The sequence below is a fragment of the Homalodisca vitripennis genome, chromosome 6 (genome assembly GCF_021130785.1).
Source record: "Homalodisca vitripennis isolate AUS2020 chromosome 6, UT_GWSS_2.1, whole genome shotgun sequence".
NCBI lineage: Eukaryota > Metazoa > Arthropoda > Insecta > Hemiptera > Cicadellidae > Homalodisca > Homalodisca vitripennis.
This window is the reverse complement of record NC_060212.1, coordinates 132,235,920-132,308,008: the sequence shown is the minus strand read 5'-3', so window position 1 is coordinate 132,308,008 and position 72,089 is coordinate 132,235,920. Positions and strand designations below refer to the sequence as shown.

Below are 72,089 nucleotides of genomic sequence, written 5' to 3'. Positions count from 1 at the left end.
TATCTTACATTGCAATAAAATAATTAACAAGATTTTATGTTTTTATTTATTTTCAAAATCTGTAAATAAGTAACTTTTGATGTAAATGTAATATCCATCACAAGGTTTGTTGGGCTTTGCAATGCATATTAGATAGCTATGCATTATAAAGCTAAAAATATTTGTCAGTCTTTAAGTATTATCACGAACATTGCAGTTAATCTCCATTTATGGATAAGAAATTAATTCGACCCTAAAATAATTAACAGTTATCGTCCAGAGGTTTGTATATTTTATATTGAAAGGTGATCAATTATTTCTTTTTGTTAAAACTTTTATACCGAATGCAGGTTTATCTGTTTCTTTATTGAAAATCTATAAATCTATTAAATGTAATTTTGTGTGTGTGAAGGTGTAAATTTTAATTTGGAACTACACCCCTCCCTTTATTCTGAACTTTCTGTTTCTCTTAAATTAATTTTTGTTGTATGCTATATATTATACCACTTTTCATTAAATGTTATGCACGCATTTGTAAGATTAGGACATAATCTTTTTTCCTGGCTTTAAGGGATCTTTAATCTTGCAGTCCAAAAGGAATTCAATAAATCTGCTTGGTTATCATGTGTTCTACAATGATTATGTCACTTTTTTAAATTAAATTACACCACACAGCATCTACGTTACTAAACGCCTGAACCTCCATTTCTTTGGTCCAAATCGTTCATACAACGATTTTAACTTTGTCACTTTTTTGTGTAAAGCCCACTCAGTTTTCTTAAAATCTGTTACGAATTATAGACACCCATATAGATAGATGTAGATTTACTTACACAGGTGTAGTTAAATGATAAATTAGAAATATACAGTACGAGAACAAACATATGTGCCTTTAAATGTTTAGTAAAAGAGTCTCATTCAGAGACAAAGTGGTTGGGTGAAGGGCGTGTCCCTTGTTATATTTCAAGATCAGGCGTTTCAACTGTTTATGTCCTGAGGCAACGGATAATGAGTGGGCGGGTGCGGCGCTAGAGACCAGCGTCCACCAGTCACGTCAAGTACTCAATGGGGGAATAATGAATGAATTGCTTTATGAATCGCTCATGTATTCATCAGTTATTCACTAAGATGAAACATTCAAAGTTCTGGTTTTAAGGTAGACTTTATATATATTCTTCGATATTTCCGGATACAGAGATTTCATAAAAGGGTCACAAACTTCTGTGACTCATAGAGTCCAAACAAAATATACCTTGTAAATATAGGTCGAGAAACGAGTCGTTTACCTGCTAGGTGCCATTTTGTATTAAAAAAATATATTTCTAACACTGGTAAAGCTACCAATACTAAACTTTGTACATAGTTAGTAACATATATGAGCAAAATTTTAAAATAAAAATGTTGTGATTAGCTTTAATGTTCACAAAATGACGCATCACAAAAACTGTCACAGTTGCGAGGCGCCCGTTTTACAAAAGACACAAAACTATCTCAAGAAATTTCCAATAGGTTTCTCACAAGTACAGTAGAGACCCTGATGATACTTGGAACAATAATTTCTTCAACACTGAAAAAATCACTGACAGAAGATTGATGAGAGATATTAATTCCTGGAGGAAGGCAAAGGACACCTTGGAGCAACCCGTTGAGGCAGATTCTTCCAAAAAAGGAAACTGAGCGCAAGTTCTATTACGTGTCATTTTGTGGCGAGCAACAGCGCGTAACTGGAGACGAACGAGCACAAAAACTGGGGCTAGCGTACGAGGACCAGTAGCAATGCAGCAGTGGAATATCCTATTACAGAATTCTGCTACAGAACGTACACTGCCATACGCTTTGCCCTGGAATATGATCATGATCTTTAACTGGCTATTGTTGTGTGGAGTTGAGTCATGTTGGAATTTCAACTAGACATAAAAACGAAGTTTCTTTGAGCAGTGCAAATTATTGAATATTACGTCGGATGCGTGTTTAAGTTTTAGGAAAACGAAATGTTTTAGCCCACATAATGATACTTGAAGGGGAATATGAGATGTTTAATCCTGGACCACTTCGGATTGATTTTGAAAACCATATGATTTTGAGAACCGGCATCTATCATTTGTCGGGCAAACATGTTACCATAACATCAAAGAGCACTAAATTATTTCGTATTTGGCCGTTTCTGTCATATATGTATTGTCTGTTTTATTAACAAAAGTAAATTGTAATCAGAAACCAAATACTTTTTTATCGATTCTGTATATTTTAAAAAATTTGTATAAACGTCAATAGGTTGTTTTAATTTCCATAAAAGTTTATTAAAAAAAAGTGGTCTACTTCCTTCGCCTGACTCTATCCCGGTCACTAAATACGTATACTCGCATATTCCATCCAACATATTTCAAATAGAACAAAAAAAAGCATTACACACATTGCTGAATTTCTAGGTTTTATTGTTTGTTAAATAAAGAGGGTAAATTTTTATTTATTTCACCAATGATCACGTATATAAGCCTAAACATATATTATATAACACGGCAACACTAGTTAGCTAAAAAAGAACCAAGGCATATATGACTTACACTGTATATACTCGTACACTAAATAATACTAGGCTTTACGAAACGCCCCCAATAAAAGCTCCATGTCATACGATGTGTGGGAATAGGTCTACGGTTAAAACGAAATACAGGATTGTAGAGAAAGATTAATTTGCACTATCTTGGAGCTGCTGTTTCCGCTCTATCGTCTAATAAAAGGTATGTGATTCAGTTATGACTTAGTGATCTGTTTGACACTGGCAACTGACTCTAATCTGGACACACTCTTAAACTGTCAAACTTGTCAAAAGATTCATGGTGAACTTTTCAGACTAGGAGACCAACCTTTTGACTTCTTTTGTGTTCATCCCCTCCCCCACGTTCCTTCTTCTCGCAATTTCCTAGTTTTCCGTTCAGTATTATTTTTTAATATCATAGGTTTCTTTATTTTTTGAAAATTCCTATATTTCTGTTAGTTACTTCCTTCCTAGCTGTACTCCTCGTCGTTATTCTACTGCAAGAGTCGTTGGCCTAACAATTAATTAAGACGTCAGATTTTGGATCTAAGTTTTAGATAGAGCAGGTTTAAGTCTTTTCTGCAAGAGAAACATTTTTATATGTACTGTTGACCTTATTGAACCAATTTTCCTCTATAATGGAATACTCGTTAAATTCATGAATATACCACAGTGTGCAACTAGAACTATGTATAAAAGATCATGCAGTTTGTTCAGGTATTCATTTATTCAAAGACTCATATAAAGAATAACGTGTGAGTCATTATCACAGCAGCTCGTATCACGCCCATATGATAATATGACCAGGGTTTATATCATAAATTAATAAATAAACCACGGCATTGATCAATGGAAAGCCCACACCAACTGAAATCTTTCAAATGTCTGCTATTAGGATTTACTCGTAGGCTACGGAAATATGTAACCACCGGTCGTTTGCACACTTATTTGACGTGAAACTGGATTTATAATCCAACAGGTTTATAAATTAATATTACGACTGCAAGGTAGCCATATGATCTTTAACATTTGAAATAAGATCAGCACCAAAGTTACAGGGGATGAGCGAGGATACACGATATAATTTGAGTTATTAAAGAAAGTTATATTTGCTGGCACAAATTTATATTTTCTCCTGATTAATGTGTTGCACAGCTCTTCCAACTTTATTCTTCCATGAAATTATAAGACATTGCATTATTGCAACTAGAAAGTTTAGCGGTGAGCTATAAATTATTGTTGCTAAATTCAGTATCCTAGGAGTGTTCACATCTAGTTCGTATTTACCATCCAGTAGAATCGATGCTGCGTAAATTTAAAATTTGATTTGTTAAGACGGGTAATCCCAATAGATGTCCAGGACAGCACATTACTGACCTCAAATTTGATGTTGCACTCAAAAATCAAAACGCAATTTTACTTAATTTTTATCTACAGTTTAAACTTACAGTTTTAAACTAAAGAAAAATTGACTAGGCATTGTCAAAATAATGCAGCGATAGTGGGAAGGGTTGATGTAATGTAAATTCCAGTTCACTTTCCTCTTAGTGCAGCGTCTGAAATCAAAGTTTGTTTCGGTAGCAGTTTCCAGACGCTGGACTAAAAGTAAGGTGAACTGGAACTAAATCAACACATAAATTGTAGTTTTTTAACTACCAATTTTACACTACACAGTAAAACTATTTATTATGCTAAATGTAAGACCCGAGTGGTTTTTGACAGCTTGTAACTGAGAACAGTTTTTATAACTGATTTGTGGACCGATAAATTGACAGGTCTCGCTATAATTCTGTCTTCTGCGGTCAGCCTCAGCCTTGGTAACAGGAGACAATCAAGCGTAACACCATATAAGCTGCGGTTTGACCACAAACTACGCGCGTCGTACACAGACTTCTCACGAGTGAACATCACATTAGTGAAAGGTTTTTAAGGTGGTTCTTGTGAAATTCAGCAAAAATTCCGAAGTTGAATTGTATAACAGATTTACAAACCAAGAAAATTAGTCACATGATGTATTTTCGGGTCAAATAAAATTAAAACTTTTCTAGTAATTACTATTTTTACTTATTTTCCAAAGTAGAGCCCTGAAAATTACAAAAAACGTGTATGTTTTTTGTAATATACATGTTTTACTTAATACTACTTAGTTAGGTGTTCTCCATCCCCTCACTACTTTGGGAGCTGCAACGCCTTGACATTTCTCTTATAACAGTTCCATGCTGAAGAGCATGCTGGAAGCTCTATGAGCAGTTACATCCAGAATCTACAGACACAAACGCCTGTCTACAGCCCTCCGTTACACCTAAAATTTCAGCCTAACATTACCTTAAAACTTGAAATTATCAAAAATTATACATAATTGATACATAAGAGGTCCATCCAGTTTTACAATCAGAACTGGGCCAGTTTAAAAATTGACCAGTAATTTATTCTGTATACTTCAATTCAGAAAAGCTCTCGAATAATCTTTTAATCTTTACTTTATGAATCGTTCGTATGACCAAAATTTATTTAATACGTTATAACTAGGAATAATATTAATATAATAGTATGTTTTATTGCGTATAAAAAACATGCTATTATATTAATATTATTCCTACATGCTATTGAAACCGTCAAAGTGAATCGCATACTAAACTTTTAAATTCATTCACTAAATTTGAATATAATTCAAAAATAAATTTTGAAATTCACCCCAATTGTATTTTATTCCGAATTTTCCCCATTCTGACCCCAATGTCAGTCAGCCATTCGTGTGGTCGCCCAAACGTGTCATAAACCCGTCTATTTTGTAGAATACCTTTGAAATCAATGTGGTTTTTAAACAAGTTTTGAATACATTGCAGCAATTTTTTATTGAATTGGATAGTCGGTTAGCAAATGGAATAATGCTGCCAGAGAAGTGCTTATTTTTGCACCTTATGTGATAGTAACGCAAGCTCTAGTTGGAGAATATGATTTATTTGCTTTTAATTTGTAAAAGCTCTTGAATTTGTAGAAATTTTCTTTCAGACGAAAATAATAACTTTTGCATTAATATCACAACAATAATGCTTCTTAATTCCGAATTTGAGTATCACGAACAATGTGTATCAAACGGAATCATGTAACAATTGTGAATCATAAAAACATATACGAAAAAGTTTAGTCCCAACTTCTTTAAGCACCAGTGCAGTTTAAAGTTACAAGATGAGCAGTTTTAAGAAGTTACAAATACGTAGTCACATTTGAGCAGAACTTATACTAATAGTGATAATGATTAAAACTATCTTCACATTCCTTGATTGTCAAAAACGACATTCTTGAAAATATTGCATTTTTCGGTTTGCATTGGCATTAGATTCTCAGCATTTGTTTCGTGAATCCCACCAAGGAATCCGTGCTCCTCAAAAGAGCTCAAATGTTACATTTTGTACGACTATTGTCTGACCGAGAAAGCGCATCTCTTGAATGGCAGGAATTCTTGCTTTGGTCAGTTGCGATGTCGCCTTATTCTCCTTTAATGGCGCAAAGAACCATACCCACGGTGATCCTTGCGTTTCATATTTACAATTTGAGGAATATTACATATTTACTACTATATTATAAAAATTATAAATTTAATTTGTTACTAACGAGTCAATATATTTAATTACGCTTAGAGCAACAATGTAAAACCCGTTAGTGTGTAGTAACAACTAGCTAAATACTGGCTACTAAATGGCTAAATACTGAGTTCCTTCAGAATCCTATTGTTAAATAAGCCTAACAATAATATTTTGCAACATTATTTTTAAAATATAGACGTTGAGATTTTCGGTTATTGTTATTATATTACGAAATAAAATCTTATATTTTTAGAATAAGCAAAAATTAAACAATCCAAAGAAATTTGCATATATAAGTGTTCCTTAAAACTTAAAACATGAAAGGCCTATGTTGCCATAATGAGGTAAGGGATATGCCTCATCACGTGTCATATATAAAAGGTCTGGCTGAAGTCGTTTGAAAACTTTAAAATTTATAGCTCATTTCATTCTCAAGATGTCTTGTGGACAGACATAAAATCATACAAAAAAGAAATTTAACAAATTAATCTTGGTGAAATTCCATGATTGGAAATACATCGTTATAGAAAAACCTTTTGTCTGTGTAGGCGTGAAGGTTCATTCAAAATTTAAAGTTTCGCTTAAAATTATTCTCAGGATATTTTACTACATAGTAAATTCACATTTTTGTTAATACATTTGTTTTTTTTTTTTTAATTTAAGTTATGTTTCATGGGAGTGTCCAAATAATAACAGTTTCGGTGAAATAGGAATGAACTACTGAAATCACATCTTGGAACTGACTTTTTACTCTATTATTATTTTCCTTTTGTTCTATGAATAAAAATTTCACGTGTTAATATTTCATATGATTGTATTTAGTTTGCTTAAGGGGACACTTATACAGAACACTTATTTACACTGTATTTTCTCGTTGCCATAAGACCAATTTAAAATGTTTGCTCAGCTAAACCACAATGATTTACATGCCCCATAATCAAGATCAGTTTAGTCTATTGTAGAAATGAAACCTTTAGTTGTTCTTGATATATCGGGAACAGATAGACAGGAATGTCATTTTTCCAGTCCCCAGAGTGACAACTTTGCTAACGCTCAGAAAACAACCGGCGCCCAAAACAAATATTAAAAAAGTAATAAAATCAAATATGTACAAAAATAGCGAATAAAATAAAAATAACATAAAGCTAATCTTCAAAAAAGAAATTACATTACGTAAAACATCAAATAAATGATACGTACATATTTTTTAAGCTCTCTCCTTTTTAATTCCCGTAAAGTAAAAAAAAATTCTTAGTATAGTTCTTATGATAACACGTGAAGAACTTTTTGGTCAGGAAAATCTAATAACAATAATAATAATAATAATATATATATATATATATATGTATTATATACATATATATATATATATATATATACATTCATCAAGTTATTTTTAATCATATATAAGTCATTTGGACGTAAAAGTTTAACAAATTATTGACACAATTCAAATAATGTAGTTATGAGTTCCTGTTGATATTAATTTTATATTAAAATCCAGTGAGAGTTTCACTTTAGTGGATTGACAGTGCTAGGATGCCTAAAACTTTAAAGAATATCAGTTAAAGCAAACTATTCTATTTATTTCTATAATTAATAGCTGTATAAATAAAATGTTTTAAATGGAAAATGTTAAACACGTAATAATTTTATATAATAATATTTACAGTTTCTTCTCTAATAAATATTAATAAAATAATTTAAACATTTTAGGATTAAATGATTTAAAACCTTTTTGATAGAAATGTCCATCTACGATATAATATATAATAAATAGCTGTTAAAATGATGAGCTAAAACAATATAAAAATCCAAATTTGCTAAAGCAAGTAGACCAATAATTGAAATAACGTACCAATTATATTAAATTCGTTCTAGTTTACATCAACAGCGTCCCAGCTAAAGACTTAGGACTTATTACTATTTGAGATGAAGATATTTCCCATCGATCATTAGGGTGCCATTTAATCAGCAATGTATGGGTGCAATTTAAAACGAGACTGACATAACATCTCTTACTTTTATTGCAGCATCTGGTATCTGACACTGTCTCAGATTTGACCCCTGGAATCTGGAGTCATGTTCGTCTGAAGAGATCCAAATAAAGTCGACGATTCTTCAACAACAACGCGAATCTCTACATCGTTTTGACATCACAAACACCTATAAATAGGCGAAGTTGCAGTTTCATTGTAAAAATGAAGGGAGGTGAACTGGAACTAAATTCAGCATTGAAATTGAATCAACCCTTCCTACCATAGCAACGTTATGTATAGAAAACTCGGTTACTTCTCCGTGCTTAGAGATCGTGTCAGAATCATCGTAGTGCACTCAATTTACCTATTTATAGATGTATCTCATGTCGAAACGCTGTAAACAATTCATTTTGAGCATCTCCAACTTTTTTAGTTCTCATCAGACGAACATGACTCCAGATTCCAGGAATAAAGTCTGAAACAGCGTCATATACCGGTCGCTACAATAAAAGGAAAGTGAAATGTAGCTAAATTCAACAAATTAAACTATCCCTCTCTACCATGGTATTTTTCGAACATTTGGTTGGGCTTTAATTTCTCATATTAAATATCTTCAAATATAAATGAAAATACTTTCTACATACAAACAATTAAAACCGTAGCTTTAAATTTTTAAGTAGGGACTTAAAGTGCCGTTGCAGAGTTGTAATTCCTAACTTCACATTTAAGAGGATTACGGCACCAGTGTGGCCTCTCCTTCCACACTTGCTGTGGCAACAAGTCCGCTACTCACTATGCCGTTAAGTGGATTGTTTGGTGATACAACTTTACAATATTTAACGGAAAATTCAATTGTTTAAGTTGCATTACTTAATTGTATTATTTAATTGTAAATAAGTCGAACTATGTTCGATTAAGTATAATATGGTAACATAGGACTTTTTCCTTTAAATAGCGTACTCATTCACACGTACACTAAATGGTTTATATCATGCAAAGTCATAGTAGCAAGATTACATGGCTAAAATAGAAAGAAAAAAATTAAGTCCTAAAACATTATATGTTTTGTAATAGAGTGCACGCTTAAATTTTCAGATTTTGTCAACTATTGGCCTTCTGTTACATCATTTAATTTTCTTTAAAAGACTCTCATCCGATTTGCTAAGTGGCTATTAGCCACATTTCTCGCTTCAATCAAGTCGCACAATTCAAATTTTAAATTATTTTACCTTCAATGTGTAGAATCATCTCTTTTGCTCCAATATTTGATGATGGGAGATGGCTCTCCATAGCAAGGCAAAAACATTTAAAGATTTCAGTTTTTAGTAGCAATTTTTCGATGCTTTTTAATCCAAAAACCCCTTGATAACACTGGTCGCTTACGCGCCAGAATTGACATCCGCATAAGTATTACGATGATTTTTCTACTACCGAATACATTTTAAAATGTCCACACAATATAAATTATGGAATAAAGCTGGTGGAAATAGATCACTCGGAAACCCACAGGTTATGTGTTCCATCACTTTACGTAAACATTTTTTAAATTTATTCAAAATATTATATCACATTTTCCTGCTGGAATATATATTTTTATAAATAACATGTATTTTTGTATGTAGTTGTTATGATTTTTATATATGTATCCAATCATTTGTACTGTACTAGCAGTTACACTCTGCTTCGCACACAATTTTTATTGAACAACAGGGATACCATGGGAATATTATATTCTTTTTAAATGACAACCTAAACAATCGAGATATTTTAAAATCACTCGAAAATATTCCAATATTCTGAACGATTTCAGATTTAAGTTTAAATAGCCCTTAAAGTACCCTAAAGTCACAGAGTTAAATAATTTTTATAAGTGCCCGTGAAATAACTTGAATTGCTCTCCAACTCTCCATGAAATATAGAACTATAGACCGATTGCTTTGCTTTCTGTGCTATCGAAGGTGTTTGAGAGAGCAATGAAAGTAAGGCTCCTAGAATTTTTAAATAAACAAAATTTTTTCAGTACAAAACAATTTGGCTTCACTAAAGGGAAAAATACCGAATTGGCAATAGTGGATTTTACTGAAGGTGTATACAAGGGTTTTAAAAATAGCGAAAAACATCGGGGATATTATAGACTTCTCTAAAAGCCTTCGACCTTGTCGATCACGAAATTTTACTTGGAAAATTAGAAATATCTGGGATAAGAGGCATTCCCTTGATGTGGTTCAGAAGCTACCTATTTGGCCGCTCACAGCAAGTACGTATTCAGCAAAATTTAAGTCCACAAAAAATAATAACAAAAGGCGTACCTCAGGGGTCCGTGCTCTCTGCCTCTTTATTCTTAGTGTTTATAAACAGCCTATTAAATATCCCAATGTACGGAAAAAACAGTACTTTTGCTGACGACGTCTCACTTCGTTACACAAATAAACATTGGGCTCCCATTTGGACACAAATAACTGAGGATCTCAAATCACTTCGAAATTGGTGCAACAATAATAAAATGGTAATTAACGTTTCCAAGACCAAAGTTGTGAATTTTGACCTTAGAGGGTTTTCTTTCGACACGGATTTACATTTTCACGTCGTTAATGAGTGCATCCAACCTTGCGATTGTGTTCAAATTGAGCAAGTTAATCAAATAAAATATCTTGGTGTTTACATAGACGATAAACTTTCATGGAAAACTCATACTTCACAATTACAGATAAAACTCAGGAAAAACATAAGGAAATTTTATTTTTTAAGAAATATTGTAAATTTAAATCTTATGCGGACCCTTTATTTTTCACTTATAGAGTCAAGACTAAACTATGGAATTGAAAACTGGGGAGGGACAGACAAAGTGTCCATTAATCCATTAATAGTAAAAAATTATTTTGTGCGTATAATTACCTTCCAACCAAAACGTGCCTCTGCTCCTCCATTATTCAACCACTTAAAGATTCTTCCCTTAAGTCATTTATTTGTCTACAAAGTCTTAAAAATATTTTTTAATAGAATTGGAAATTATGGCATCGACAGAGCCTATAACAATACTAGAAGTGTGGCTCGCGGGCTCTACACTCATCCTAAAGTAAAAAATCGATTTTCAAAAAGAGTTTCATTTTTTTTGGGCCCCAAAATTTACAATCAATTGCCAAATTTCGTTAAAATAAATAATAAAAACTGCAAACAGTTTTTGGCTAAAGTTAGAAAATGGTTACTGACTAAAGATGACGTAAGTTATTTATTTACGATTTTATCGTAAGCTGCAATTAAAAACCGGTAGAATAGATATAGATATAGAATAGATAGAAACAGGTATCATTAGATTGAGTAATTTTCCACACTTTAATTTGTATGTAAAATAGAGTATCTTTTTTAACTTAGAAGTGGTAGATGAAACAATTCTTTGGTGTAATACTTTAATTTAATTTTACGTTTATTATTTTTTTAAGTATATATTATCTTTGAATAAAGAGTTATTTTTTTCAAGCATAGATTGCGAGTGCTGTGGTGTCGACCAGGAACACAAGAAGATAGTTATGTAGACTGACTGTCAGTGTAAAACACATAGTTAATTTTTCTTTGCACTAGCCATCGCTACTTGTTCAGATGGCTAGTATTTCCACCATTTCATTTATTGTAAAATTGTACAAAGTTTGGAATAAAATATTTCTTATTTTTATTCTTATTCTTAATATTATTAAATAATTCCACTGAGTCCAGTAGTAAACTGTTATAGGCCAATGACGATTCTTTAAGTTGAAGTTTTAAGCTTTTCAGTTAACGCACTAACGACGCAATTAAGTGATGGACCTCTATGTTATTAGGAAACGTTAGTAAACATATATTAGGTAAATATTATGTCAGAGTTCATGGCTAAAAGCTTTAGATGTTAAACGTAATTGGTAATGGGTTACCCCTTATATGAGTACTTTTGGTTCGAGTGAATTATATTTCCGACGCCAGCATTGAGTTTGCCATGTTGCCTCGTTCAAAAAAATGTGTAAAAATCGTTTATTTATGACCATTGTAGTTTACCATCTTATTATTTTTGTGCATAGTGGAATTTGCCTATTTATCCACCATGAAAATATATATCCACCATGTGTTTTATATATATATATATAAACACAATGTCTGAGAAGCCTAGTTCTGTAAATAGAAAACCATGATGGTTTTATAATAGGCTTTAAATATACAGTAAAGTTATATTTTTTTTCTTATATATCTTCATTAAAATACTGGTCAATCACTGTGTACTTAACATTTTTCTAAAATGTACATTTTGAAATATATTTTACCTGAAATTTTAATTTTCTTATCTGAATATTTTTTACTCTGTACTCAACAGCGATTTCATTAAAGGTTATAATAAAAAGTTTTGTCAATATTGCGACTATAAATGTAAACAAATTTAAGATAGTGGTTTAATTAATTAAATACTCGTATATGGTTATGATGTCATAAACAAAATTTACACTGAACATTTAATTATATTAAATGGGCTCTTTAAATTAATATTTCCCAAATGCAGTTACCAAGATGGGACTTTCCATAACTATAGAGACCAGTAGGGCGTAGCCCTCAGTGATTTAGGAAATAGGAATGCCCATATATTAACCAGGGACCCTAAACAATGCCCTGATTTAACGGTAATATTTTAGTACAATTATTGGTCCAGTAGTTTTTTCAGAAAAACATACAAGAGCGCACTATTAGTCTGTTTTATATAGATTTGTATGTAAAATTCTTATATGGCCTGTACATTAAAATGACGCATTCCTCCCACCATGCCAATCCTAATTGACAGGCAGTTGATTGGAACGTGGACGAATTGAATATAATTCACATTCTATGAGTCGACACTTGACATTCAAATGGTCGCACAGTGCGCGGACCACTTATGCAGTAAGAGCAGTGCCGGTTTTTCCTGAATTAAAAACACCTTTAAAATCTTCAATGTGAATAAAAACGTTGTGTTATGCTGACTGTTATAAATATTAAAATAGCTTCTATAGCTTATTCCTTATTTCTAAATATCCGATCCTGTTTGTAGATTATAGTGTCAGTTTATCTGGCATATAGTATAAGTCTAAACGAGTAGGTAGGGATATTACGCTAGCGCCTGAAAATGGACTGGACACTGTTAAGGATGATAGTGATCTTTGATATATGGCCAAGCGAGACCTCCTTAATAGTCGCGATGCATTTATGGGTTGCAGACCAAACGCTATTTCATTCCAAATCGGTAATATGGAAACTAATACAAGGTAGCAGTGTGCCATACCACGTCCTGCGTAACAGGCTACAAATTTAAAGTCTATAGCTAAATTTGTTTATGTCATATAAGCAATTACCCACGGCTTCGCATGAAATTTCATAGATTTTGCGCCTAAATGAGCACTTCTGGAGTGAATTAAATTTCCGACGCCAATGTTGAGTTTGCCTTATTGCCTCGATCAAGAAAACATGATAAAAGTGTGTATTTATAATTATTTTGATTTACTCCTGTTTTAGAATTTTTTGTTCCAAAGCTGATTTTGCTTCTCATCCGATCAAGAAAATATATGTTCATAGTTAGCTCTAAGAAGCCTACTTTTATCAAAAGAAAACTTAGATAGGTTTCATAACAGTGTTTAAATTTATAGTAAACATTTTTTAATATTTTATAACATTTAGACCTGGAGATGGTACATAACTTCTAAACAATAGCCCATCGAAATTTAATCTAGCATAGTTCTTGTGGACTGCTTCAAAGGGAGTCTTCGGAGAGAAATTTTGATCTTCATATGTTTTAATATATTTTCTAAAGCAGATTAGTAGTTATCGAATCGCTGAATTGAAAATCGGCGTGAAAAATTATGGTTTCTCTTTAAACAGTTTGCACACTCTAGACATAAACAAATTGAAAATAATAAACAATGTTTACTCAGAATAGTTGATTACATTTGACAGGCTGAATGAGAATTTAAAAACCAAGATGGGAAGTTTCTCTACTTTAAAGACCAGTCGGGCGTAGCCTAGAGGGATTATCTAAATAAACATAGGCCTATATTCACCTCAGGAACCGTAAGAATACCCATGTAAAATTTGAGAACAATCAGTTGAGTATTTTACATTTGAAAACAAAAAAATCAAACAAAATCAGTTTCGCATCTACAATATTATTAGGATTACAACAACTGTACTCAGTTTGCTTATAAAAAGCGTATACTCTTATTTTTTTCTTTTCCTACATGGGGTACCTATAAGAAAGATATAAAAATTTTTGTTAGTGCACACCCAAATCCCAAGAACATTGAACTAAGATGCATTATAGAGATGAAGCTTCATACTAAATGTGTAGTTTATTTGTCATTTTTTTATTTTTTTTTAGATTTCGTGCAGACATGAAAAATGGAAGTAAATATTATCCAGCCCCTCGAGTGACAGTATTCGCTAACGCTAATCTAATAAAACCGGGATGCTTTTGATTTTATCTTTGAGAATATTTAAAAGTATGGGATTAAAGCGTAAGAGCAGAGAATAATTATTAAGTTGCATTATTAAAAATTGTAATCAATGTTACGAAAAATATTCCACAGGAAGTTGCTTAAATTCATAAAGGAAATAATAACTTAAAATGTAATAAATTCAAATGTTAAAATGTAACTTCTACAGAATTTGGCATAAATACGTTTTTTTTAATTATATCTTGAAGTAAACACAACAATAATTTCTCTACTTCTATTACAATCATACCAAATTATTCAACAAAGATTCTGTCATATTTATGTGACATGTAAATATTTTATATCCTACAAAATTACGAATCCTTTAAATCAGGTACTTGTGTTATACAGAAAAAGCTTACAAGCATTAACGGTTTATTTGTATCTGTGTTTAACTTTTACTCTATAATATTTGTATTACTGTAAGAGTTAAATCATATTTATAATAACAGTTATTATTGAATCAACAACGTAGAATTATCCATGATCAATTACGTTTTATCTGATGTGGAGTAGGAACAGAATTACTCACTGCTATTTATCTTGCATACTGTAAGATACATTTTAGTTATAGAGGAATTTTAAACATATGTATCCATCCATCCATATAATTTGATGATTCCCTTATTTTTGAATAATTTATTAATGTATTCATACCAAAATATAATGTTTCTTGCATTCTACAACCATCTCCTTTAATATTGCGTAATCATTTCTGCTTTCTCAATAAATACGTGACGCATTACGCTTATGTTTTCCATACATTAAAAGTAATAAATCATGACGGATTTAATACATAGTGGTGTGATCTTGTAGAGTATAAAACTGAACGTCCCAAACTATTCCATTTTTTTCTATATGACCTGAATATTTTGAATGTCTAATCTGTTCGTATTCTCAGACTGACATGACTGAGAAGTGCATGACTGCACGACTGCATGACTGCATGACTGCATAACTCTTACATAAGAGTCATTTTTTATCCATTAGGTAAAAGTATTTTGAGATTTAAAAAAATGTATATAAAAAGTGTTCTGCTGGCCTCTTTTTAAGAAAAAAAATACAAGTAAATAAATTTTGTTTTTAAATACTTTATAAAACCATATATTATCTTGCTTATCCCACCTCGGCCCAGTATAGAATTCAAGAAAGAATATTAAGTTTTTATATTATTTTATTACATTCATTTTTCTCTTGACAAAAAGTTAACAATATTAAAAATGTAAGAGGGATAAAACCCTTAAAGAGGCTTCAAGCACAAGGCATTAATCTTTGTTTTTCCCGGTTTGTGAACTGCCGCTACTGGTATCCGGATGATGCATTCAGGCCGTCCTAGTAATTTCAGATTTCTCTAGTTTTGGTCAAATTACCCGAAGACGGGTAATATTCTAGCAGGCGAGAGAATGTCATGGCCAACCTCATCATCCCAAACCCTCAGATATTCTATCACCGTATAGTATAATTACCATACTTTGAGAATAACGGCTAAGTGATTGAACAGGCTTGCTGATCATTATCAATTAAATAATTAACCCTAAATTGGATAATAAGCTAATAACGATCTTGTTATGCCTATGCAGCTGCAGTCTGTTTATGACCACGTTCTATTTTGTGAATCAATTTACTATAATGACACAGTTAGTTTTAATGACAATTTTTAAATCTTACGGTACTTTTCGCTGCTTAAAGCAGAGTATAACGGGTTAAGTAATTATTTTATCCCGGTATTTTAATAATTTCAACAAAAAGGTTGATTAAGCTACTTGATTAAGCTAATTAACTATGCCATAGCATATTACGGGTGTACTGGCTCATACAAATAAATAGTAAGTGTAATGAACATTAATACCCATATGTGGGAACTACATGGGTAACTATATGGTATAAACTAAACGTGTGAATATTTGTTTCTGTTCGTGCTCAAAATAAACATACACTACGTTTTATTTCGGCATTATTTTTGGAATAGTATTAAGTTAATGAATGAAAGCGAACAGTACACCTAAATAGTGACTAACAGGGTTCCTCTGTTCCAGAAAAACATCTTAATTGTTAAAAAATTTGTCAAATTAATCAAACGTGTTCAGAGCAAGTACAAGAGCAAGGTAGTATCAAAACTGCAAGTGCTGGTTTGACTACTAGTCTTATTTCCATTCATTACTGTCTGTGCACTGAATTTGCTCAGAATTCTAAAAATAACTTTCCCTCTGATAAATTGTTTTCCCTCAACTTCCAATCTCTTCCATTACATTTCGCAATTTAAGTTGCTGGTAATGAAAACAAAATATGTTCACTTATAGTTTGAAATATTAGACTAATACTTACATTTTAACCATTCCCAGACTGCATAGTGCAATTTTGATCTCATAAATCTCTTTCAGAGAAAATTTCAATCTAGCAATATTTTAAAACTTGCGCCAAGCCATTAGAAAGCTTGCGTAGTACTCATTATGATACAATATATTATAAAACAGTAGTGCACTATACTTAAAAATGTGCAATGTGATAATCTTCCTCAGGTAAATTAGTAGTTGTATGCTTTATGTATTTTAACCTACCCTGCAGTTAGTTGACGTATAGATCAGATTACAGATCTCGTAACGTAATGTTACTGATTTTGTTTGTATCACTGACATTTACAAAATGTCCAGGAATACCCTTTCACCTTAAAACAACTTCTATCTTTAGAAAGGATTTTCAATCAAGGGGCATTCAAGAAGTTTTTTTTCTGTTTACATTAAAAATGTATGATGCTGGTATAGTTAATTTTATGAATTGAAGTTTGATCTCAAATTTTAACAGTAAAATATGAATCTGATTACAACCAAACCATCTAATCTGGTTATATAGCCGAGTACATTGTATTGCTTTATTACGATAATACGGATAAAGTACATGTTTTTAATCTCAGTTGTTAGTTTATTTGTAGAATAAATACACATTATAAACTTATCTGGATAAGTTTAGGTTATTTAGTTTTCTGCTCTTTAGCAAAGCGTATAACTCGTAGAGCTGTAAAAATATCGTTTATGTCTGTCTGTCCGCAAAATATCTCGACAAAAATTACCTACAGACCTAAAGTTGTGCATGTGACTTCATTTCTATATGAGGAACATTGAGTTCTGTGAAGGTACATGTCACTCTAGTTTGGCTGAGCGTTTGATAATATTTTTCCATTGGCCTTATGTGTAACAATGATGGCAACTATAAAACACAGTATAAATAAATTTATAAACCAAATGAATAAAATAATCTGAGATTAAAACAAGTGACATTTTTATTCACAGTTTAAATGGAAAATATAATAGAGTGGAAAGTCAACGTTAAAAGTCAGAGGTAATATTTGAATAAGAGCACTCTTGCAATGTAGTGGCCCTTTCTAGCTCACTGGAACTCCCATGGGTAAATATGACGGCAACGATGAAATAGCACAATAAATAAATTTTTAAACAAGCTGACTTCTATAATATTAAATTTCAATGTTAGATATTAGCACATTACACGCACAGAAAAATAACACAGTGAAAATGAACGGTAAGAGTTAGTGACACTATTTGGGTTCGGCGCACTCTTTTGTTGTATGTAGTACCCGCCCTACTTGATCTGTCATTTTATTATTTAAACACTACTGAAACATAACCCAATGAACTATAATATGAGGTAAAATATCTCGATGAAGATCATCTACAGACTTCATTTCTATAAATACAAAACTGCTTTCCGTGATGATCCATGTCCATGCAATTTGGCTGAGTGTCACTGAAGCACTTAGTGCACGTTTTTGCTAAGGTATTAAAACATTTATTATCGGTCTATGTGACCGAAGATCATTACGAGAATGAAATGAGCAATAGGATTCAAATTGTGCATGCAATGTATCAAAGCCTGTTGCGCGATACATGGTGTGGTTTACTCTGAAATAGTTTAAAATACTATATCGAGCAACTAATCTATTTTATGCGAAAGGTAAATAAAGTACAGCTATATTTTATTTTAAAGTAATAACTTTCATCACAAAATAAAGACTATAAAATACCAATTAATAGTAAAACTTAAGCAAACTACGTCTATTTAATAATTTACAATTATTTTTAAGTCATGTTGAATGAGTTTATCACTATAATAAATTACAATAGTTTTTTAGTAGTATTTACCCGTAGTGTTCTTTAGCTGTTTTATCACAGTTATATTAATACAGAAATTTCGAACACTTTAATTATTATTAATTGTAATTTTTTAAGTTAATTAATTCAATCTCATTCCCCTTTTGATCTAAAGACAAATTAGTTACATTTTTAGTAAGAATTTAGTCATTTATAAATATAATAATATTTGTTTGTTAAAATAAAAATTAATATAAAAGTTTGGCTTATTTTATGTTTGTATAATAGTTACAATATACTTGTGGTAGTTAATTAAATGTTCTACTTGGGATTGCAGGACGTCATTGCATAAATTCCTCAAACAATAATTATAAAATTATCGTCTCTAATTATTAAAGTAACTGGAATTTAACCTAATGGTAAAACGAATGAAAATCAGGATTATCGCTAATTTTAATAGGTGTAAACAAAGTTTGTATAGTTGCATAGACTTAAAATACTGTATGATGATTTAACCCTTATAGTGCCAGAGGCTCATGCAGACTGTGAGGAATGTCTATATAGTGTCAATTAGAGTGTAAGAGCTAGCACTCAACGGATTATACAGCGATCTTCAGCTAGCTATACTGTGTGATGTTATACAGCGATAATCAGCTAGCTATACTGTGTGATGTTATACAGCGATAATCAGCTAGCTATACTGTGTGATGTTATACAGGGATAATCAGCTAGCTATACTGTGTGATGTTATACAGCGATAATCAGCTAGCTATACTGTGTGATGTTATACAGGGATAATCAGCTAGCTATACTATGTTATATAATCATCTAGTGTGAATCCTATACGCACCTACCTTGTGTGTGATGTTTAACACACTATACAGTACAGCGATATGTTATACAGCGATGCTAGCTATACTGTGTGATGTTTATACAACGTAATCAGCTAGCTAAACAGCAGCTAGCTATACAGCGTGATTTTACTGTGTGATGTTATACAGCGGTAGCTATAACTGTGTGATGTTATACAACGCAGCTATAGCTAGTGTGAGTTATTCAGTATTCAGCGTTGCTATACTGTTGTGAGCGCGATAATCATTATGTTATACAGGGATCAGTAGCTATACTGTGTGATGTGATCAGCTAGCTAGCGATAATCAGATAGCTATACTGCAGCATACTATGTGGTATTAAACAGCGCGTTAATAAGCTAGCTATGCAGCTCAGCTTATACTGTGTGATGTTATACAAGCTATCTATACTATGTGGTATTAAAACAGCGAAGACTCTACCAGCGATATCTGTGTGATGTTTATACAACGATAATCAGTGGTATTAAACAGCGATATAAGTAGCTATACAGTATTCAGCGATAATCAATGCTGATCAGCTAGCTATACTTTGTGATGTTTACAACGATAATCCCTATCCATATACCTATTGTGGTATTAAGCGAAAATAAGCTAGCTATACTGTGTGATGATATACAGCGGATAATCAGCTAGCTATACTGTGGTGAATGTTATACAACGATAATAACCTATCTATACTATTTGCGATAGCTAGCTATATATGCAGGTAGCTATACTGTGTGATGTTATTTCAGCAATAATCAGCTAGCTATACTGTGTGATGTTTATACAACGATAATTCACCTATCTATACTATGTGGTATTAGCCAGCGATAATAAGCACGCTCAGCTACTGTGTGTTGTTATTCAGCGATAATCATTTTAGTAATATACTGTGTGAATGTTATACAGGGATAATCAGCTAGCTATACTGTTGATGTTATACAACGGGATAATCCACCTCAGCTATACTATGTGTGTATTATAACAGCGATAATAATCACTAGATATACTGTGTGATGTTATTACAGCGATAATCAGCTAGCTATACTGTGTGATGTTATTACAACCCACACCGATAATCCACCTATCTATACTATGTGTATTAAACAGCGATAATAAGCTAGCTAGTACTGTGTGTTGTTATTCAGCGATAATCAGGTAGCTATACTGTGTGATGTTATACAGCGATAATCAGCTAGCTATACTGTGTGATGTGATGTTTATACAGGGATAATCAGCTCAGCTAGCTATACTGTGTGATGTTATACAGCCATAATCAGCTAGCTATACTGTGTGATGTTATACAACGATAATCAGCTAGCTAAACTGTGTGATGTATTAAACAGGACTAATCAGCTAGCTATACTGTGTGATTTTATTCAGGGATAATCATTTAGCTATACTGTGTGATATTATACAGCGATAATCAGCTAGTTATACTGTGTGATGTTATACAGCGATAATCAGCTAGCTATACTGTGTGGTATGTTATACAGCGATAATAACAGCTAGCTATACTGTGTGTTGTTATTCAACGATAATCACCTATCTATACTGTGTGATTAAACAGCGATAATAAGCTAGCTATACTGTGTGTTGTATATATCTAGGCAGCGATAATCGTAGCTATACTGTGTGTGTTATACAGCGATAATCAGCTAGCTATACTGTGTGATGTTATACAGGGATAATCAGCTAGCTATACTGTGTGATGTTATACAGGGATAATCAGCTAGCTATACTGTGTGATGTTTATACAGCGATAATCAGCTAGCTATACTGTGTGATGTTATACAGCGATAATCAGCTAGCTATACTGTGTGATGTTATACAGCGATAATCAGCTAGCTATACTGTGTGATGTTATACAGCGATCATAATAGGCTAGGGCTTTACTATGTCATGTTATAAAGAGATTGTTAGCTAGTTATATTATGTAATGCTAATATAATATAATGCTTATGTAAAATTTCTAACTTTTGGTGATAATACCATATGAATAATATACTGAATATTTATTTTCATTGTCTTTTCAACTCCACAAGCAATATGAATAAAATCTTAAGTTTATCTTTGTCCTTTTTTCTCTATTTGTGAGAGAATAAAAATTTAAGTTAGTAATATTTCAGTTAGCAATAAATTTACCAAGATGCTTGGCTGATAAAAGTGATATGTATGGTAATTGAATTTTAGAGCTAAATCTTCCTTAGTATTTGGTTTTTTTATATTTCAAGAAGATTAAAGAATTAAGAGAGAAGAGTTTTTAGATCTCGGTCCATCTTCCTTTACGTTTCTATACGTCCATTTACGTTTAATTTCAGATAAATACAGTAGAAAATTTGACCTCCACAGTGTTCTTATCTGAATATAACGATCTATTATCAACAGTGGTTTCATTTAGTAAAATAAAATAGAATTTAAATTTTATTTTCTTTAAAATACTCACACGCAGTGTTCGAGTATCTGCTACCATAAATCTAAAGCCGCTCTGTTCCTTTTGACGTACCATATTGGGCACACAATCCAATAAACGAGTCACTTGACAGACAAGATTATGTTCTGCCGCCATTAATAAAATATTAGCCCGCAATCTCCTTCTATCCTCGAATCGCCTTGCCAATCTGGAAGTTAATTAATAATTCATTATGTCATTATTCTTCGTATCTGACATGAAAATTGGTATAAATTGATTTGAAACAGACAAGTTCATCGAATTGTGACAACACTCATATGACTGATATGTGAAACTCATAAACAATTTATCCACTGTTCGTGATTAAATCAATTTTAGTAACTTTCCATGCAGTTGAATGCCTAGAGTTGTAGTCTTCAATACAGGAGGATCCGAGTTCGATTCGTGTCAAGGTGAACATACTTCCAGATCCTAAGACGCAGAATTGAAGTTGAAATACTTAGAGACTTTTGTGGTTAAGAGAATAATCAAAAGATTATTACATATTTTAAGTAGGCCTTCATTCTCTTTCCCAGGAAGAATATTTTAGTGAATTTTCTGTTATCCAGGCTTTGATAAGTGCGTCTTACTTCAATATTTTCTGCAGATTTGAGACAAGGATGATTATGGATGACACAGGTGTCTTGATATCAACCCCATTAATGTCAATTCAATTAATATTAAGCTTACATTACTCTGATAATAATGTTTTTATCGCAAGATTGTTTAGCGGTAGTTTGAAACACACTTTATATATATATATATATTCGAAAATTTGAAGTTTTTTATTTGGAATAATACAAGTTTATAATATGTTTAAAGCATGACTTGCACAATAACTAATGTAATTTTCCATTGCATCAATAAAGAATTGGAATTTGAACCTTAAGTAAGTAGTTTATATAGAAATAATTAGACACTGTTAGTTGTGAGATAACCACCAATTTTGATTACTTTACCAACTCGAATTTTACCACGTTAGAGAAATTAGTAAGACCACATGAATATGACAGCTCAAATTGGCAGGGAGATTTCTCAATAGTTATTGCTTTGAGAATCAAGTGGTAAAAACAATACCCAAATGAAGTAAATGTATAGCTTAACACCTAAGAAGATCGTAACCGTTCATGAACTCCCAAATTGTTACGTTTGGTAGCGAAGAAATAGGTTATTAATAAACAGGAATGTCTTCGGCTCCTTGATAACCTTCGTCTAATTGATTTCAATCGGGTGGGAACTCACATTATTGAGATCAATCTTAGGCTTACTCTTGTTACATTTGTGATATCAATCCTGGGCTGGCTCTTTTTGTATTATTAAAATAATTCCTGGGTGAATCGTTGTTGCGTTATTGAGATCCTATCTGTACTGGCTGCCCGTTTTTGAGATCCATATTGTGTGGCCTCCTGTTCGAACATTAAAGTAAATCTTGAGATGACTCTTATTGCTTTTTTGAGATAGATCCTGTGCAGAATCTGGTCATACTCAATAACTTCGACGCAATGCTCATTGTAGCAGAATCTCTCTAAGTGACACATGTCAGTCAACCGAAGTGGCAGTAGTTTTCCCAATTCCCTATTGCACATGGCGTTAGAGGTCTTACCCAGATAGTCTGCATAAATGATTATCTGATGAACTTAGTAGAAGATATTTCAGATTTTGGCACAGATTTTTCGTGCCAACTATTTGATAAATACTTTAATAATCGTTTTGTGAAAGAAATGGAAGAATGGATGTTCCACGTTTTTATCTAATTCACAATATACCAATTTTGCCAGGAATGCACTTGTTAACTCTTTAGTTAACATGTTGAGACTAAAAGAATATGCATATGACCAGCATTGATACAAGGAAACACATTAGCAAAGCTGCGAAAAAATATCTCAATTGGGTAATGGGAGAAAGAAAATATCCTGTAGTGACTAGTGACAAAGATTTGGATTTTATTTGTTTGATAACCATCACATCGTGTTCCAGCAGTTTTACTCAACCTGTCGGAATCTGGGATTAGGAGGAGACCTTTGAGGAGGTTCTAGATGTTGAGATCAATCTCTCATCTAATTACAGACTTAACTGTGATAACCATAGGCAACGAAGTGCTGTTCCATCATCCATATTAGACCTGTTGCTCAAATCTGATTGAAGATTTACTGTTTGTGGTTTTAATTTTAGTCTTTTTAGTAGAAAAAATACAATTCCAGAAAAGAGAAATTGGTCTATTTGTAACATATCAGCATTAAATAAGCAGAAATTAGGCATCCACATAACATGTTCGTTCAGAGCATTTAGGAGATGATTTAATAAATTTGTGCCAGAAGTTTTCAGACCATTTTGAGAAAGTGGCGTTACATTTCACATATATTATATTTTTCGATTCTCTGTGAGTCGAAAATTCACTAATTTATTTCGTTTTTTGAAATATTTTGACGTAACTGAAGGTTACAGATTCGAAACACATTTGAAACTTTTCCGGTTTACCTCTTGTAGAATGAAGATCGCTTTTCACATTAAAGGACAATGTATTTCAAGATTATAATTGAATTAGTTAGTAAAGTTTCGACAAGACGAGACAAGAAACTTTGATGTTACGCTAATTATTAGCTGAAACTTACGCAATTTTCGCATAATAACTACACATTCACTTAAAGGTAGTACACTTAGTATTTTGTAAATTGACAGTTTGTGGCAGTTAATTTTAAAAATATGTTCCATACAATAATATTTACTCTTATTGTTATCTGTTATCATCTACCAGCAGCCTGGTGTATTTAGAAATATTGAACGTTTAATACGTAACTTTGATCTATTCTAATATCTAAGGTGAAAGTTTACGAATAAACTTATAAAATATTTTAAATTTTCTTATGATTTTGTATTTTACCTACATGTTTGTAAATTTACCTTTAAGAAACAGAACGTCACATTTTATAAAACTAAGAGTTAAAGTCATCCTTCCTCAATTTAATACGACCAAAATTGGGCTGTAATGTTTCGGTGTATCCATTATTAAATCTTAACCACGAATAATTTAAAATTAAAATTTCCTCAAACTACTTAAGTATTGGAATGTATAGTGGGATTATAATTTTACGCATATACACATGGTCTTTCATGTTACGCATCGTCAATTCAAACTATATCTGGAATTTTTTCCATGTTTGTTCTGCTTTATAATTTTATACTCCATGAAAAATATGAATGGAAGGTTGAAGAGGATAAAATTGTATAGCCCAGATGTAAGTACATCGTCCCAGAAGCAGTCCTTCCAAATGACCAAAGCATATTGATTAGCATTGGCCAAATGAACAATAAATATTTAAGTTTTTAGTCTAGAACAACATAATTGGAGAGTTTCGTGAAAGGAGGCAAATTTATTGACCCATTCCAGCGAGTCGATAATACTTCGTGGCGCCGAGGGCAAACATATTCAAGGCATATAAATTCCGCCAGATTATAATCAAAATAATTGCACTTCCGCTGCCCACGCATCCCTTTCACCGGCCACAAACTAAGGTAATCGCTGCCTGTCGAACCGGCGAGTAACTCGGCTCCGAGCCGAGCCTAGAGAATTAGTTACACCGGGTTAATCGTAATATCGTGTAAATGAGTATTTACGATGCCAAAATTAGTCTTATTATCATAACTTATTACATTTATATTTAAATGTTAGTACAGGCAAAAAGGTGAATGGGGCAAAAGTAAAAGAGAAAAATTGCTGTAATACATTATTGAATTTGATCATAACTACAAACAAGTTGAATAAAAAGTGTAAGAATTGTATATCGCAACCTCTAAGTCTATTGAATTTTAAACGTGACAGGAGCAGTTCTTTCAAAATTGTTTATAATACAGTTTTTGTAATATTCTCCACGACGACTTCAATTCTTAACCAGATCATATTCAAAGAACTTTTATTCACAGAGGCAGATTTGAAGACTTGCCGCCCCTGGGCTATCCACAATTGCCCCCCCCCCCCACAACCATGTAGGCTTACCTTGATACCGCGGTGGGTCGACGCGACGAGGCGGCGGCGAGGCGGCCACGCTAAAAGCTTGTAATAAAACTCAAATAAAATAGGTTGAATAATCAACATTGAAATTACGCTTCTTATAGTTGCAGCTATTGTTTTTACCATAAAATATAAGATGTTACAACATTTAACAACAGGAAAATTACTAAAAAATCGTGAAAAGAAAGTCGAAACATTTCTGTTGGACTAGGAACAATCAAATTACATATTTTTAACTTTTGGAATAATTATTTTTACCTTTTTACCAAAATTTTCCGCCCCCTGAATTCTGCCGCCCTGGGCTATAGCTCATTCAGGCCGTTTGTAAATTTAGTCCTGTGTAATAACTTGTATGAATAATCTAAATCAGAACACGTTATTAAAAACAATGATGAATGAGCAATAGTTCAAGTTAAAATGAGTTGTCATAATCGCTAAGGGATTCAAGGAATTTACTCAAATATATTTCAATACTTATCCTCAAAGTTCCATGCACTCCAGAATTAGGATGCCCAAGAACACAAAACGAATTGGGAAAGGGAGCGCCATTAGAAAGGTAAGAGTAAATTACGCACAACATGACTATACTTTGTTTACAGGTGATACATTTCTGCAGGAGATATGTAGGAATATTTTCCATCTCGGAACGTAGACTTGTATCACTGATCGATAGAAAATGTCCGGAAAATGTCGTTTCCTTTGATATGGATATGATTGATTCAAGAAGTGGACCAACGCTCTCTTGTACCACTAATCTAAACTCGAAATATTGGTAACATCGTCTTTTCGGACCATCGGTTTACTTTTCAAAAGAATGTCTTTTCAATCTATTAAATTAAAAACGATTTAGCAATAACAATTAAGCGCGAGACAATAGGTTGTGCAAAACCGTGAGAAGCGAAGCGAACGATCAACCATCTTAGCTACGAGTCACGAGTCACGAGTGACCACTGCTAGAGTAATTAAAGTTCATCTGTCAATCGGCTGTCAAGCGGTCACGACTAGTAACGGAGCGATGGTTGCGCTACAATTCCGCCGGTAGCGCGTGCAGTAACCTAGGACATCGACTTTCCTTGGGTGCGCCTCAATGGTATTTTTACTTTGATAGGTTGGTGGACTAACGAAGTGCTTGATGATCAAGTGGTTGGAAATGATCAAGGCCTGTTAAGGAACATGTATTGTTACTGCCTGCTGATTTTGATCCTTCTTGCACCCATTAACTCACTTGAGATTCTTTGTCATTTCTAACTTCTACTCTGTCCTAGTATCGACGAAGATTGTATGTATCTCCTCGGGGTTCGCGGGAATTTTATACCACACCCTAGATTCAGGATATTCCGTCTGGTCTATGAACCGACCGAGTTAGGATGTCGAGATATGAACCCATCTGTAGCTCCTGGTAAATGCATTATTTAGGTGGAGACGGCAGACATCCGAAACTTAATTATCCTTTAAAATCACAATAAAAACTTATTCAGTTTATGGTATAACTACAGGATTGTTCATGTGATGGGTTAAAAGCATACAAGTGTATATACTGACCGCAGAAATGAAAAAAAAAAAAAATAAATGTTTAAAAAGTTTTTACATATTGGTTTCTTATAGAATGTCTGACATAGGAAGTCTTATAGGCATTAAGCATATTTTTTCTCTGAGACGTTTTTAAGCTAATCTTATTTGGGTATTGTGGCAATAATTCGTGCCTAACGTTTAAAAAGTTTTTGCTGCCAAGCGATCTTGAGTAAGTTAACGTACGCTAAAATAGATTGTACATAAAGATGAATATGATCGAAGAATCTAGAAGACATTCCTATGGTACATTGTAAATCGCACCAAAGTTTACGGTTACCATTATAATAGCTCTGTCATTCAACACAAACCAAATCAAAAGGAAATACCACGTAGATTGTGATAATATGGGTGCTCAAAATCATTATTCTTGTTTAATTTACCTGATATCTCTAAGTTGGTTGGGAAAGAGGAGTATCAGGTCCATTATAGCTCTTACAGCTTTGGTTACCTTTCTTACCAACTAAGTTCTTTTGGATGGCTTTAAAAAACTCAAAAAGCAGCCAAAGCTATGGTTCAAACTCAGCAAAACTCTACGCGCTCTGAGATAACCTTAAATCCAAAAACAACGGGAATACTATGTAAGTATTCTCAGCATGGTCTCAGAAACTCTGTCACAAAATTGATTACATCATCACCCAAATGCGCTGAACGAAAATTTTATGCAGTTTCTTGATGTACACAGATTTAATGCTGATACACTTTCCCTAATAAAAAGATTGCAATTCAAGCTATAAACAATTAATTTTCAGTCAGACTTTGAACAACAGAGCTAATATGGATGATGGAACGGCATTCGTTGCCTATGGTTGGCACAGTTAAGTCCGGGATTAGATAAGAGAGTGTTCTCAACTCTAGAACTCTAGAACCTCCTCAAAGCTTTCCTTCTGATCCCAACTCCGACAGGTTAGATAAAACTACTGGAACACGATGTGATGGTTAGCAAATAAATAAATCCAAAACATTGTCACTAGTCACAACAGGATATTTTCTATCTCCAATTACACAATTAAGATATTTTCTCGTAGCTTATTTTATAACTGTTGGACATGTGCACATTACGCCTGCATAGTGCGTTCCCTATAAAAATTTAAAGTCCTTTTCAAGTTTTTTAAAACTAATACTGTCCAACCACCACATATATGAAAAAAGTTTATTATATGGAATAAAGTCACATATATGACAGTAATTTAATGTAATTTAAGTTGCATGCAGAAAACAATTTAAATATTGGACTAAAGTATTATTTTTCAGTATACATAATTAGTGCACTATTAAAATATTTCGTCGGAGAGAGAGAGAGAGAGAGATTTCGTCGTCGTCGTCGGAGAGAGAGAGTACTACCAGTTCAGTCAAACCTATAGATACGTATTGTACTTTGAAGCATGACCTGGTCGGTCAAATTCAATTTCTGAAGGGAAGTGGTGAGGCAGGGACAGTGCGCGTTACGTCACAGTCCATATTTGCACCACTCCGGAACATTACGTTGGCTCAGGTAAGGCTTCAACCACTTAAATTACGGTCTACATGTAGTACCGACCTTCTGCAAACTGCTAAGTGGATACTTCACATGTAACCTTTTTATTGCATGATCGCTTTTTAATCTATTGTTTTTTATTCGTCCATTCCCTCAGATTAAAAGCAAATTAGATACTTCTAAAATTTATTTTCTACTAAAAAAATTTTTAAATTGAATACACATTTGCTTGTGCTTATATTTAAACTTTACATTGACTCTTAAAAGTTACTCCCTGTAAAGACACGTGAAAAAGGTTTATATTTAGTCCCTAATTTAGATGAAATATTTGGAAGAGAAAAGAAGAGCAGTGTATGAAATATTCAGTAGGTGCAGAATATAATGATCCATAGGTGCCAAACATTTTTGTACCATCTATATTATATAATAAACAAGTTTTTGTATTGAAATGTGAAGTGGTTCAACGTTTTTGAGATGCATTTAATTGATTACAAAGTATTAATATCACTTACTGCAACTTTATATAACAAATCAGATATTCGCGGTCATCAAAGACGTTCATGCGTATAGAATGAATTTCTATTCTTAGTTTAAAATTGATAGCTCAATTTGTACTGTGGAACATAAGAAAGGCTATGCCAGGCATCTGACAAGCAAGCCACTTTGTTACCACTTAACCAAAACCCATGGGAAGAGGAAGATGCTACATTGTCAAACTCGATCTTTCGTTCGTAAATATTAGGTTCTATGCATAATTTCAAATTGGTAGTTCAATGGTTACTGCAGATAGAGAGGTAGAAAGAACAGTTTTGCCATCCATCTGACTAGCCAATTTGCCACTGCTCAGCAAAATACCGGTCTTATGGTTGGTTCTACATTATCAAACTCGATCTAGCGTATGTAAAATCAAAAATATCTATTGCTCAATATCATTCTTAAAATATTTCTTGAATAAAGCTTTCAGTAATCCTCACTACTTCTAAGGACAAAAGATCATTAATGTATTGTTTACATTTTTATCCGACGTGCAAGAGCTATGTATAATGGAAGTGGGGATAAAGAACCGGTACATGATGAGTAGAAGAGATAAAACCATCCATTACCTGGGATTGAGGTAAGTTTCGGCATCTGAGAGGAGAGAGATCCCATCAGCATCTCTTTAGGTAAATTCGTCTCGTTCCAACTCTGAATGCTATCCACACTCGGATCTCATGTTTAGTGAAAACAACTCCCTCGCTTTGATCGATTCAAAGATAATCGAATCATGACTTTCAAAGATACTCTCCTTTAAAGGTCAATGTATCATCAAGGCTATTTCCAAATATTCATAGAAACTAAGGTTAAACTAAATAAAAAGGGTAGGGTACGATAAGCGGACCCGGTTTTTTATATCGAAATTGGCAAACGATATTACTTAATCATAATCATCGATATAATCAATCGATACTGATTAATTATTTTGAACTGAACTATTAACTTAAATAATCTATATCAACAACTGTAAACACTCTAAAATAATACACGGAGAATAATATTTCAATTTTACATAAGTAATTCTGATTATTAAAAATGGCAGTCAATTTTAGAAAACTACAGGACGTTGCTTTTTCGTGGCTTCAACATGTTGGACTCGTACCGAAAAACCCATTATGTGAAATTTGTGGGAAAGAAACAACTGTAACTGTGAGAGGAGTAAATATGGTCGTCTTCAGTTTTCCTAATTTTGGTTAAAATAATTTATTTGATCACTTTAAATATTAAATTCATATTTTAATTTAAAACATATGATTGTTATTGAGGACTATAGATACTTTTATATCGATTGATAGTCTAGGCTTTCAGATGCGAATATTAGGTATCGATGACTATATTCTTCGATATAAAAAACCGGATCCGCTTATCGTACCCTACCCAATAAAAAATCTAACTATTGATGTTGTTACCACATCAAAACGAAACCTATAGTTGTGAAATTATTTTAATCAAGACGGTGCGGTTTTAGAGGCGATCTATTCAAGTGCTTTTTAACATCCCAATGTGTTTCCCTGACTTTTCAAAGCCCATCAACTCAGATATTTTCAATATTTTTATTATGCTATAGTATAATTGCACCACCAATTTTATTAATTAATGAACACTGTTAAAGTTTAAACAGTAAAAAAATCTCTGTTGGCCAATTAAGAAAATTAAAAATATGCTTGCTTGCTTAAAACCTCTGAGTTGTACATATTTCTTTAACCTATTAGTTTTTATAAAATTTGGCTTTAAATCGTTTAATATCTTTAATTTTGATCATTGGTTAAAATTAAACATTTTGGCTATTGCTATTCTGTTATTTGGCAGGCCCATAAATAATGACGCAGGATTTATAAAAATGTATTAGTTGTGATACTCGTAAATGACGGAACTCAACTGCATTATGGCGGAATCGATAAAGTCACATACCATTAGTTTTCACTTATTTGTGGTAAAAAAAACAATCCAGTATAATAGGTGAAGTTGGTTCTTTTTGGAAATTAAATTAAACCCTTTAATGGATTTTTTTATTTAATAGTTTGAATTGATTTAGCTCTTTGATGTCTATACAGATCTCTCAGTCACCTTTCTGTTGTAATATTAACATTATTAAATTTAAATTAATTTGAAATTTGTTAACTGATTATGGAGTTCACGGCGTAGCCATCGAGTATCGTAGAGGTAAAGTTTTAATTACATTAGTTAAATTATTCTGAACTAAAGTTTTACAACAGCACTTGAAAGCCAAACGTTTTCTATACGTTCAAGAATTTCTATTTCTTAAGCAAACAAATTGATAAGGTAAGTATATACGATAAGGCCGTAATAAGTGCATTGTGGTATTTCAAGGCCCACTATATTTAGAATAATAACATACTGCTGTGATAAGTTTGATGGACATTTTTTGCACACCTTGATGTAAGCTAGTCGATTATCTCGTCGTAAATTTAGTTTGACGAGTCAAGGACAAGCCAAAGTAATTTAATCAAGTCGCTGTCAACCCTAGCTGTCAAACCTTAACGCTGTCTAAATACTCAGTTATTCACAACCAACCTTATTATTGGAGCTTCAATTTATTTGCAACTGTTTTCTCAGTAACTGTTGTAGCTACGAATAAACAAGATTTTAATGTCATAATATTTTTAACTATCCTCAACACTGATCGTATATAGTAATAATGTTTCGGAATTACTAATTATATACCAAGTTTTGATTAACCTGTTCAAGTTAATGTACAGAATAAAGAATTTTCTGAAAGGAAAGAAAGTTTTTAGTAAATTTTAAATCAAATTATATGAATATACATAGAGGTTGAGCTTATAATCAATGAACGGGTTGTCGCTTAAATCAGATTTAAGCTCAATTTGATCATCGTCAATTAGCCTAAATTAACCAAAGAAATTAAAAGGTTTTGGAATCTTCAGTGTTAAATTGAGTCAAACCCTGAGAAGTTGGGTTATATATTGATCAATGTTAAACTCCAGTTCCCAGCTCAAATTTCATGTCTTCACGAACAACGTTCAAAACCTAAAATTAACCAGATCACATTATCCCTCGCAATTTTATTTAACCATTTTAAGAGTTTATTGATCCGGCAAGGAATAGTGCCCAGTGATTAATAATCCCTCCCACCATTATTATGAGACTGAACTGAAGTATAGTGCCACATTCAAGGAACAAAGATGTTATAGCTAGTTTATACAGCATGGACAGACAATCCATCTGTCAGTTTGCATTATGGCGTAGTAAATGCAGTAAAGCAATTTCTTTAGGATGGACCTTGCCTTTTAGCATATAAAAAAATGGGAATATTGCCCTAAACGGGGTATTTCCCTATTCAATATTTTAAATAAAACACCGAGTCTTTTAAATATTATTGGAAATAGGCCAATAAAACCAACGGCTTAGCAGGTTTCGTTGAGGCTCAATACATAATTTGTAAATTTTTTACAATTAAGTCTATAGCTGATTTCATTATTGAAAACCACCACAACATACACTACTTTTTTTAAATTTGGTTTCCTATCAGTGTTTCAATAATCAAAAGTTCCTTTGTGTTAGTAAGGGTACAACAACGCAACTGTAGCTGAAATCAAATGATGTCACCGAATTTTAAATTGCCATAAAATTATGTTGGATGTGTTCATACTTATGTAACATGTGTACCGTTAGTTAGTTAGATTTTATATAATGTATCATTTCACAACCTAGTCAGCCAGTACAATTTAATATTATTTTTTTATCCAATGTTCCGGAACTAAATTATCGGCGGAGTAACTACCTAATTGGCACGCGTATGAATATTTTATTCTAACCCTTTGTAGCAGCCCAACTACGTGACCGATTTGACCTCGCGCGCTTTGTCCGTAAGTAAAATTTATCTTTCCGTATTATTAAATTAGCCCTTTGATGCCAAATATATAAAAATGAATGTAACGTAAAGTAAAGTTGTAAATAGTAAAGTAACTTACCCTTGAAGATCTTTTATTTGCTTGATTGAAATAGATACAAGTTGTGGCGTCGTCCTTCTGACGAGCACATGGTCGTCATAAGTTTTTGTCTCATTAAATGGCTAATACCGTCGCGAATTTGTTTTAGGCGAGCTCACGTATTATTTGAGTAGATGGCTACTAGTTTCATAACTTCTACTCCTCTTCTAGTAATTACCGACTAGAAATAACCCTTCTTAGACTACAGCTTCAATGTCTCGTGCCAAGACGCCGACACCCGGGTTGTGAGTCTACACATTGCGAAGGGAAGTAAAATCTTAATGTTTTATAAAGTAAAACATCGTAGGCATAATTCCATAGAACATTGGATATTTTAGGCCCACCTATTAGATATACATTTTTAGTTCTTGTACTCTAATTGGCAGCAACGTGGCAAGGTGTACATTAAAATTTACCAACTAAAAGTGGTGTTTGTAAGTTTCGCTGATTAAATTGAACTTATAAGTAAACTTTGCAATTCGAGTATTTATTACTACGACCTCAGAAGTCACCACCCCCATGTGTTATCGTCATTCGGTACACATGTTTAAATATTTTATGAATATACTTAGTTTGTTTACAGATTTATTTGTAGTATTTTTTTCCGTTGCCATCATGGGGTAACCATGAGAGAATATATATTCGCTATCGTTTAGCCAAATCCAATGTACGATATTGTGCGAACAGACATGACATTTTTTCCAGCACCACGAGTACTTCACTAAGGGTCTGCCAATAATTTGAAATGAAAAAACGCATAAAACATACTTAAACATTCGTGTATAGAGGAAAATGTGAGTGAAAGGTTTTCAACGTTGAAATATTTCTAAAATATAGATGCAGCAGAAATGAAATAATAATTAAGTGTGTTTAAAATCCAAGATTAAATTAAGTTTTGTCAAGTCATTTTCAGGTTAAGAATTCATAATAGGTGTTTTTCCTTTTTTTAAGTGATAGCAACGAATGACATCCCCTTTGTAAACTGTTAGCTCGAAGAGCTTTCAAATTTTACAGATTAGGGCCCATTGATATTAGGGCAAACTAGGACCCTCGAGATATATTTTTATTGAGAAAAAAAAAGTATAAGCTGATATTTTAAAATGTTTATCATACTGTATTATTAGATATAATTCTAAAGTATTCAAATTACTTCTACTCTAAATAAGGAACCATTTTTTTAGGTAATATTCATTGCCGCGATAATTTGCTAATGTCGATTAAGATCTACGTACTTGAATTGTAGTGATTATAAAGAAATTTTAAAGATTACGATCCGTTATGATTGACCGATTGGGAAAAGTTGCTGTGCACCGAACTGTTTTACATTTTTATAGAGGTTTAACCACAATAATCGACTGTTATAGCAGTGGCAATAAGGTATAATAATATCATAGTTACCCATATCGAATTAAGTTATTAATTAATACCATCACCTGCACGCTTCTCGATTTTATCTCTGCTTACTGCCTTCACTTATTTCCCCACCTTCGGATTGGAAAGTTTATAAATTACATGAGCCTAGTAGAACATATTTTTTTTCAAATACAACAAACATCTTTGACAAAGAGTTTCAACTTAAGACATTACCTTTTATCCAACATTTGCGAATGAACTGCAGAAAATAAAGTATTCTAAAACTAAGTGTATTTGAATAAACATACCATTACAATCTAAATGTACAAAACACAGTTAAATAACTAAAGAAACATAAGAGTTGTTTAAATACCTTTTAACCTGTTGGTAGACTGTTACATAGCAGTGTAATGTATCATATTAAACGGAATATGTATTTACTATACACACATAAATCATACTTGTTGATGTAACACTCCTGCAGCGATTTTGGGTCACTATAGTGTAAATACAATAGTTGATAAAAACAAGTGTAAATATAGGGCTACTTGTTTACCGTGGAATGTCTCGGATGAAAGGAACTAAATAAAAAGTATTAGTAACAACCAAAACTGTTATACAATTATTCACTTACAGTTACTTGGTATGTTTTGTTATATAATTTTGCAATTATTCTAATTTCCTTGTTAGAATTTCTGGATTAAGTTTTATGGTATATTTGGTTATTTTCTAGAGTATTTAATGGTTATGTAAATATCGAATATTTGTGTTATGAAAATATTGGTCTGAGATTTTGTATAATTCCCAGTAATATAACACTACACACACGTCAATAATTTGTCACATAATACGTGACAATAGATTGATGTAATTTTCAATTAACATTACATCGCAAAATGTAATTACCCCGCCGGGACAAATATCCATTTATATAACAATTGTATATCTATATGGAAATAAAAAAATGGAGGAGACCAATTAGGGTACATTACACGGAGGTATGAATACCAAACAATAAATTTATTTAATTCCCAACCAAAATTAAGCTTCGAGCAAATTGTTAATTTCAGCAAAGTATGTACAAAAAACAATTTTTGACAGCATAATGTCATCAAATTTTTCAATTTACAAAGATTATGTATCAGAAAACTCTGTCTGTGAAATTTACAGCGGATATGAATAATTTCAGCGAGAGAAAAGGTGCTGGTGTTGCTACAACAAGACCATGCATATGAATACATAGTTTTGTTAACTAAAACCCCATTTTGGCTAACCTCATTAAAATAGTAACTGACATGACGGTGACAGCTGTCAATTAACCTTGCTGGACACGTGGGGCGATGCGAGCTGCTGATATTCTCAGCTAATAGGGGCGATGTTATCAAATGAATAGCAGAAATGACCATAGAAAATTTAAATTCTAAATCATTTCGCAAGATCTAGAAAGCACTTATAACGAAACTTCAGAAAACAGCTGGGTTTTCGGTACGGTAATTTAAATGTAATCTATTTAAGTTTTGTTGTTATGGGAGAGCCGATTGATGCACGGCCTAAGGACTTATAGTATTTTATAATTAGAATAGTCTGTCCGGGAACCGTTGACACTTTTAGTACCATCTTCCTTATACTATCTTCGAATCTTCTCCTTACTGTTTGATAAGATCCTTGCACAGACCAGTGATCCATAAGGTCGGGCGGAATAAGATTAAAAGGAGATCGGTAAAAAAGTGCGAGTGGTTTCTTGCACTGCTTTTGCATTGGGAGACTCATAAACAGATTATGACTCCGAACTATTTACCAATGTTTTAAGGTATTATTCTTGGACCAAACATAAATCAAAATATAATATTCATACTTTCAAACCCCTTGATCATTGCCTAAACAGCTATCATTTTTATTTTCCCCTATTATATATATATATATATATATATATATATATATATATATATATATATATATATATATCCATAATCACAGAATAATGCAGTTTTTAAATACCGCATTTCATGCACGTAAAAGGCTTCGCTGAGTTTGGTTTCAAAATTTCCAATCTGTAGCTCATTTCATTCTCGAGATTTCCTGATAATAAAAATTCATTTTTTGTGACAGCCTACTAAGTGATAGGCTTTCATGACCGTCAGCCAAATTCCATGATATACGAGCCCCATCATAGAACTTTTTCTTGTCATGTCGAAATGAAGTTTCATGCATATATAGATTTGTGTATATAGATTAAACTTTTCTAGAAATATCTTAATACATGACACATTCACATTTTGTCCACTAAGTTATGATTTATACCATTTTTCAAACAATAATAGTTTCCGGCGAGCTAGGGATGGTACCACTGTACAACGATAGAGTGCGCTGAAATCATTCTTGTCACCGACTTTTAATATCGCATTTCCACCACAAAATTGTTTTCTGTATAATCTATAAATACAAATGCCACTAGATCAAATCTCATTTGATTGTACTCAGTTTGTTTACAAACTTATTTTGGTATTTCCTCATTTCCATCATGGTTAACCATAAGGCCAATTTAAAAAAATTGCTAACGCTCTGTTAAATACCATGGAGTGACATGCACCATTATCGTACTCAGTGGAGCCTCGTATAAATGAAGCTTCGTGCAGCTTTATGATGCTTCAATTGCTTTGAAGATATCTTGACAGACAGAAAGGGAGACAGGCAGAAATTTAATTTTTCCAACCCCAGGAGTGACAGGCTTTGCTAACGCCCAGCCAATCAGTAAACTTTTAAAACCGAAGTACAACTTACTTGCTCCTTGCTGACACTCATTAACAAATTATCCGAATAAATATTGGCAAGTTAATTTCTTATCCTTCACGACTCGTGTATAATACAATCTGAGAAGCCTCTTAGAAACCCCTTCACATCTACCCCTCCCCCTCGCCCTTTGTTGTAAAGTACTACTTGATCTATATTGTAACGTTTCTGTTACTATCGCTTGGCACACATAATACTTGTTCACGATATATGTGTTATATAATGATTATGATTTTTATTCCTTATCTTTTAAAGTTAAATTTAGTTTTTTAAACATACTTTATTACATATATTTTACAAACCTTTTTCATTTATCGTGTAATGCTGTAAAACCAAATGTAGGTTCTATATTCTTCAAATTATGAATATTATAACTACGGGTCATACTCGTACGTGTCACCACAAGAACCAAATCAGTTTTCATCTAAGTTTGCGTGTGTTAAATGTCTACTATTGTCAGGTATTGAGTAATGCTTCACTAGGTCAACAGGAGTTTCAATGAATCAAGAAGGATACGTGGTAATTAACACATACCTCTCGACTCCGACCAAAACCCGCAAGACACAACTATCCGGGTACCCTCGATCATGGCTGACACCCACTCATTACGGCGCGAGCGAGAGCCACAAATCAACTTCGGTTTTGATTTTGAAATATAATAGTAACCGAGAACTCCGCCCTCCGTGACCCACCGATTGCCTTAACCACGGGTGACCTGTCAGCAGTAGTTGCTTGTAATTCAGGAGAGCGAAGGAAAGTTCCCCTATGACGATATGTTAAGTGAGGTTCCAGAGTATAATCTACAGAAGATCGATCGCAGCCATTTATACCTGTTCACGAGTCCTGATAGAACTTTTACAACACAATTAGTCCCAGTGAAGTTTAACTTGTCATTTACTACGTTAAATAAAGATTTTAATTTGCAAAGTATTTCTTATATACCTAAAATGAGGGAAGTTCCAAATATCCACTTGGTCTCAAGGTATCCTAGTCCAGTCGTGTTACCTGATTGAAAAAAATAAATGTTTTCTTACAGCAAACTAATGGCACAATTTAGTCAAATACATCATAAATAAATTTTAAAAAAACATTCCGAACCAAAATCGTCTATTAGGGGGTATAGGAGGGGTGGTTTTTAGGGTGAAAATGGATTTTTGCAATTTGTGACCGAACAATGCATCCTATTGAAAAAAGTCAAATTAAAAAGTTGTTGGAAATAAAATAATCTACAACTTATGTTGTAATCATTTTTGCCCTAACCTAAAAAATTTCCAAAAAAAAATCCAAAAAACCGTTTTTTTTTGGTTTTTATTTTGTTCTTTTACAAAAAAGGTTCGATTGAGCTGAAAGTTTGATAAAATATACTTTGTGCTATTCTAAAAATACTGTATTTTTTTCATTAAGAAATATTCAGCTGTTATAATAAAATTTCACTTGAAAAAAATATTTTGATAATTTTCAATCACCATTTTGAAACATTTTTTTTATAAAAAAAAGGTTCACTGACGGCTCATTTTTTTCGTTTTTTTGTCAATTTTGAAAAAATGAAATAAAAATATGTAGTTTAATTGAAAAAACTGCAGAAAAATTAAAAAAAACAAAACAAAATGACATTGACATTTTTCATTATACATTGTATTATTTGACCATTTTGAACTGCTATTTCTCCTGGACTATCCGTAAATGTAGGGCTAAATAAATAAGGCTTTTATTCGTAGACGGATTTCAGTTTACAATAAACTTTTTTACAAATTAATAAATATATTTAAATTTATATATTTACATTTAATTAATGTTCTTAACTATTAGAAAAATTGACTAAAAGACGAACACTTGTTTTAGTTAAGCAACATGTACATTTTAAATATGTTTTCAAAACACTTAATGGTGGTGTTAGGTGATTGTAATCCGAAGGTCCAAAGTACGAGAGTCTCATTGTTGCCTCCAGCCTTACACCCCGCAGTTGTAGCATGTCATCCTGCTGAGTGTGCCGTTCTTTACCAACTTACGTTTCAGATAAGAGGATTCACAGTTTCCACAACCTTACTTATCAATGTCACTGTCTGTGGCCTACATAGATCCATCTCTTCAAGCGAGTTGGCCCACTTTCTTCAGTGAGAAATATGAACTAATTGTCTTTGCTTATAAAAATTCTTATACTACAATTTTGCCTGCATAAAAGAATAGCATAAATTCTTGATTAACACCATTTAAAAACATGGAAAGGTATAATTATTGTTGACAAGACCAAGGCATGAATAGTGTACAGTTTCGAAAACACAGAAATTAAAGTTCTAAACCTATTCAAATGTATTAATTTATTCATTGCATATTGAGAAATATCTCCTTATGCTTAAGTAAACTTAGCTCGATGGAAATGGTTACTCATTACACTTTTTTCAGGTATTAGCATTTATTTTATTATAGTTATTGTATCATACACTATACATTAAATATATATATATACGCTCTGTGGTGTAATGGTAGCACATTCACTCGGCAAGTGAGAGATCCGGGTTCGACTCCCGGCGGAGCAAGTACTTTTTGCGATTCAATGTTTATTGAAATTAAATAAGGCTATTGCCATTTATACAATTTAACGTAAATAAAAGTCGTTTGACAGGTGTTTGGTCTTCCGATCATATGTTAGTTTGCTTATTTAAACGCATATGTGACAGATACGGCCAAATACAAAATAATTGAATCGGAAAAAGTAAGCGCTCTGTGGTGTAATGGTAGCACATTCACCCGGCAAGTGAGAGATCCGGGTTCGACTCCCGGCGTAGCAAGTACTTTTTGCGATTCAATGTTTATTGAAATTATATATATATATATATATATATATATATATATATATATATATATATATATATATATATATATGACCTAGAAATTGATTTTACACATTTTAAAAATGATTGCATATATTTCAGTTAGACCTTTAACACATTTAATCACCTTTGATTAGTTGAAAATCTGATTATATGAATGAGTTCTACGGAAAACCTAATTTTCACTACAAACTCATTCCATATATCATTAATTGTCAGTTAACATCCCATTTACATGCTGATTTTTAAACAATGATTAATAGATTACACCTCTAAAGAATGATGGCTGCACAAAAGATCTACATTGTAAAAAAGTGGCATTTATTACCAAGCTAATTAATTACTTAAGCATTAGCGAAGCCTCTCTCGTAGGGCTAGAAAAATATATGTACCTCAGTCTGTCTATCTGTCTGCCTGATATTTCAACAAAGAGCTGACTAATGGACTTTAAATTTTACAAGAAATGTAATTTATATGATGACTACTAATTTGGACTAATATGATGTTGCATGTCAATCAATCGGATTTAACCGAGCGTAATTGAATATTTTTCTGATAAAATATCAGAATCATAAATTAGAACATAAACTCAATACGCATTAAGATATTCAAATATGTGATATATTAACACGTGTAGCCTGACTATCCAAACAACTGCATAGTTTCTTTAACTACTTTGTGTAGTAGACCTTTATTATTTAAGCATTAGAGTGTACTATTTGGTAAAATATGGCAAAACTGATTTTATATGCAGACTTTACATTTTAGAATAAAACTTAATTTCTACAAGAATGAGTTTTATAATGCATAACTGTTGTGTCTACCTCTTTTTTGCATGACTGCATATCCGCAGGGCACCTTGAGAATCGTATAAGCTGTAGATTTAAATTCTGCATGCGACTTCAGCGGGGCCTATTACGTCACGTGGTGTGGCTTACTTCCATCTTGTAGTTTATTAAAAACAACAAAAGGAAATTTCAAAACTAAAGATTTATTTTTTAAATTCACAAATAAGATAAAATACATATTTAGCAATCAATGACTGATGGATATTTTAAGATATATAGAGAGGAATAAGAAATAATAAGAACGAAAGCGAGCATGAAGTGTTAGACAGGGAGGAGTTAGTCCATTGATTAAGAAAAAATCATATTTATAGGAGTAGAGGATTTACAGAGGTAGTAAGTGAATGGAGTGCAAGCTGGACAAGGCTAGTGAATGGAAGAAATAAAGTGATGGTCTGAAATGTGTATTATATATCTTTGTTTGATGTAGAAGTATAGTGATTATGTAGGCGCAGTATTTTGATTATAATGTGCTCAGCCTAGTCATTGCATTAGTTGTTAGAGAAAAAGGAATTAAGGATGTTGCAATAATTAATTTTTGAAGTATAACACTTTTTTGATTCTTTTAGTTTTTTCTTATATTCTAATATTACGCATTATTAAATACCCTAAAAATAGTGTAATGGAGAGCTGGTCGAGGGAGTTTATTGTGATGGACGTCGCATCAGTCAAATCTGTATATAAATAGAAGCCTAGATCATTCTTCACCTTTGCAAAATATGGAGTGAGAACTAACGGTCCGGTTTTAGATAGTTAAGTCATAAACGTCAACCCACTGAATGACTGCTCTGGGCTGCTCAGTAAATATAATCTCTACCATCTCCAATGGACTTTTCAACTAACCCAACGGCCTAAACATTCTCTTTCGGTCTGAAGAACAGCGGCAGTAGCTTCTGACTGTGACTCCTGTATAAGGACACGGAGCGATAAACTGTTTCAGTTACGACTGACTTCTTCACACTGCCAACTGCGGTTTATAGTCTCTTGGAGTTTTACGATCCTCGAACCACGGCTATGATGACAGAAAATGATAGTGTCAGATGGGTCATTGGAGGGGAAAGACCAATGATTTAGTTAGACCTGGCGCCTCAAGACACACTGAGCAGACTGCTTTCAGCACTGACTGCACACTTTTTATACATTATTATTTGTTATATAACAAATAAGAAATATAGGTCAGTTTTATACAATAATAAATTACTTGATCCACTGATAAAGCCATAATTGCAGCTATTGGACTGTGGTTTTCACATTCGTAAATAGCATAGTCAAATAACATAACTTGAGTGTATTATACATGCTACTTATATCTGTTTACAATTATGTTAAAAGTAGGTAACGAAAATCCTAAATCTAAATTATAAGGAATAATAATGCCCGTTGAGAAACGTGTGTTTTTGTATGAAAAACATATCTTCCTATGATGTAAGTGGGATTGTGTCAGTAATAAGTAAGAGAAGACTGAAATTCAAAGCCGTGATATGGTTTTGAATATAAGTAACAAGTTTTGCATACTATTCGATCAAACAGTCTATATACTCGTGCTTACACTACAGGAACAACAGCATTAAGCAATAAGAAGATTAACTTTACTACAAACTGACTATCAGAGATGCAGTAACGGCTGTCACATTAGGATTATGTTAATATTTTATATTCAAAAACATTTACCAAAGGTTAATACAGATCTGAATTTTCATATCTGTATTTTAACTGCTTCATAAGATATAATGTTTTTGATAAAAAATCACATACAGACCGATAGACGGAAAATAAAAAGTGTTAGGATGTACCTGCATATTAAATTTTGCTACTTTTTATGTGTAGAGCAAAATCCCAAAGTATCTGAACACTTTTACTGAACACCCTGTATATGTATAATTGCAGTACTTAAGTTTAATCTAAACCAAAGACTAGCATGGACAAGATCGCAAAAGGAACCCTACAAGACAACGATTCTATAGTAAAGAAGCTAGAACTTTAGATCTTAAGGGTATATACATTGTGTCTCAAAGTTCATAGACAATAATTTCAAAGATGATCAGTGACACTTGATACTCCTAAATATAATTGTAAGTCTTGAAATTGAAACAAATTTTACTTTGAAACTGATTAAATTAATAAGTCTGTCTGGTCAACAATATATCTTTTAAGGTTTAGGTTTTAAAATTTTTATTGCGGCCCCAAGAACTGTACGCAAAGACCGATTTTGGTAAAGGAAGGTAAGGAAAGTAAACACTGTATTGTTAAGCTCAAGTTATTTTTCACTTAGGACAGGAAGTTGAGAAACCTCTCATTGCACTATGAACTAAAATAACTTTTGTGTTTCCTTCCGGAGAGATAAAATATTCAGAATAAGAAAGTTTGGGAGTAGGGTAAGAAAAATAGCGAGTTATTACAGTCCATCACTATTGCAATCATTTCAAATTGAAAGAAGAAAAGGCCTCTCTGCTCCTGTACCAGCCTCTCCAGTCGAAGCGAGCATGTGATGTCCAGGCCAACAATAGCTTTTAACAGTAAGAAGGCTCAGCCCACTTGAACATTCATCCACCACAGTAGGCTAGTAGTCCAGTCGTGTTACCTGATTGAAAAAAAATAAATGTCTTCTTACAGCAAACTAATGGCACAATTTAGTCAAATACATTATAAATACATTTTTTTTAAATATTCCGAACCAAAATCGTCTATTATTGGTTATAGGAGGGGTGGTTTTTAGGGGTGAAAATGGTTTTTTTGCAATTTGTGACTGAACAATGCATCCTATTTAAAAATTCAAATGAAAAATTTGTTGGAAATAAAACAATCTACAACTTGTGTAGTAATCATTTTTGCTCTAACCTAAAAAAATTTCTATTAAAACCTCAAAGGACACTGTTATATACCTGTACTATATATACCTGTAATCCAACTTTCACATTCAACAATTTTTCTAAACTTTTCAAAATATTCGAAAATTCTTCAACATTAAAACAATTATAATTTAAATAAATAATAACAATTTTTCCACGTAAATAATACAATGTATAATGAAAAATGTCAGTATTTTGTTTATTTTCAATTTTTCTGCAGTTTTTTCAATTAAACTACATGTTTTTTATTTCATTTCTTCAAAATAGACAAAAAAGCGAAAAATATGAGCCGTCAGAGAACCTTTTTTGATAAAAAGAATGTTTCAAAATGGTGATTGAAAATTATAAATTTCTTTTTTCAAATGAAATTTTATTATAATGGCTAAATATTTCTTAATTAAAAAGTAAAGTATTATTAGAATAGCACAAACTATATATGATCAAACTTTCAGCTCAATCGATCCATTTTTGTAAAAGAAATAAAATTAAAAACCAAAAAAACCTGTTTTTTGGATTTTATTAAAAAACTTTTATATAAAACCTATACGAGAAGTTTTCCGAATCAAAGTATAAAATATCTTATGTAATTATTCTTTTTTTAAGTTCTGATCCACATTTTCTAAACACATTTCTGTAATGCATGTGGTTATAAACAAAAAGATCAAATTAACTCCTCGCCATTCCATCAGCTATAATTATAAGATATGATATCTCAGTCTAAGTCCAATCTTGCACATTCCAATGGAACGGATTGCCTCTAGTTATAAACAAAACACTTTTCCAAAACACAAAATACCACAAACACACTTAACAAAAAATTATTCTTGATAAAATATATTAATGACCAAATTCACATTTATAATTGAATTGAGTATTACGCCCATATACACAACGAAAAACACCTATAAAGAACTGTGGCGCTTTAATTTAAATTATAACTATCCTGATAAAGCATCTGATTAGATTAAGTGTTAAATACAGTATAACTATAACAAATACATTAAATGGAATAAATAGAATTTGAAAAGCAAAAATAATTAAAACATGAGTTGTTTAACTTCTTTATGTAAGAAGCATACACATAATAGGCTTGGTTATTAGTTTCCACTTACCGGTGCTTAGTGTAATAGCACAATATTTTATAACGATAATGAAATAAAAACCTCCTGTTGCCAATATTAGCAATTTGTATCCCGTTACCGGGTTAATACCAGTTTTGTTACCAGTTTTTATAATGAGAGCTCACTAACAAACGGAAAAAATCTTTCCTTGAAAGTTCTTAACAGGTCGTAATGTCTCTTTGAAGGAGAATGCAAACTTTCAGAGTTTATAAGCTAGTTTGCTTGCTTTCAAGAGCAGGTGTACATGGTAACTTTCACACAAGGCAACCCCTCTTCCAGCCCTTCTACTTTACTTTAGTTCTGTTTAACGCCGAATTATATTTGTCTTCCTGAACCTGCAGTGTAAATATGTACACCACACAGCTTCATGACTAAATCTATTTTTCGTTATCTTCACATTTTATCCGTTACGAAACAAATAACAAGTTTTGGGCTATCTATTTCATATTATTAATAAATATTATTATATGAACTAACCCAAGTGTAGCTTGCAGCTCAAATACTCTGTCATGTCTGGGAAAATATCCAGTTTCGTCTCTATATTTCTTTTAAGGAATGTTATACGAACAAGTATGATTAAAATAATGTAGCAAGTCTATAAGGGATGGTTTTTTTAAAATTCAAACTAATAACCTCACACCACACATTATAGATATCATAATTCAATTTAAATCTTTTTAATAATGTAACAAGAAATACATAAAAACACATAAAAACTGTACTTTTCGCCTTTAATGTAATTAAAAAAAACTGTTTTAAAAAAATAATACGAAAATAATCTTTATTTTCAATAAAATATTTCTATTTAGATTAACTAGAAAAAACAATATAACAATTTTACCTGTATATTTGCCATATACACGAACATAAACTGTTTTGCTATTAAAATAAAATATAAGCTATTATCTTTTTCATATAAAAAGGTGTTTCCAAAAGTCTTTTTTTACGAGAAAACCACTTTTTCGGCTACTATGATGGTAACCTAGATCATAATAAGAACTATACGTAGTGTATTAATAGAATTATCGGTTTTAAACGTGTTATAGTACAAGTTAAAAAAGAAAAACTCCAGCACCTTTCAAATGACATTCTAAACACTGAGTTATATGATAATCCTGAATTCCAAGATTGAAGCAGTTTCTTTAAGTACCTAGAAATAATGCGAATCTTTCACCAATTATACCTTATGATAAATAATTTCAGTAGCAATAAAACTATTTCCTCCAGCGTGGAGGAATCCTAAAGTTCTTAGCTTTTCACTCACAACACTCAAAATGTAATGAAATCGGGGGTACTATGGTTAATTATTTTGCGTTGATGCCACGATCCAGAATATATATGTTACACTCAAACACCGAATTCGGACAATGTCCGAAATTTTTACTCACTCCGCGATGTGGACAACGTGAATTACCCACGTCGCGTATTGAGCATTTTTTTTCGGACATTGGCCGAAGCGAAATACCCAGAACGCGTTGTGGGTAAGCGAAAGTACTCAAGAGACGAAATAAACACGTTCATCGGAGATTGAGCAAAACCATAATACCCATAACCCGACGTGGGTAATCTAATTTGCCCACGTCGGGTTGTGGGTATTTGTAATTTGCGCAAACGCCGAAAAGCCTCCAAACACAACCATACCATACCCTACACTAATTCCATTATAACAAGTAAAATAAAATCAAATTTTCCTTGAAATTCCATTTATTTCAATCAAAACAAAAACTAAACAGTAAAATACAAGTATCTTATTATTGAAAATAGAAAAAAAAGTTATTTTTTCACACATGTACCACTTTCAATGTTTATTAAAGTTCTTTTCAGAAAGTATTCACTTTACTTGTTAGCACAAGAAGTGCTACCGTGACATTTAGAATTGCATTTTAAATTTGATTTTACACATTTTGCAAGATCTGCCCGAACACTTCTTCTTGCATCCACATCTGATGAAACCTTGTTTGGACCCGGATGACTTCATTGCTTCTTTAACGGACATTGAGCTGTTCATCAGGTACATCGATGTTATTAATAAATTTATTAGGAGCTACCTGGAACTGGTTTCTGGAAAACTGTTTGTCAAGAACTCCATGCTCAACAACTGCCAGTGCGTAATACGCTTAGGTATTTGTCAGCAAAGGAGAAACTGTCTTATTTAGAGAAATGCTATGATATCTTACCTGGCAGCGTGAATTTAATGCTGTCATAATGATGGGTTTAACAACCAGCCCTTTACTTTTTGACTTTTTCTTAAGTGCGCAAGGTTCGCAAAGATCCAAATATATTTTAATTACCTCCCTGGTAATGTTACAAAATTTCTTTTTTAGCTCGGCTTCCATAGCTTTTTTCTTTTTTATGACCAACTCGTAAGTGAGCTGAATGAATTGTGTCATACATTTGATCAATGCGACAGAAATATTTTATATCTGTCATTTCTTTCAGTTGTTTTTTCAATCAACATTTCTTTATCGCCAATGTTTATGACATCAAACCGATTGATTCGGCGATAATCTTTAGACATCAAGGACTGACCATTTTTCCCCTTCTGTTTTGCCTCCTTTACTTCGCTGATAATTTCTTTCATAGCGTGGCTCCTCGATAATAAAATTTCGACTTGTGAGACCATTCTTCTTGGACATCAGATCTTCCAATTTACTGTGAAATGATTCCTTCATTTCAAACAAAATCACAAAACACAACAGCACTTTAAAATAAGTCAACACACGCCACTTACGCACAGAACAAAGAAAAACTGCTTGTGTATAACGACAGTGCACTAATGTCAATGAAAATAGACAGTAGGCCTATTTGTTGCTAACAGTGACGATAGTGGGGGGGGGGCGCATGTCTCGACCTGCACGTCTGGACTGTGGGAAACGGATTTCGGCGTTTGCGCAAATTACAAATACCCACAACCCGACGTGGGCAAATTAGATTACCCACGTCGGGTTATGGGTATTATGGTTTTGCTCAATCTCCGATGAACGTGTTTATTTCGTCTCTTGAGTACTTTCGCTTACCCACAACGCGTTCTGGGTATTTCGCTTCGGCCAATGTCCGAAAAAAATGCTCAATCCGCGACGTGGGTAATTCACGTTGTCCACATCGCGGAGTGAGTAAAAATTTCGGACATTGTCCGAATTCGGTGTTTGAGTGTAACATATACACATATGCAGATTTGAGAAGCATATTTGTGTCAAGTGTGTTCCTATGGCCATTTTATTTTGTTCCGGCCTATGGTATTTCTGGTGCCGTAGTTGAGTTTGTGTAGAAGAAAGGACTACTTCAGTAAAAAAAAAACAAGTAAAATGTGTTTTATAACAGTCCTTAAATTTGTAGCGAAAGCTAGATAGTAACTTTGTTTTTCCTATCTGTATGACAATACCAAGCACTGCATACTTAATATTTGTTAAAATTTACAGTTAAAAGTAAAAGTTTACTAAAACTTCGTATTTTGTTATTGGGATAACCTCTATGCTTATTAGTGATTAAAAAGATTATGGTTGCCTGTAAAGTCGGTTTTACGGGCGAAGATTTTACGTGACAACGTCTTTTTCTCGGTAGAATATTTATTGATATGAATATTATTAAATTGCACAATAGGAACAAGGAATTGAATGAAAATAAGAATTGCACAAATTTTAACTATAGAAATATATTTTGTTTACTAAAACATTGTACATAATTTGAAATTAATTAAAATTTGTTATTGTAAATGGTAAAGTTGAATAAAACATTTACTAAAATTGGAAATTTGAAATTCTTGCTAAACACAGTTAAATTCTAACTCCGCGCGTGGTGATTGGTCGGTTTAGTTCGTTTGTTTGGTTGCACTGTTATGACAGGTTAGAGGTTATAATTTGTTATTTTAAATGTTTGACTAGCAATACGCGCTGTTTCTTCTCAATCGACTGAATTACGATTGATTGCAGAGTGATTTAAACTAATAATTTACTTAAACACTATCAACATTTGTCAATAGTATGACATAACCTATAAACTCAGTTTCTCAACTTTTGTGTCAATCTAACAATTAATCAATCAATCATAGTTTACGATAATGAAATATCAGTGTACAATTATTTACCTTTATTGTTGTAGTTGTTGTAAATGACGAATCTAAGCACTCCACATTTTCACGAATAAACATAGTTATCTGCTTTATCCCGTGCGGCGGACCCACAGTTATCTGCTTTATCCCGTGCGGATCCCGTGCGGCGACCCACTGGACGGGCATCGTAACGTTACCGGGCGTTACACTTTTTCATGAGTGACTCCGAGCCGCAACCTAATTTAAGACGTTGTCACGTCAAAAGATTGTAAAATAAAAAGTGTTGTTACTTTTAATCCTACTCGTACTTTATGCTTTCCATACTACAAATAAAAGAAATTTATAAGTGCACTTAAATTAATTAAGCATATGACTAAGTTGCCACCTTATAATAATAATTACAATCATTTAATATTTGCTGATTAAACCAAACAGGAAATTTTCAATACCAGTGGGGTGTATAATGGTGGGATTTTAATGATATGAATAGGCCTATATGTTAACAGGATCCCTAAGAATGTCAATAAAATATCAATGTAATTGGCCCAGTAGTTTTTACGTGAAGACGCATACGAACAGAGTGAAACACACCATACAATTTTGTAATAATAGTATATATTTAGTCAAAAACTACAGTACCCACTCACGATGAACCGTTTCAATTAACGGATCATGTGCGGCACTAGCTTATTCGTGCGAACGTTGCAGTAATTTTCCACTGGGAAATTCACTAACAACGATTCCTAGTCGTTATTTCTTCCCTTGCGAGACGGTTTAGCCTTACACTTCCACTGCACCATTCTGTACTTGCAGTGAGCGCATGCTGGGAAAGGAAAAGGGCATGATTACCCAGTACAAATTTGGGTTCTGTGAAAGCGCAGCACGTTATTTCCTTTTAAGATTCTCCGTCGGACACGTTTGAGTGGAAGGTGATAATTTCAATAGTCTGTCTCACGCCTACAGCAGTCCACCTCCAATTACGGCATCTCCTCGCACGTTGTCGGGCCTTGGTTCACGACCGCACAGAGCCGATTTCCCCACGCAACGGTTGTGACCTGAACCTCAAACCAACAAAGTCGGAAACCACACAGTGGGACTGTACTCACACAAACTATTACAAAACTAATAGTACCTGAAATCTTCTATCCAGGCCATGATCATCGTGCTAGGACCTAATTGGTCTGCAATTTTATACTTACCATATAAATTGTTTCCATTATAAAATAACTACAGGATTACCACACCGTCTTGGGAAGAAAATGCAACACCGATCGCTTAACTAACATTTAATAAACATTAATTTACATTCAGTTATTTACAGAGGATATCGACATTTTAGTGTCAGAAAAAAGTGAACCTGCCGAACCACCGGAGCAGGATGAAGAGGAAGAAGACGGTGGCCATAGCGGCTGCCAGCAACCCAACAAAACCGGCCAGAGAGATGTCGTTGTTACCAGGCTTGCAATAGTTCAACAGCCCTGTCTGAAACACAAATATGATCTGTACTGACACTTTTGTTACTTTTAATTTTTAACCTTTCAAGTGCTACTTGAGGTAAGAATATGTTTTAGTCCCACCAAGATATTAGTAACAGTTATTAACGTAAGATTTATTTCTGTAACAGCAATTGATTTTCTTAAATTATTTAAGAAAATCAGTGGTAGAAGCAATGGCTAATGGTGTGTGGAAGTCTTCACGTTCTGCCATAAATTGAACTCTTATGAATACACAGACAAATACTTGACTATTTTTTTCGACACAATAGTCTGTTTCATAAACATCGAATGTGTTCCCTCGAAAATGGCCAACGCGTATGAACTGTTATTTATTTCACACCTTGCTTACAATGTTCACCAACGACCGTGCCATTTTCCACTTTTTGGTAACCTTTTGGAACTTTTGGACTCGGCGGGTAGCTCGATACACTACTATCCGCTTTAGGTGTCAATCATGTACATCTAAAACACATGATCAATCAGTCATTTTAGAAACTATTGATCTCTTAGAGAGAAATTTGATTTTGTTTGCTTATTGCAATTAAAAGAATTCCTGTAGTTGCTAATAAAGACATATATGTTTCAATAAAAAAATGGATAGGTCATTCGGGTAGGTGGATTGTGCTAACCTAATTGACTAATACTTCTAAATAATTTTTCCAACAGATAAAATCTAAATAATTAGGAGTAACAGATAAAATTTGGATCTTCCCGTGATTCGAACTTCTGACCTTTCGTTTAGATAGCTGCAGCCTTACTCCCTCATTACACGTGTGATTCTGGAATTTTAATCTGGCGACATGATTCGGGCAACAACTACTACAAAGCAATCAATCAATACTGTTTCATTATACAATTATGATTATTAAAATGTATTAAAATAACTATATCAAATATGTATTTCCAAGGTCATTACAAACGTGTTGTTGTCGTTATTATGGTTTTACTATACGTTTTTAGTTTCAACCTACGTTTATATATTCGGTAGTTGAAGTTCATTAATACCAGCAGAAAAAGGTTCAAAATTTCATATCGTACTATCATATTATCATTTTATATTTTAAATTGTGTCAAAACACGAGGCTACGAGTGATATAAACATGTCGAACTATCATCATAATGAAAACGCTATAGAAAGTTTTAAAGCACTTTCAAGTAGTTGGGAATTGTTAAATAATACCACCACTGCCTTACCCATCCTCCGTTATGAGCGATCCAGTCGGCCACGTGGTAATCCAGTGCCTCTCCCATGGACTCGACCAGGGTCTGCAGGAACTCCGGATGCCCTTGTCTCACACAGTCGGCAGCCAGCCCTCCAGCCACCGCGTACAGCGACACCACCTTGGCCCAGGTGAGATCTGACCTCCCCAGCTCTCTCGCCACCCCTGTCAGCACCCCGGTCACTGCCTTCTCCGTAGCCAACACTGGAGTACAACTAGCCTGCAATGGGGGTTGAGATTATCTAAATAGATGGAGGTAGTACTATGCAGTGCTAGCTGGAGACAAAAGGCTCCCAAGGTTGGTTTGCGGAATCGCTTTAAGGACAGGATCAGAACAAGAAAACCAAAAACCAAGTCAAAATCGTGAAAGGGGACCCTAGTCAGCTGCCTAACGCATTTAAAAATGCATTATAAATAGGAAATGGTTCCAAATTCCAAAATGTTTGGTTATGTTTATTATACAAAATATTGTCATAGTGCACCAATGATGCGCTCCCTATGAATTTAAAGTTATAAAAAAGCAGTATGGAAATCAGCATGAAGTACTGAGGTGTTATATACTACATGCTACTATTCGAAAAATGAGACTCTGCTGTATATGCATAAACTACTAATAATGTAGCATTTTTATTTATTACGGAATATTTATTTATTTGTATTAATAATGTTGCGGTAGTAAACCTGGTATGGGACATTCTTATTTAGCAAAATATTATTTTTAATGATAGACGAAATAAACTGATTCCTAATGTGTAGTAACAAAATTCTCCCGTGACATTTTATCATGTGATAAGTCAAGGATGAACTTATGCTGAAGTGAACTAACAATGTGTCTATTCCAATGTTTTATGCATCCTATGTTTAGGATTCTATGTACTCATGTGTGGACCATAACTGATATAATCAAATACTAATAGAAAAATGAACATAGGTATTAATTCAACATAGAGCACGTTCTATAGAAAACATAGTGGTAAACGATGTTTCTAGTATATGAAGATCATCAATAATATATTGTAAATACTCGCTTCAGTTCCACTCAGCTTCTTGTCAGTATTGCAATAATGATTGATTGCTCGATTATTTCTTTTGGATCTTAAGGGTTCTTTATTTGTCCATTTTACCTGACGCCCCACACCGCTGTAGAGCTCCGGATGCATCCTCTCCAACTCCTGGCCGATACTGAGCAACTCCGGGAACACCTCCCGCACCACATAGCCCCCGGGCAGACTGATGGCACTGCGGAGCCTTTGCAGTCCACACTTCCGGTTGAACATATTGGATCGTTTCAGTCGACACCGGATATACTGTCCACACATAGTCTTGCCCTGAGCCACAATGTCCGCCGTGGGCACGCTGCTGCTGCGCCAGCCGATCGTGTGGGAGAACTTCCTGGAGACATCGGTGACTGTGCTGAAGCGACGCTTGGCCGCGCGCGGTGTCTGCCGCTCCGGCAACCCCAGCAGATTACGGTGAAGGGTGGCCGGGAAACTGAACTTGCGGTGCCGGTCCGGAGGCGGCTGCAGCGACATGTCGGCACCATCCCCCCTCCTACTCTCCAACCTGCGGAAGTGCATAGTTTTAGTCGGAAGCTAAACACCTAATTTATTAAGTCGTATACATAACCCAGTATTGGAACAACAGTTATCAAGAGATAACTTTGCCTGATAACATATAGGTGAAGAAAGCTATGGAATTCAATGTTGATCACAAATGGAGATAATGCTTTGCGACCACCTGAACAAGCCATCTAGCATGTGTTACTTATATCTCTTCTAGTTCTAATGTTGACCAGTAATTTAATAAATAAAAAAAAATACTTTTGTTTAACGACAATTGAGACATAATCCGATTATAATAACACCAGTAATAAGAAGATAAGGAGTACGAAATATATGTGTTCAAATAATTCACTTTATACTTCAGTTAAAATCCTTTCTAGAGGCACAATTATATAACGTAAAACATATTTGTTTTTTGCTCTTAATATATATATATATATATATATATATATATATATATATATATATCCAGGTTCACAAAAGGTAAAACAACCTCGGAATTTGGTTCTGTCCATCTAAATAAGATAATACGAATCTTGGATATAATAATCGAATATACGTCCGATCAAGTTTCGTTTCCTCTCTGTCTGCCCGTATGTACAATTGTTTGGAAACTTATTTTACTATTAACGATTTAAGACACAGTAATATGCTGTTTCATAAAACAGAGAAAGTGGTTTTTGTATTTTTTAAAGGAATAGTAGCACAAAACTATTCAATGGTAAAAAGTTAGGGCTCTGCGTGTAATGGTTGTACGCTTACCCTGCAATTGAGAGGTCCGGGTTTCAACCCTGGCGGAGGAAGTATTTTTAGTGATTCAAGTTTATTATATATGTACATTATAAGTTCTAAATCTATAGTGAACAATTCTACCTACAGAGCTACAAGAGACGTTTAAAGGCTATACACATTTCCTTTTATGTTCTGTAAGAAAGTGAAATATTATGTAGATGAAAAACAGTCCCAGAAAATTGCTATACTCCATATATTAAATTGTTCTAGATGCTAGTACCGATGGCAACTTCCTTAGCTTGGGTGACCATGATGACGTTTTTAATAGCTTATTTTCCCTTTGAAATTGGCTGGCAGTGCTGGCAACTGAAAAGTGTTAACACTGATCCCAGATGTAGTCGTACAAAAGTTACCTGTCTAAAAAAGGAAACATTATTACCGTACTTTACTTCAAGCTACGTGATGATCATGTCTGAAATTAGAGACCTAACGCGCGAGGACTCCCATACTACGAGACAACGAGGCGTAACGTAATGTTAGTTTAACTGTTGTGATAAGATAGGGAACAATGGTAGTGGAGTCGCAAGTTCGTGCTTTACGTCTAGTGCACGCAATGATGAGCCCAGTCATAAACTGTCTCTTCTTCTAAAATAATATACTCAAATTAAACAGGATTTTATTAACAAAACTCATGGCATTTATTATGGGTCTGAATTAGTTGTTAATAATTTACTTATCATATTCCCAATTTCCTATTGAGACAGGTAACTACTATAAACTTAAAAAATTATATATATATATATATATATATATATATATATACTGGGTGTCCCAAAATTACAGGACCAAACTTCACCAAATTGTTCAGGAGGTCAAACTGAACGAAAAATGTCATATAATGTATAGTCCTATCTAGCTTCGTTTACCTTAGATCGGTCATTTTGTTTTTTTACATACAAGTAATTTTATTTTCAATACGGGTTTATCGATTTTGTTTAATCTTGGCATAAATATTATAAACATGAACATAAGTTGTAAAAAAAATATATTTTTTAAATCTTATGTGTATTTTTTAAAATGGCGCCATTTAAAGTATTAAAACTTATATAACTTGAAAACCAACCGTTTTTTAATGGCCGCCATTTTTAAAATACACATAAGTTAAAAAAAAATATTTTTTTACAACTTATGTTCATGTTTATAAAATTTGTGCCAAGTTTCAACAAAATCGGTAAACCCGTATTAAAAATAAAATTAATTGTATGTAAAAAACAAAATGGCCGATCTAAGGTAAACGAAGCAAGATAGGACTATACATTACATAACATTTTTCATTCAGTTTGACCTCCTGAACAATTTAGTGAAGTTTGGTCCTGTAATTTTGGGACACCCAGTATATGGATGTATAATTTGTTATGGGTAATTATACATAGCATGTAAGGTATAAATCATACATTTCTTAAAACTTGATAAATTACACATTGTTTCTAAGGTAATTAAATAAAATTCGTTTTTTCAAATCACAATGTAAACCTATCAAAATTAGATCATACTGGTTATTTTGAATGATAAACACATTACAAATTTGTAATATAATTGATTTTTGTTAAAGTTTACTCGTACTTTTTTACAAGAAATATTTGGTGACACTTCATTGTTTATAATTTATATTATTGGCATTGTATAGCAATATGAAACTAACAGACGAAAAACGTAAATTTTCCTGCTGCTATGTATTAAAATTTCTTTTAATTAATAAAGAGTATTTTTAGATTCTTCTCTGTATATAGAGAAGAAAACTTGGTTTCACGATAGTAAATTAATAGATTAACGATCCGCGTAATGGCCATAGTTACAGAAACAAACACCTACATTGCCTTGTATGTGTGGTTAACCGTATAAGATCTTTAATTGCAAAAGCACTTTCATAAATAATTAAATTATTTTGATTAATTTTGTTATATATTTCCCATTATTAATTTCTATTGAAATAGCGACATTAAAGGCACCTACCTCAAAACATTTTTCAACAGTCGTAAGAGTTTAAAGCTCATTTGTTTGGAAACGCAATTAAAATAGTTATCCGAACCATTTAGATTGTATCATTCTGATTAAATGGGTTTAAATTCCGGATCCAAACTGAGATTAATTCACCAGTTTTCTGGCTGAGCTTTATCGAGTGGATGGAAAAATGTAATTTCTCTCAGACTGTCCAAATACTTCTCGAGAACAAAGTAACCTACAGATTTGAAATTTTGCATGAAGCTTCATTTTTATATAAGCAACATGGTGGTGAATGCCAAAATAACTAAGAAAGATAAATCGCAAGGGAAACAAATCGAGTACATTCATATGATATTTTAAAATATGACTTAGTAACACATGAAAGGTAATGAAATAAGGTATTAACTTGAAACTTTGCATGTAACTTCAGTTGGGCTTGTTACGTGATACGTAGTGACAACAGTTAACCACTATTATTGTGTGGGTAGAGTGTATATTGTGTATTATAATATATTTTACTATAAATAGTAACACAGTATGGTGAAAGTCTTATCCTATTTTTATTATTTAGTGGAATACAAATATTAACTTGTATTATCTAGTATTTTAAAAATACTATTTAAAAATAAAAAATTATGTTATGTCTAAAAAACTATTTATTAGACTAAAATAAGGTTCGAATAGTATTAACATATCGCATATGCTATGTGAAATTTTTTTTAAGTTTGTTATTGACGATAGAAGGTTTTAAAAAATAATAGGATCTTGGACTTTCACCACCGTTATGCATGGTGTAAAAAAGTCCCGCACGGGCTTAATAATTCCCAAATTATTACAGGTAAAACAATAATACTTGGTATATCATTACCGCATTTATAAATCTACTTTTTGAAGTAACTGTTATTTTTTTTCATGTCAGGGAGATGGTCCACAAGAAGTCAGAAGGAAATCTTAAATTAGAGCATAGGTCGAGTAGTACATTAAATTAAAAGTCTTTATTAGTAGAGTACAATGCCACAAATCCGACTCTTTAAAAAATACGCTGGTTAAATTTGAAACTTTTACAATGTAGGTCCTGTTCTAGGTGGTTTAATATTCTTGAATTGGCTCAAGTTATGAAAGTTGAACTTAGTAAATGAATACTGGACTTAAAGATTGTTTTTACATAATATAAATTATTATTATATATAATACAATATATATGCAAACTAGTTCTTATATACACAATGCACAATCATTTTTTTAATGCTTAGACAGTGATACGTTATAAATAGCTGTGTAAAACTGTTCTATTAATATAAGGTGAAACAGTCAATATAGATTTCCATTATATAACTGAATCCGTATAAGCTGCTCACAGTGGCATTCTGTTGGCCGTTTTCCTTTCTTTATGATAATTGGTTGATAGATTTCACCTGTAAGTTTAGAAAGTCATGTCCGACAAAGTTAACAATCAAGAAGTAGGTTAGCAAATTTATATGCACGGGAAGTGCTGGTAATGAGAAACTCTCTGGCAGGATATCCATAACTTGAGACAAAGTGGGAGGTATAGAGGATGCGATTACAAGAAGATTCTCTGCATATATTAGGCTGAGTATATCTAGGTATGCCTCAGTCCAGAATATTCTGCTCTACAGCTTAATTAAAACAAACTTCACATCTTCGACTTGAAACTTGGCATTGAGTAGACCGACGCTATATACGCTGGGTCTGTTAACTACTGTGGAAAATAAATGAAAAATGTCGAACGGGATTCCACAAACACGTATCTGGAGTTTTTCCAAGATCGTATCGTGTAGGATAAATAAATGTTTTGTGTGACAGCGTTATCTGTACAGCTCACTGCTCCACGATTTTCTGATAGCCTTAAGGGTATTTCTCATCACTGAAACCTCCTACATAAGGTGTATCATCCCATTTAGACAGCCATAAGCAACAGCGGATCGCACTTTAAGTTTGAGCAATGCACTAGAAACCAAGAGCCAATTGGCATCGTGTAAGCACACAATCAGGGTTTTCTTGAAATCGATAGAAAAATATTTCCTAGAGATCATCATTCCTGAAAAATCGATCTTCAGTCGTAGTTTTGGCAGAGGTCGAAATGGGAAGTTATAAAAGGTTTAAGGATACGAAATGATACTTTGTACTCAGATTAAATTTTCTGTAGCTTTGGCACTCTTAAAGTCGGCTGTCAGACACATAAATAATACCTTTAATAATGGAAAGTAAAACAGATACAAATAATTAAATTTACAAATTTCATGATCTTTGGTTAGCTGAAGCTGATTTTACATTTACTTACGTTTCTGAAGATCAACTTTTTCGAGCTAAGAAGAATATTTAATTTTTGCCTACATCAAAAGTAGACGATCAATTTATTTTTATTCTTCTATCGAAGTCAAGAGCAATCAGGTTGTTTGAATAGATAACGAGAATTTGCTCTAAGCTCCTGGACTAGGTTCTATTTACGTTTTAGAACAATGAGTACGAAATCGAGGACTGTTTACACATCCAATAGTACTTCACATGAATCGTATTTCAGAACTTATCTCTTTGCCTCGTCTTATTGATAGCATTATTATAATCAGCATGCAGTCTTAAGTAATGTAGTTAGTCGAGGGTATGAGCCAAATATATTTTATTTCAACTGTTTCTTCACGGTTTCAATATATAAGTATTTAATTAGAACGTATTTATTTCAAAACGTTTTCCGGTTCTTTTCTAAGATAGTGCAAAATATTCTTACGTAACAAAATATATCTAAAGCATGATTTTTATAAATAGAACATTTCTTTCATAGTGGTATAGCCACCACCTAAAAATGATTGGCTCTAGTAACGAATCGACTAGTTGAAAATATGATTTATAATTATTTTAGACTTACACCCACAATCTATGTACATGTATGTTTAAATAAAGTATATTCAATTAAGGAAATTGGACAATAAAACCTGATGAAGTTCGGATAAAAAATGATGTAACACTGTATGAAACTGTTACAAACATTCATAAAACACTTAAGCAGATTAAAGAATGTTCCACTTCTCCGCGAAATAGAAAACAGACTAATTTGATTGCTTTAACGTATTGGTACGAGTATTTTTCTAACACACAAAAGTATTTAAGAGTCCTTTAAACAGCGAATTTTTATACCTTACTATATATATATATATATATATATATATATATATATATATATATATATATATATATATATATATATATCAATATGCACGGAAGGAATCCAGAATTTTCATATTCGCATATAAAATTTAAAACTTGAGAAAAACAGACTAGTTTGATATGGATATTTCTTTAACGGGAATTACTTTATTATATATTATATGGGATTTCAAAATATTACAATGAATTTCAGTATTTACATTTCTAAAGCTATGTATCACTGTGCTTTACATTTTTCTGGCACGACCTCACGACTTTTATATTTATATTAATTTATGGTGTCATATATTGGTTTTAAATTTTTATAATTCATGTACTATTAATATTAGTAATATTAAATATAAGTTAAATGCAGTTACGTAAATCAATTCTTTTAAAATAAAGTTCAGAATCTTTTCAAAGTTTTACGGATATTATACAGATTTTAAAATTCACATTTTGTTTAAAAATGACAAATAGTTTTTGTTCGATTCCTTACAATATTATATAACAGAAAGGTTGGAAAAATCTAGTTTTTAATGTTTTACAGAGATCAAAATTTATTTTTTTTTAGTTGTTACATTTGATTTTAATTTGTTACATGACGGTATAAACTTGAAATTACTTAATACTTTGTATTTACATAATAGTATAAGGAACATTTCAATGTAATTAAATCATTATGCAACATGATAGAACAAGTATTAACATATTTTTAAATATCCAGCAGAAAAGCTAAAATAGGAATGTAACTTTAACATTATCATTTCTAGGGTTAAATTGTAACTAGGAAGTAGCAGATATATACGCTGTGAATAGAAATGCCTTCTCTTAATATTTGGAACATTCGTCACAAGACCGTTATCAATAATCTCACAACGCAACCTAATTACTGGCTCTTATGGGGTTAGAAACCAGAATACTTCTACAGTTATAGTAGAGTATCCCAAAAATACATAGTGTATCTAAAACAAAATTTTGTAAAATGATCTTATGGTTTCTGTTTCTTATAGTTCCTGTTATAAATTTGCGAGAAACCCATTTATAACATGCATTTGTGTTTATTATAACAGGTTCGGTTACGATAAAACCCTGAATCCTGTAATTAAGGGACCATGAAATGAGTTATTAGCTCTTTAAACGAAATCGACATTATACCAAATGTAAATAAAAACACTTACAAAGAGCACTATAAGTAACTTAAATAAACATGTTATAATTAAAACGTCCTTGCAAATAATAAAATATTCCGATAAATAGCTTTGACCTACAGATTTAACAAACCGTTTTATCTAGGTTTTACACGATCATTGCGTTATACACTGATTGTGTATACACACAGAATTGCGTTATACACACTAGTAGGATTTTGAATGAATTGCGTGACGTAGTATAGTTTTAGAAGCAGTCACTAGTGATGTAGCCTCGAACCATAGTCAAAGTCGCTGTCAAGTTATATTCAGTAGCGATGACGTGTCAATTAAGCTGGCCGCAATTCACTCTGCGTCCGTCTCTCTCACGCTCCAACTCAGTACCATAACACCACGTCTGGATGTTCTCTACCAAGTTTCAGTACTTTCTTATAGACAGTAACAAATTTAAAAAATTCTAAGCTACATTAATTGTTTTAAATTTTATTGGAAATTGTTTAATTTGAAATCACACCGGTAAGACACAGAAGCCCCCCCTTGATAGGAACGAATTCCCAATCATATAAGCTTGTTCATCGAGTTATTTTACCAAATAATTAGTTATATTTAGTTTTAATACTTAGTTAGTTAACCATTTAACTTTGGTTGATAGTAGACTCTGGAACAAGAGTACAGTTCGAACCATGAAAAAGTTATTTTTAAGCTCTTTATAACATATAAGATTTTGTATAAGTTACCGTATGGGATAATAATGAGTCCGAAATTATTTTGTCTCTACGTAAAATTTAATATCAGTTATTCTCTGAAACTATTTCTGCTATACAGGATCTTAGGGGTTTAAACTGTACTATTGTGTCTTTTCATAGAAAATTGGTAGACTAAAGAATATGCGAAGAAAAAGAAAGAAATATTAATTTCTCATGGGATTCTTACTCCTTCTTAAAGGAAACCTTTTTTAAATAAAATTTGGCTGGCCAATTAATCAATCCAAAACAGTTTAGAAATGAATATTGATATTACTGAAATTTTGCACAACACTAGTTCAAATATACGGTTTATAACGGAATTTTTACATTCTTTAATTATTTTTCTTTCCTTTTCTTGTTGATTTCCTTCCGAAGAAATGTTGGTTAAATTAGAATCAGACATGAGTTTACATCTCTAGGTGACAAACCATTGCAGTTTTTAAATACATCAAGAAATAATCTCCATTGATAGAGAAATGTTTCAAAATGTATGTTTTTTCTTTATGCAGCTGCCTAAAAATTTGTAACAGGCAGATTATTTGATCACCCTGACACACATATATTTTTTATCAAAACTCAAAACGTGTTCTAGAGGATAAAATCAGCACTTAAAACCCTCACTTTGATATTTATACCATGGGATGGTCGTAGCTCATTTTCTCTAGTTAACTCAATTTAGAATTCAAAACACAAAGAGCGCCAAATACAAAGAGGGCGTGGTTGATTAGACTTTATACCATTGTCCAATTACCAGTCCTGGACAAGAACCTACAAGGGATACGCCCACCCGGTTAGGAAAGAAATTGGGAAACGTTAGCAGATAAATTGTACGCGTTTAGGCGTGTTTAAATGAAAGTGGCGAACAATAAGGTCCGTGGGAGACTTGGCTACTCCAGGCGAGTGCCCACGTGTTGCGAAACCCACTGGGACAGTGGCATTACCTGTCAAATCTGTTACAAATCCGGAATTTATATCCGCAATATAAAACAAGATTTCGGCCACCACTCCCCTTCCTCCCTACTGACATATTGGACAGCTACTGGGTTTTATAGGAAAGATACAGTGTGAATAGACTGTGTTGTTACGTTTTCGTTAGGATGTACTTATTAAAAAATATATTAAATATTTTCAGTATTCGGCACAAAAAAAACCTTGATATTTTAGCTGGCATCGCGTACTGGCATTCCACATGCTTACTTAGGGCGACAATTCAAAATTGTATCACAGTTCCCTATAGGAAGCGGATTTTTGAGTTTTAAGTTTTTCTTATCATAATGTGGTTAATTTCATATACAATTTTAATTTTTGTACTATTATAATTATTTTCCCTGTAGTATAACTTTGAAACCAAGAGACAAACAATTTCCTGCTGTTACAGCATTTGAAACACATCTTTAACAATAAGGGTACAGTTCTCTTAACATGTTGTAAGAATATAAATTATAATATTTGCAGACGGCTTTTGTAAAGTTGTACTATCCAACTGAATATTTGATTGTACTGTATTCTATTATTTTAAAAGTGATTTTAAGTTAAGTGCTTGAAAAGAAGTTTAAAAACGTGTACATATATTTCTCATTAAACGCGGTATCACATGATTACAGCAAAATCCATCATAATATGCTAAATATATGTTTTGGACACTAATACTTTCTTTAGTTATGTGTACTTTTTTCTTAATGTAAATTTTTTTACAAAATGTTAGAACAAAATTCAAAAGTAAAGGCAAAAGCAATAAAAACTCGTATATATTGAACCTACTATAATAATGTTTCCGTTTTAAATTTAAATTATCCCAGTAAGAATTACAATACTATACAGGACAGCAGGTAAAATATGTTGTAGAACAAAATACATTTGAATCTTTCTCGTTCTTTGTCAAAATTATCAGTTAATTCTTAATGATAGTACTGAACTTTATTTCATAATTATTTTTATCTTCCACATATATTTTGCATATGGTATTTAAATTTGTATCAGTTTTGTTTGGTTTTTAATCGAATATATTATACAAAAGCTATACTCCTTTAAAGCTATAATATTTATAATCATTGACATCTTCTTCCATTCAGGAAAGAACACAAGGTTGACTCTTATAACTGGATACGTATTTTTTTTTATCTTCCACGGTATTTTTCTTCCCTACATAATAATATAACGTAAATTCACTTTATTGAAAGCTATAAAATCACACTCAAAGTTCCCTCACACAAACCGATCGGCTTCGTTAAGTGACTTCCAATGAAATTCCCACTTTGAGACCATAAAACCGCTTTCTAAACATAATGCGTTTGCCATTTTGGCTGAAACGTGCGCGGTCATTACGAAATTGATGGACCGAAACTCGAAATGTCACCGGTTTTCGTCACAGCTGTGGGAATCGCAACGTCATTATTCTTAATTCAATTCCGTTTCAGAAGACTCGCTATTTGAACACAATGTTTTAATTCAATACTCACGCGAATTCAATACTGAATATAAGAATTATCGATTTATTCGTAATTAAGTATATATTATGGCACTAGAACAAAACACTTCGTAGGAAGCACAATCTTCAGACATGCGTTGTCAAAAGAATTCCGGAGATTCGAATAAGCACAGTAACTTATTTTTGGCACTAGCAGTGAACAATGTACTATACTACAAGGAGATTCAAAAGACAAATCACTTTTGCTAAAACCCATACTATGCCTTATTGTCAGTGGCCGAAATCCCGGATTGTTTTATTGCACTTATGGAGTAATTCTATGTAAGTTTTTTAAACTTTTTAAAAACTCAAAGCTCAAACTTTCTGGTGTAATTATGCAACTTCCAAACTTGCATATTTAACAGCACTACGAACACTCGCGGGACAGAACGCATTTCCCTCAGTAGCAGATGCGCTATATTGTAAATAGTTTCCCAGGAGTTCCTGGGATAAATAATGACAGGCATTGGAGTCATAACGCTGGAAAACTAAACAGTGAGAAAATGTCAGATTTCTTGAATATCTACACAATCTTGACTATCACTTACTTGAACAGATTACAGAAGTTGCAAATGAAACATTTAGTCTGTCTTGAAGTTGCAAAACTTAACCATTTAATTGGTAGTAATCATGTTTGTGGAGATAGGAATGAAGCCACTACGACAGTTTTTTTTTTACTATTCATTTCACAATTTAATAAGATTTTGGTACTTCCTAACTTCATATTGCCAGAAGTGGGGAAACATAAAACCACGGTGCACAAGTGTTCTAACGTAAATGCTGTAAAAGCAATAAAGTGGGTTGTTGAAACATTTCACCGTATTTATTTTTCTACTTACTGGGGGTTTAGTCACATAAAATGAGAATTTAAACCCTTTGGGGTGGCAATGTGTACTCGGCGAACGAATGAGGTTTTCAGTTTGACACATGTGACACCCGTATATGCAAAGTTTTCAAGCTCTCGGTTGTGTAGTTTTTATGTCTCGATATTTATTGAATAATAGACTTTTTGAAATAGTTCCTAACGCTATATGTGGATATAATAAAAAGATTTGTGTAAGATAAATGAGAATTACACATCAAAACACTAGACGCTATCATTTGGATATAATTGTAAAATAACAGTAAAAACACTTAAATGACACTGAAATACGAGTATGTTATTTTAATTTTCTTATAAATTATTATAATGTTTGTGGAAATAAATAAATATAATTGCTTAAAATTTGTACATGTTACTTAATAAATATTTCATTCAATCTTGAATTTTTCAGCATTGCCGCTCACTTTTTATATTTTAGATAAATAAAAAATTCAACATCTAACTTTTCAACAAGTAAAATACTATTTTTTACATTAGAGTTATTATTAAAATTATTATCAAATGAGGAAAACTATACACGTGAATACCATGAAATTACTATACATTTTAAACATATATAAATTAAAATCTTCAGAGTCCGTTTCTCATAACCAGATTTGACGAAATCAATTAGTTTTCATCGAACTGCAAAAAATCAATGTAGAAGTTTAATAAACAAAGTAACCAATCAATCTTATTCGAGTATTAAGCTTTTTTTCACTTCTCAACCAAATATTAAAACTTATTTTAAAGTCTATTTTTAGTTACAAAATAAACAGTTTTTTTTTTTTTTTTTATTGTTTTAGTAAAGATTTGCTTTCATTAATGCAAGTGCATGGTGAAAAGAGAGTACTACCTCGTCTTTTACTCAAACAAGAAAGTTTAACAGCTGTTTGTTGAACAGTATGGCTGAATAACTCTTCATATTACAAGCGGAGGGAAGCCTTTGTCCTGCAACATGCAAGAAGAAGCCAAATACGAGAAACTATGCAAGCACGAAGTAATATTCCGAATTAGTAGTTTGTTTAATTTTGTATTATTATATTAAGTAAAATAATTTAGTGTCACAAATCTAAAATATAATTTATCTTGTGGCTTTATTTCAATATCAACTAGATAACATAATAACTACGTAAAATAATAATATGGTATATAATACTAGTTCAATTGATTAATTTACATTAAAGAGAAACTAAATTAAATACAAATTAAACATAACTAAATAATTGTACAAAACTACGATAAACTTCATTAACTACTTAAAATTAACTTTAACTGCTGGATTTATTTTTGGCTGTTAGCCAAGCCTCTCACTTGAAGCTGTCAAAATTTAATTTGTTTCCCAATCTGTATCCTCAAAAATACATACATTTTATATAAAACTTCATTTATATATGGGCAACATAGAATTTGGATGGAGGTGAAATTTTGGTCACTCTTTGAAATTTTACTGAGAATTAGTGAATTTCTTTTACATTGGTGTTATGGATGGCAACTAGAGTAATATGACATTTTACCATATGATATAGTAGATTAATGATCCGTATGCATCCTATCTATCTTTCATGAAGCTTAACTATCTACAAGATACGTCGAGAAAGATTTTATCCATAGACCTTTGTATGAACCTTCCTTTATACATAGACAAGAATGAGTTCTAAGACAGTGCATGTCCATCTATGGGCTTTAGATGAGAGTCATTGAAGCCTATCGATCAGTAGGCTGATAGAATATCTAGTTTGCCTGCAGGGGATGTAATTATTTTCTGTATGCTTCTACGTCTGTCTATATGTCTGCAAATCATCGTAGTCGGAATCGAGTGATCTATAGATTTTATATTTTTCAATTTTGTAAAAATATCTCGTTCCACTTGGTTTTTATGTGTTGTATAAGAGGGAGAACATTATAGATATTTAAATTAACATTTATTAATATTTAATTAATAAATTTAATTAATATTTAACATTATACATATTTTAATAAATATTTAATTATTAATATTTTAATATTAGGTCAATAAAAATGTTCTATGATTCGTTTTAATTATCTCCACTCCAATATACAACTACGCTAAGTAACTTCTGATTCTAAACTATGTAATAACTTCTGATTGGGCATGTAATAAAATATGTAGTACTTTTATTATATTCCCATTTTAAAATACAACTTCTATTACTTTAGAACCTTGAAGTAGTCTAAGACAACAGACAACAAAGTTATATCGTTTTATTTAATAATTTATTTGAACTTGAAGTAAGTATAGTAATTGTTTGTTCATCATAAAAAGTTGGATCTATTCCTATGGATATTCTTGAAATTTATACTACTGTCACCACAGTATTCTTTTAATGCATATTTAATAACTCTCGGGTGAGTGAGCTGAGTATTTCTTGCAGCATAACATTTAATTTACATTTTATTTTGTTTAAACTACTGTATTTATAGTATTATGTTCGTCCCATAACTTATGAAGTAATAAAATGTATTATATGTCAATTTTTCAAATCAACTTACAAATAATATAAAAATAGCACTTTATATTTAAAAAATTATGACTGAATCATGCAATATAGTAATCAGCTGTATTGTATTACAAGCACGCACTGTATTCTCTCGAAATTGTTCGTTTTTTTTTCTCTACGCAACACACGCAATACCTACATGACAACAGAAAAGTCAATATATACGATGTGGGGGGTAGACTATATATACACATGTATGTATATATATATATATATATATATATATATATATATATATATATTTATATTTATTTAATTACGTTTCATATTAGTATGAACTATCAGAGAATTCTGGATTCTGGGACGTTAAAATAGACTAGGGGCCGTCTATTGGATCTGAAGAACCTGTAAATTGATTGATGGTCAATCTTCAATATAATAGGATTGGTATATATGTGATTCGGAACCCCTGTTAAACTGCCTGGAATATTAGTTATTAGCTATTAGCCTTTATAAGGATTACTTGACCTTAGATAGTAACAACACTGCAGATATTGTTAATACTCATTCTGGAATAAACAAAATAATCATCGTTATGTGATTTAGAACAGTAGAAATAAAAAGCACCATGATATACAGAAGCCTCGATTATAAGAATAACTTACTATACGCATAACCAACATAAAATTGCTACTTGCATATTACTCTGTTGACAGTATTGTCCACCTTATATTTCTGCCGACAGGTTATAGTTACAAGTTGCAATCTGTGTAAGTGCTGACATACATACTGTATAGAACCTATAGCCAGCAAAAAGGAGTTGAATAATGATTGCAAGGAAAGCAATTAGTTCATATAAATATGTTTCAAAACCAGAAGGTTTTCTCAAGAACTGTTTAAACTTTTTTAATAAAAGTATTTACTACTATTTGTTGTCTAAGGGTTCTTTCGTTCAAAAAGATTAACTGCTAATAAACATGTGACGTCAAAACCAAGAATGTCAATAACTTTACTCTCTTGGGTTCTTCCCGAGTATCCAGATACCATTACAATACAATATTTACAACATTTAATGTCTGTATTTGTCTTGCAGTCTGGTTCCATTACTCAGCACATTAATCACAGTAAACCATTTTCGTTTATTTCCCAAGAATGAGTAACAAGTGAAAAGAACAGTACATCTAATTACTTACATTTTTAAATGCATTCTCCAATATACTCCATGATTTATTTCACCAGTTAGTGATAATTATAGATTCGGTTCTGTCATTTACATGATACAACAGCTTATAATAGGTTTTATACTATAAATAATCGAATAGCTGTATAATAGAATAGTTATTTATCATCAAACCTGGCCCTAATAAAAACTATTACAATCAATATAAATATATGACTTGACCTTTCTCTTACAGTAAATTGGGATAACGCCACAACGGCATTAAATTAATAAGCTATAAACTATAAGCCAATGCCGTGTGTTTTATTAAATTTGTCTTGCTGTAAGCAGACTGAAGTATAGTTTGCATCACATCTTTAACTGTAGTTTTAGTGTTATTTAAATTAAGAAATGTAATTTCAAAGGATTAACCGTTGAAAATATATAAATAATGGATTAGTAAAATTGTATAAGTATATTAATTTTATTAAACATAACTACTTTGAGACTACCTCAAAGTTATAAAACAATTATTTTTATAATTCAGTGTTTTGGCGCGGAGGAAGAAACATTGAATTTGGTTTCTAAATACATTTTCTTGATAAATTCTCTATTATTATATCTACCAGAACATTAATTACGGGTCTAAGATATTCTCTATTTGGAGATAACATACCATCAAGATCCAACTTAACGCATAACTCACATTTAACCTATTTCTTTGAATAGTTCTAAAGCACTCGCGTGTAAATACGGTCGAGTCCACTGCAAGCTAACCTCACACCTGTTCCACACTACTCGGCGGCCGGACACTGACTGAGGCGGACTGCGGGTGTTCAGTGTGGGAGACAGTGCTGCGGCTGCGGCTCCAGAGATAACCATAGTGTCCAGATTTCTTGGCCGGATCATATCTCGAATCATTCCCAAACGGAAATTAAATCATTTCCTTCAATTCCCGGCAACAAAATGAAACCCCAGTGCCAAAGAGAAGTATAGTATAAGAGGTAAAAAAACGTTTGCTGTTACGTTGTATTTTGATATCAAATTTGGAAACCCACAAGTGTCATATCATCAATCTTGCTGATCATTCTGCTTCACGTCACATCTTTGAGGTGTATTTTAGTTTTAATTCGCATTGGATAAAGAAATGCAAAGACTGAGATCCACAAAATCCTAGCTAATTATACAGGGTATGTAAATTTTCTGGAAAAAATAAATAAATAAATAAAACCTCTTAATATTTTTAACTATTGCAGATAAAATTTTAATTCATTATAAGTGAATAATGCATATTTTCCAATAAAAGGAATCCTAAAATGTTTAACCACATACATTTTTAATTATCACGTTGGATTATTCATTAATTATTACAAGGTTTAATTTACGAACTGACACTCCAATAATTAAGAAATTTCATTTTTGTGAGGCCTTTCGTGTTTAATGAACACATCATCAGACCCACATGTTATGTTTATTGAACACGAAAGGCCTCACAAAAATAAAATTTCTTAATTATTCGAGTTCTTAATTTGGAGTTTGGCGTTCTTAATTGTTTGTTCATAATAAATTAAGCATTTGATTCCAATAAAAAGAAGCTGGTAGAATTTATTACAAGGCTGTCACACATTATTCAGATTCGTCACACAAACATCCACGCACACTTGGTAGATTGCGTGAAGAACTAGAAATTTAGTTAAACTTATTTTCCAAAGAACAGCATTTATTTTTTGACATTTTACAAACTTTCAAGCAAATTTTCATGAATCAAAAGTTTTAAAAGCGAATCCTCGTCACGATACATCATTAGTAAAGGACCAACGGCCAGGAATTAAGCACAAACTGGAAGTCTCTATCTCTACTCATTATCATGATACTGGAGACCGCTTATTCTTTTTCACATAATAACAGATTAAATCAGTGTTATTTAAATATTACCAAAATATGTTAAATGACACATTACCTTTCAGTGCTCTGATATCTTGCTTATTAAAGAATTCTAATTAGGTACCAAAACAATTTTATTACGTTTCTGGTCTGTTTAATGAGTGTTATAAAACTGTACTAAGTTAATTTTCATTAAAATACGTGTCTGTACGTATAATAGTGGTGTTACAACATACTATTCTCGACCATCTTATGAATTATTTTAATGGTGAAAAGATAAGATCTTTGATAATATTTAATTAAAGTTAAATTAATTTAATCATGATATCATTGTTAAGAATTTGCCAACAAATCTCCTGTTTTATTTACATGTAAGAACTTGAATCCTGTAATGCTGAATTCCTAAACCAATAAATTTTCAAAAGGTTAATTAATGGCATACAGACTAAATTTGATCTTACCTGGCGTTGTTAAGTTTAGTGTTTGACACGACAACAGGTTTTGAGGACCTAGCCCTGCCATCAGAGGGTTGTTCCTCACCCTCTTCTTTACACGGGGATAACGGCATGGTGTCAATATTAGGTAGAGGCGCGCATGGTTGACTAAAGATGCACTGCTCTCCAAAGCTGTTGTTCACTCCCCTTCCCACTCATCTCTAACACCCACACTTTATTAAAGTTATTACAGAATTGAGAACTAAATGACCACTAAGTGACTGTTATACACATGTAGGGTGGTCAATTGGTTAACGCAGCGACTTGTTTAAAATTGATTTAACAACCAGTTTGTTTAGCATAATATTCCAAAACATAATGAAATTTAAATTTTGTGAATTAAATTCCATATTTATAAATTTTTATCAATCAAACAAAAATAGTTTTGAATTTTTCAACGATTTCAAAAATTTATTACTTTCCTTGTTTGTTGGAATAAACAGAATTATTATATCAAAATTTGAAGATAAATAAGAGAATTTACAAACATTCTATACAAAATATACCAGTAATGCCTTGCTGCGATATCAGTTTGTATATTGGACTTTAATTAGCTAAGATTATTAATTTATAAAGGTCCCATTAACGGGTTTACTACGAAAAAATAGTTACCATGCAATTTTGAATTTTAAGTTTTTTAGTGAGCTGTTATTTATATAAATTTGAGCCCTTATAATACATTTTTTGTATACATCTATTGTTTTATATTCTAAAGTTTTTTAACTGCTCCTTAATGCTCTAATGCAATATTTTTTGCATCATGCATATCTGTCAAAGAAATTGTAAACAATACCCATTTCTATTATATGCTTCTCCACTTTAGATACACGATATGCAGATATATGAAGTTTTAAAATTACACAACAACAAAGCTTTATAAAAGAAGCGGACCATAATCACTTCGCGATTTACAATCACCTGGAATGGAATTCAAAAGTTTGACAAATGTAACATGTAACACTACATGACACTGTTTATGACGGCACCGAACTAGTACGGGAGAGATGAGGAGTCGGAGATGTGTGTAGTTCCGCGTCAGCGCTCTGACTGCAGCCGAGCTGTTAGCAGATACTCATCCCGTACCTGTCAGCAACTAACTACCTCATTAGCGACCTGACTTTCATCTTCTCGCGGCCCAGCCTGTGTCTAAAATGTTATTATCAATCTAAACAAATTGAAATCATGTTCCACTATTTCGTAGTATTGGGGCTAGATAAGGTCTTTTGATCCATTATCACCGTTTTAAACTTATACGGAAACAATATTGTACATAATCACAAGAAAATATATATGGGTTTGATCTAAAATTTGATATTTTA

General features: G+C 32.4%; 1 protein-coding gene across 2 annotated transcripts; it reads right to left on the bottom strand.

Annotated features, from left to right (window-relative positions):
* Nucleotides 1–50,639: 50,639 nt before the first annotated feature.
* Nucleotides 50,640–71,805, bottom strand: LOC124364922 (bcl-2-related ovarian killer protein-like). 2 transcript variants are annotated; one of them, XM_046820730.1, is made up of 4 exons: nucleotides 70,738–71,805; nucleotides 53,210–53,648; nucleotides 52,060–52,305; nucleotides 50,640–50,851 (listed from the first exon to the last, which is right to left on the bottom strand). In XM_046820730.1, the coding sequence occupies exons 1-4, from the start codon at nucleotides 70,842–70,844 to the stop codon at nucleotides 50,711–50,713; spliced, it is 933 nt and encodes a 310-aa protein (XP_046676686.1). In that variant the 5' UTR covers nucleotides 70,845–71,805; the 3' UTR covers nucleotides 50,640–50,710. The 2 variants fall into 2 exon arrangements, with proteins under 2 accessions (XP_046676686.1, XP_046676687.1); XM_046820731.1 differs by lacking the exon at nucleotides 70,738–71,805 and adding an exon at nucleotides 69,069–69,218.
* Nucleotides 71,806–72,089: the final 284 nt, after the last annotated feature.

Bases quoted from the DNA above. Each gene is read 5' to 3' on its own strand.
- LOC124364922 (XM_046820730.1), bottom strand. From the start codon at position 70,844: ATGCCGTTATCCCCGTGTAAAGAAGAGGGTGAGGAACAACCCTCTGAT. The intron at 53,649-70,737 runs GTAAGATCAAAT...GCACTTCCGCAG, and splicing joins ACTAAACTTAACAACGCCAG to GTTGGAGAGTAGGAGGGGGG. The intron at 52,306-53,209 runs GTAAAATGGACA...CCCCCATTGCAG, and splicing joins ACAGCGGTGTGGGGCGTCAG to GCTAGTTGTACTCCAGTGTT.